The following is a 69394-nucleotide window of genomic DNA, read 5'->3' on the forward strand; positions in this document are numbered from 1 at the left end:
TCTGCAATGAAGATGTGAAAACAGCTGCAGAGATCACCTGTTCAAAGTTTGTCTGTTTTTCTTCTGTATTTTTTGTCCTTGAGCTGTTGATTCTCTTGTTCATAATGTTTCTTCATCATTGCGTGGTGCATTAGACAATGCAGCCCCCTTGAAAAAGAAGGTAATTATTCATAGGAGGTTAGCCTCCTGGTTTAATTCAGAGCTGCGTACTTTAAAGCACAATGTTAGAAAATTGGAGAGAAAATGGCGCTCTACACACCTAGAGGATTCCTACTTAATCTGGAAAAATCGCCTACTGTTGTATAAAAAGACACTTCACCAAGCTAGAACAGCTTATTTCTCATCATTAATAGAAGAGAACAAGAATAATCCTAAGTTTCTCTTTAGTACAGTTGCTAAACTTACACAGAGTCATAACTCTGTTGAGCCATCCATTCTCTAGCTCTTAGCAGCCATGACTTTATAGGATTCTTCTTAAATAAAATGGATTCTATTAAAAATAAAATCTATGACATACTCCCGAAGATGATTACTTCATCCTCAGCAAGTGAGACAACATTGGAAATAACTGTAGAACCTGATCTGTGTTTGGACTGTTTTGATCCTGTGGAGCTTCCTGAGTTATCAGAAATATTAGCTTCATCTAAACCTTCAACTTGTATGTTAGACCCAATCCCAACAAAATTATTTAAGGAAGTGTTCCCTCTGATTACCAGCCCCATTTTAGATATGATTAATCTATCTTTAGTAAATGGATATGTAGCACAGGCTTTTAAGTTAGCTGTAATTAAACCTTTACTTAAGAAACCTTCGCTTGATCAAGATGACTTGAAAAATTACAGACCTATATCCAATCTTCCATTCTTATCTAAAATTCTTGAGAAAATAGTTGCTAATCAAATGTGTGAACATTTACACAGCAATGACCTGTTTGAAGAGTTTCAGTCAGGCTTCAGAGCTCATCATAGCACTGAAACCGCTCTGCTGAAAGTCACTAATGATATTCTTATGGCCTCAGATAATGGACTTGTGTCTGTTCTGGTTCTGTTAGATCTCAGTGCTGCATTTGATACAGTCGACCATAATATTCTCTTAAAAAGGCTGGAATATGCTGTAGGGATCAGGGGAACAGCGCTAGGCTGGTTTAAATCTTATCTGTCTGACAGATTCCAGTTTGTTCATGTAAATGATAAATCATCTTTAAACTCCAGGGTTAGTTGTGGAGTACCACAGGGTTCAGTACTTGGGCCAATTCTCTTTACTATATATACTATATTCATTTTATTATATATACTATATATACTATATATTACTATATATATGCTTCCAATAGGTCAAATTATCAGGCAGCATAGAATAAATTTTCACTGTTATGCTGATGACACTCAGCTTTACTTATCTATGAATCCTGATGAGCCCAACCAGTTAGATAGACTACAAGCCTATCTTGAAGACATAAAAACTTGGATGACTTTAAATGTTTTGCTTCTAAATTCAGACAAGACAGAAGTTGTCGTCTTTGGACTGGAGTCTTTAAAAAAGAAACTGCTTAGTCAATCACTTAATCTGGATGGCATTAAATTGACCTCCGGTAATAAAGTAAAAAACCTTGGTGTTATTTTTGACCAGTACCTGTCATTTAAATCCCAAATTAAACAGGTTTCTAGAATTTCCTTCTTTCACCTCCGGAACATTGTCAAAATTAGAAATATCCTATCTAGGAGTGACGCTGAAAAACTAGTCCATGCATTTGTTACTTCAAGGCTGGACTATTGTAATTCGTTACTATCAGGATGTCCACACAATGCAGTTAAAAGCCTGATGAAAATTAAAAAGAAAGATCATATTTTCCCTATTTTAGCTTCCCTTCATTGGCTCCCTGTTAAATCCAGAATAGAATTTAAAATTCTCCTCCTCACATATAAAGCCCTTAATGATCTAGCTCCATCATACATCAGAGATCTGATGGTTCCATATGTTCCTAACAGAGCACTTTGTTCTCAGACTGCAGGTTTACTGGTGGTTCCTAGAGTCTCTAGAAGTAAAATGGGAGGAAGATTTTTTAGTTATCAGGCTCCTCTCCTGTGGAACCAGCTCCCGGTTTTAGTCCGTGAGGCAGACATCCTGTCTACTTTTAAGGATAGGCTTAAAACTTTCTTTTTTGATAAAGCTTATAGTTAGAGTGGCTTAGGTTATCCTGAGCTATCTTCCTTATTTTTTACCTCTGTCTTTTTCCCTCCCTGTTGGTTGGAGTAAGGGGGAGTCAGGTTTAGCCTAAACTGGCTCAGTTATGGTTGAGGTGCAAACACACCCTCCATTTCTGCTACCTGTGTGACCCCTTCTCTTTTCCAATGGTTATGGTCAATCTGACAGAGAGAAGTATCCCAATCCTTGTGGTTTTTAGTATAACAATGACCATCAGTGGGCTCTAGATGGACAAACTGTCTACTTTTAAGGCTGGGCTTAAAACTTTCCTTTTTGATAAAGCTTATAGTAAGAGTGGCTTATATTATCCTGAGCTATCTCTGTAGTTATGCTTCTATAGGCTTAGGCTGTTGGAGGACATAATGACCACTTTCACCCTCTTTGCTACATTCTCACACTACTCTCTAATTCTGCATTATTTGCTGTTATTTCAGCTTTTAACTTTGTTCTCTCTTTTCTCTTCCTAGAAGCTACACCTGGCCTGACTCTGTGTCTACCTGTGACACCTTTTTGGAGAGAGGCATCGTCCGAGCTTCTGCTGGCAACAACTTAATGCTCACCCTCTACCGATGATCCACATAGCCCTGTCTTTCAGTGTTTAACCCTTTCTCTCTCCTAGACATTGCAATTCACTGAGCTTTTACTGTGTATAACTCTATGTGCTCTCTTTCAGACTCTAACCTTGAAAACTGGCTCAGAGTTTATCTGTTCTTTCTTTCTAGATGAAACGACTAAAGGAGCTACATCCACTAACATTTTCCTTCCCATAGAAAGGACTCCTGGATCAGTTCTTCTGTGTTCTTTTTGTGTCTCTGCTCTGTTCTCTCAAACCCCCAGTCGGTCATGGCAGATGGCCGCTCACACTGAGCCAGGTTCTGCTGGAGGTTTTTTCCTGTTAAAAGGGAGTTTCTCCTCTCCACTGTCGCTACATGCATGCTCAGTATGAAGGATTGCTGCAAAGTCAACGCCAGTGACTGTCCACTGTCTCTACATGCTCATCCAGGAGGAGGGAATGCTGCAAGTCACTGACTGGAAGCAATCTGCTGGGTTTCCTTAGACAGAAAAACTTTTTATCCAATTTGAATAAATAACTGAATCTGACTGCACTGTTCAATGATTAGGATTAATTGGAATGTATGTACCTGACTTTTGTGAAGTGCCTTGAGACGACATGTGTTGTGAATTGGCGCTATATAAATAAACTGAATTGAATTTTCAAATATTCAAGTTATTTTTGAGATATTACATTTATTATTTACTGTGGTTTTCACGTGATGTTTTTCAATAACACATTCAGCTTCATAATGCTCGTGTAAATGGTATCTGTCCAACTTGAGATGGCTGCCTCGTCACAGAGGTTTGGTCAGATCTGCCATCTTCCTTTTTCTCCCACCTCCTTCTCAGTATCAACAGCACAGCTTTTAGTTTCATTAGTCATCAGGAGTTCAGAGAAAGCTGCTTTGGTCCTAAGTGACTGTCTGACCTCCAGCTGCACTCCGATAGACCAAACAGCTTTTCTGAGTCTGCATGCACAATCGTAGGATGATGTTTGACTGGAGATCAAATGTCTCTGACTTGTAATATTCTAACTCTGCTAAAATCCCAATTAATATACAATGTGAGTGTACCATCTACACACTAGATGTAAGGTTTCAGATCTTTTTATTGTTCTAGCTTTTTTTTTTTTCCTTCTATTAAAAATGATGAAATTGTCTTTTTATGTCAAAGATTTTGTGTGAGATTAAATTTAGGCAGCTAAAGCTGGCATCTCTGCTCCTTTGTTGGCATAGAGGAGCAATTCCTAAATGGAAAATAAACTTGTAACTATTAAAAAGAAGTGATGGCCAAGGCATCTCTGGAGCCCTGCGTTTTGCATTCTGTCCTTCACCATCAGATCTTTCTCTGTGTATAGCATTCTACTTCCTCAGACATCAAGCTTGTTTTTTTTCTTTCTATCTCTAGGTTCATATAAAGCGGACAATTCCCTGTTTAAAACTTCTCTCAAATAAAACTCTGAGGGAAGTAAAGTCACAAACAGACATTATTAGCACCTGCAAGTGAAAAAGAAATATTGTTACAAAGCCATATTTTGTTTTTGTTGTTTTCAGTGCTGATAAAATCTAAACTTCAGCAGTGTATGAAAGATATGTTTGTTATGGAGGATATGCTGCATGGACAGCTGCAGAGGAGGCATGCATCTGACCAAGCTGACTGTGAATAAAGGCCGCCAGTACCACAAAATCTGAAAAGTACCATGGAAAAATAGAGAAACACAAGCTATGTAATTACATTGTTTCTGCTGGTGTTTGATACTGGGCAAAGGTAAAGGTCTGCATTCAGCTAAGTCCAAAAGTCTTGCATAGTAATTAATGCATGACAGATGACCACAAATTCTGTCCTTTTCATTGGCATCCACCAAGACTTAATTTACATCATCATTGTCAAAATGAGGTGAGATCCTTCCATGTATCCATGCAGAAATTAATTCAACCCTCATAATTAGATTAATTAGAATTAATCAATGAAATATACAGCATTAAATGTTTACATTTTAAAGCCATGAAGTCTGGGGGGGCCATTTGGTGTATGTTTTAATTGTTTAGCAACAATCACATATGATGAAATGAGAGCCTAATCTTTAGAGTATCAAATAAATAATGATCATATAACATGTGTTGGGACCCACAGCCATGGTTTACAACATGTGGTACGGACTTTTCTGGAACTTTCAAAATAAATTGCATTACTTCCAACAACTTAGGAAGGGGGGTAACAGCGGACTTCCAATGATGCCACAGCCCGTATAAAACTCCAATCTTCCCAAGGAACCAATCTCTTCTACGCGGGTCACCCTGGGGAATGGACAGAGAGACACAGCGCGCTAATGTCTCTTTGCTGGCAAACAGACATACCTCTTCAACTGGATCCAAGAGTGTCATACGATCACCGATCATATGCACAAAGTTAAGTACGAATTAAATACTGTTTGTGTATCCGGTGGATTCATTCATGAATGGGGTAATTAAGGTACAAGCGTGGCTTGACTTTTCTCTCTGAGGTCTACAGAATCAAGCTGTGTTATAGAGAGTTCCCAGCAGAGACACTGTCTCTACGACTCCGAGTGGAGCAGTTTCCCGAAGGAGGACAACGGACGCATCACCATGGTTACCAGTAACTTGCAGTTTGGTCAGCGGACAGCGAGCCACCCCCCCGACAGCTCTGGAGGTTAGCTGAAGCTAACCTTCGTTCTAAGTGGATGTTTCTTCAAACTTAGTTGTTGCCCAGACACTTTTCCTCAGCACGGTTCAGAGGTTAGGTTGGACAGAGAGATAGAAGTATTTAGAAACTAAACTTTTTTTCATTTTGAAGTCTGGTTTTGTTAGTGTTGAACTCAGCTCTCTTGGTACTATCAGGCTATCTGCTCAGCACGTGCTCAGTTTTTCCCTGGTATTTTAAAGGTATGTGTTTGATTCTGGTGCTAAGCTATCAGCTTCTTTTGGTAGCTTTAACTGCTAACAGCTAAGAACACATGCTTGCATACGTAAGCCCATTTTTCCAGAAAGATTTGTTTTTTTTCCAAAATATTTCCCTAAATATTTTACTATTTCCTTAATAATATTTCTTTGAATATTATTTTAATAAATAAAGGCAGCTAATGAGACACCGTTGAGAATTACTCATCCAGAAGGTTGGTTTTATTCAGCAGATCATTCTTTAAAACATTATTTTATTAAAATAATATTTTATCTGATCTTGCATTGTGAATGGTTGTCTAAACGTTTGCTGATTATTGCCTAAGTTAGTTCCAAGACTAACTTCACTTCACTTCCAGATTCTTCAAGATAATCCTTGGTTCTCAAACATAAATAACATTGCATGGTAATGTTGCATCACTCTTTTGGTCATGGTTTCAACCATCTTTAATCCACTTGTTTATATTGTACATAAGTGATTAGTCTTCCTTATTCTTTAATTCTGCTTGGTAGTTAGTTGGATTGTTTTAGCATAGTAAAGAGTTTGCTGATTGAAATATGTTTGACTTTGAGTTGACTTATTTTTGTTAATAAATTCTTGTATTTTAAGAAATTGTGTGAATTCACTCCATGTGTGTGCAGAGTTTTGCTGTTCAATAATGTCAGAGCTTGGCTCACCCTTTTCTATTTTGTCCTAATATCACCGTCTTACTGGGAGTCGTGGAGGCCGAAAAACAGGCGGAAGTCATAACACAGGGAGCCAGCTGTGAGCTGTTTACGACTCTGTCTACGGAGGCTGGGAGACAGCACCAAAACGTCACGGTGACCGCGTAATTCAATGATGGGAAAGCTTGCCAGGCATGAGTGGTGAGGCTATCTGCAATTTAAAAACTGTGTCAAAGAAACGGGGTTGTTTCCTCGCAGAAGACCAGCGAACAAGATCGGACGGAGAAAGAAGCTACAGATGAATCAGAAGACCGGAGACAATTCTGCATTATAAAGACGATCAACCCGTGTGCCCTGAGAAGAGCTGCAACTCAAAATTGAGAATCTGAATTTCATCTGTTGCATTTTTACCAAGACAACTGAAGTGAACTTGGTCAGTGAACAATTGATTGCTCTAAGTTTCAGGCTTCTGGAAGTCCTGAACCAACCTCAATTACACCTCAAAGGTTTCCTTCAACTATCCAGACTCTGGAAGCTACTGACTTTTGAAATATATGCCAAAGTTTCTGTTTTTTAAATTTATTTATTTATTTTTTTCCAACTTGACCATCGAAACCCCGAGCATCAGCGCCTGTCCACTTAGAGGAAGGAAACTGAAGATTTGTCTTTCACCCAAGAAGAAAATCACTAGTTACCTATTGAAGATATCCTTCCATTCGGATCTATGGTGAGCCTCCGTCTCCGAAGCCTCTTCAGCCTTGCCAGTTTCAGCGTTAGGGAAAGATAGGTGAAGTTGATTGATTTATTTCTATTATTCAAATTATTAAGTTTTGTTGATTTTAAGCTGTTACTGACCCCTGCAAAAGCATTACTAATTAAAGAAAGCATATAAAATTCTAGATTTTTTGTGTCACCTTGTTTTTGGGTTTTTGTTGGTGCTAAAAAGTCTTGTTGCCTGGTTCCAAATAATTTTAGGAGGTTTTTATAGTTTGGCTTAAGCCAAACTTTTTAAAACAATGCCCTTGGGTGTCATTGTGTTCGAAAATAGCTCAGACCCACATCCAGAGAACACTCAGGAGGAGGAAGTAAAATAAAGATTGTTTATTGTAGATATAGTCAGGAACGGAACGGACGAAATATCTCACTGTAAGGAGAGAAGTGAAGAGAATGGATGAGTACGGGTAACGGAGGGAAACACGAAACTAAGAGCAAATAGTTATTTTGATACTGAGATCGGCTTACTGAGTTATGATGGTCAGGTCGCCAGGGAGAATGAGATTCAGGATCCAGGTCTTAAGCAGGTATATTCGTAGAGAGTTCACTTGGTGCTGTTCTGTGGAGTTCAGGTTACAGTAAACAAGTTCGATGTGCGGTGGCTTACGTTGGAGGGTGGAAAGGGTACGCTTGTGGCTTGGCTCAGGAGACGAAGAGGACAGAAAGCTGCCAGCTTGATGCGAATCCAAATGAAGATAGATCACAGGATAGGAATCCTCAGAACGAAGACAGGCTTGATCATCCAGAGTAACTTTCAGAAACGTAGTCCAGAAAACTCAGTGACATAGATCCAAAGCTTAGGCTTTCAAAACCTGCAGAGGAGCAAAAAACAAAGTTAAACGAGGTCAAATTACAAAGCATAACTTGGAGTGTGGCTAGAGTTTGTACCACTGTGGCAAAACACTCTCGCATTGAAGTGCTGGCAACCTCCCGCTTAAGCACTCCTCCTGGCAATCAGTGGAATAAGTCACACCTGAGAGCTCCAGCACCACCCGAGAATGAGCACATGTAGCAAGCACAAAAACACAAACCCAGATCCTGACATCATCCCCCCCTCAACGGCTGCCTCCTGGCAGCCCAGAAGATGTAGAAGGTAGGGAGGCACAGTAATCATCAAGTCACTTGAGACCACTGGCTTTGTCTGGGAAACATGGAATGAGGGATGGATACGAAGACTTGCAGGAAGGCAAAGACGAACAGCAGACGGACTAATTACCGTCTCAATCTCATAGGGACCAATGAAACGAGGCGAAAGCTTCTTAGACATGGATTTAAGGGGCACATCACGTGCCGACAACCAAACCTTTCGGAGGAGTATCGATCTGGACAAGTCGATACTCCGGTGCAGGTCTGCAAAACGCTTGTTTTGATCTGCAGTGTGATTGAGGCTCTGGACAGTTGAGTTCCAATTGGTCTTACAGCGTCCGGATATGTTGGTGGACGGATGACACAATGATTTCTCTTTCATCAGCAGCAAACAAGGGTGGATGATAGCCCAGTGAGGCCTCAAAAGGCGAATGTCCAGTGGCAGGGGAGATGTGAGAATTTAAAGTATACTCTACCCAAGGTAGATATGCGCACCAGTCAGAAGGGTTAGTGGACGTGAGACATCGTAGGGTTGATTCTAGCTGCTGATTTAATCTTTTGGTCTGACCATTAGACTGTGGGTGGTAACCTGAAGTTAAAGAAATCTTGGCTCCGAGAGCTAAACAAAACTGTTTCCAAACCTGCGAAATGAACTGTAGACCTCGGTCTGACAAAATGTCTTGTGGAATTCCATGGAGATGAAAGAGGTGTTTAGTGAGGAGTTTGGCGGTCTGAAGGAAGTTTTCTGTGTGGGATGAGATGGCAGGCTTTAGAAAAACGGTCTACAATGGTGAGAATAATTGTCATACCAGAAGAGAGGGGAAGACCAGTAACAAAATCCAAAGCTATGTGAGATCAGGGACGACTTGGGATGCTTAGAGGTTGGAGAAGACCTGCAGGGGGCTGTTTACAAGACTTATTCCTAGCACAAGTAGCACAAGACTGAACAATTCCTTCATATCTTTATGTAATGTTGGCCACCAAAACCTCCTTTGAACCAATGCAATATACTAACACCTGGATGAGCCGAAAACCTTGCTGTGTGCAGCCAGTTAATTAATCAAGCTCGTACTGTAGATGGGACGTAGATACGGTTAGGTAGCCCATTGCCAGAATCGGGCTCCTGTTGTTGAGCCTTTAACACCGTGTCCTCAATCTCCCATCTAAATGCCCCGACCGTCCAACTGGGCGGTATGATGGGTGCAGGTTCCCTCACCGAATTGTCTGTGGCGAATTGTGTGGAGAGGGCATCAGGCTTAGTATTCTTAGGTCCCGGCCTGAAAGAAATACTTATGTCGGAACGAGAGAAAAATAAGGGCCAGCGAGACTGACGTGGGTTTAGCCTTTTGGCTGACTGTAGGTAGGCCAAATTCTTGTGATCAGTCCAGACTTGGATGGGATGTTTGGCCCCCCTCAAGCCAGTGGTGCTACTCCTCAAGGGCCAACTTTATCCCCAGGAGTTCTCTGTCACCCACGCCATAGTTCCTCTCTGTATTGCTGAACCTGAGAGCAAAGAAAGCACAAGGATGAAGTCTTCCATCTTCAGAGTTTTGTGACAGCACTGCTCCGACCCCGATGTCCGATGCGTCAACTTCCAGGATGAATTGTCTTGCAGAATCCGGATGGACCAAGATGGGGGCGCGAGAGAACTTCTCCTTGAGGTGTACAAAAAGTCGCTTTGGCTTCGGATGACTAGGAAAAGGAGATCTTAGAGGAAGTTAGAGCTGTTAGAGGTTCAGCAATGAGACTATAGTCCTTGATGAAACGTCTGTAAAAATTGGCGAATCCCAAAAAACGCTGCAAAGATTTGCGTGAGTCCGGCACCGGCCATTCTTGTACAGCTCTTATTTTCTCTGGATCAGAACATTCCTGTCCACCCTCAAGGATGTAGCCCAGGAAGGTGACTGATGACTGGTGAAAGTCACACTTCTTGGCTTTTACGAACAGGCGGTTCTCCAGGAGACGTTGAAGAACTTGGCGAACTTGTTTGTGATGCTCCTGCATATTCTTAGAGTAAATCAGAATATCATCTAAATATACGAAGACGAAACTGTTCAAAAAATCCCTGAGAACGTCGTTGACCAAAACTTGAAAAACCGCAGGAGCATTACACAGTCCAAAAGGCATGACCAAATACTCGAAATAACCCAATGGCGTTTTAAAGGCCGTCTTCCACTCATCCCCCTGGTGGATCCTGACCAAGCGGTAAGCATTACGAAGATCTAATTTAGAAAAAACCATGGCACCATAAACAAGTTCAAAAGCAGAAGTGATGAGGGGAAGTAGGTACTTATTCTTAATGATCTGATTTAAACCCCTATAGTCTATACAGGGACGCAAGGAACCATCCTTCTTCCCTACAAAAAAGAAACCCACCCCTGGTGATGATGAGGAAGGACGAATAGTACCTGCTGATAAGGAATCATTGATATAGTCTTCCGTAGATTTCTGCTCAGGATGTGAAATGTTGTAGAGTCTGCTAGAGGGCAAAGGTACGCCGGGGAGAAGCTTAATTGCACAATCATAGGGTCTGTGAGGAGGTAATGATAGAGCCTTATTCTTGCTAAACACTAAGCCACTAAAATCATCCTAACCCATATACCAATTGCAAGTTGTAAAATAGGGAATGATCAGCCCTTAACAGAAGTGACTGTCGAGGAGTGGATAACTGCTGTGGGCTACGCAATTGTCCAAGCCACCAGTTGAAGAAGGGCGAGACATCTGGAAAAGATAGGCTGTTAGAGGTTAGGTGAGTCATTTCCCGACACCACCTTAAATATATTTTCCAGTGAACCTGCTTAGTAAGACCTTCCAGGTTTAGGGAAGTCCGGACCCGTTGGATGGAGAGCTGGATTGAGCAATCCCCTCAGAAATAGGGAAGTAGGAGGGAGGGGTTAGCTCATCGGACAACGAAAGGTGGCGCACGAAGAGGGACCTGTGCACTTCTGCAAAAGAAAGAAGGATGAAAACATACAACAAATGGGCCCCCCAGACTTCATAGCTTAAAAATGTGAACATTTACTGCTGTATATTTCATTGATCTAATTATGAGGGTTTAATTAATTTCTGCATGGATACATGGAAGGATCTCATCTCATTTTGACACCATAATCAGAAGTTTGTGCAAGCAATGGCCCTCAGCAAAACTCACAATATGAAGGACTCAGGAGCCCTGATTTCATATTTTGATGTCCAACGTGGAGTATCTGTTTTAAACCAGCACAACCTGATTTTTTTACACACCAGAAGTATATAACCAAGCAATCTGCAGCTTGTAAAATAACAAAAAAAGTAACAGTACATAAGTAAAACCTGAATTTCAGACAGCAAAGTTAAGTTACAAAGACAATAGTGGTTGATATTTAGTGGACAAGTTGTATGTTCCGCCACCATCCAGTCAACCCACCAACTTTAAAATTCAAGGCACTGTTAAATGCTCCTGTTATGATTAACATGCTTACACAATGTGAAATTTTATGAGATTACTGAAAAATATAAGGTCAGCTACAGTTAGAACTTTTATTTTGGTTGGGATCAAACTTGGTGCATTAGACTGAGGCATAAGGATCTTAAGTAAAAAAATTGTGTTAGGTATATATATTTTGCTAAAAAGTGAAAGATGTATAGGACTTTTTTAAGCTCATTTGCCAGCGGAGCATTCTGTATGTAGATGTGTAAACTGCCCTGCAGTTGTGGTTACATTTATGAATAGGTTGAGGCTGGACATTAGAAGAAACACTTCTTTCATTCTTTTTTATTGTATGCAAAAAGAAAAACAAAATTTTCCCACAATTTAGAGGACCTCCAGGAAAACACCAGCTTCACACCTGCATTTGTAAAGTTTATCTCCGCGATACGTTTTTCCTTAGGACATCTGTATGAACATTTTATAGAAGCAAAGAGTGAATAAATAGAGGGTACCCAAGGAGAATGTATGTGCCTTCCTGTTTATGTGTCCCAGTGTCACGATGTGGTTTTGGATCGGACAAAAGTGCAGACAAGAGCTTGGCAGGATCATCTTTGTAATTCAAAGATTTATTTACAAAGTCAAAAAACGTAGCAAAATCACTGCAGGTTACCCAAGGCAAGGCGTGGCAAAAAACAAAACATAATCTTGGACGAGAACGAGGTGTGATGAACACAAGGAACCAGCAACAAACAATGACACAAAACCAATTAATATACTGAGGGATAACAAAGGGCAGGAAATCAGAGAAAACAGGGAACAGGTGTGACAAAGAGGCAGGGAAGCAGAAGGAACAGGTGAAACAAATACAAAGGCTGAGGATGGGCAAAGTAACTAATAAACAATAAAGAGAAACACAGACCAAGCAACCCTATAGACAAAGATAAATAATCAAATGGGAAATAAGAAAACTAGAATAATCATGACTAAAGTAAACAAAGAAACTAGAGGGAACATATGAACAACAATAACAAGCTAAGAACAAACAAAGAACCCATAAAGAAAACCTGAATACAAAAGTAAACAAACCTAACCACACTGACTGAATTAACTGGAAAGGAAACAGAAAACAAACTAGTAAACAAGAAGAGTGCAAAGGAACAAATAATAAAACACAATTAAACACAAAGATACTAAAGAGAAATAAAACTAGGGAATCCAGGGAAGACCAAGAACTATAATAATTACAATAATAATAATAATAATAAACCGTACCAAGTAATAAGAAAACAACCATAAATGAACTTAAGAAGTAAACACTAGGAGGCGGAAGAGGGAGAAAAGAAAACATGATACAAAAACCAAAATAGAAACATCTAAGCAAAAGGTAAACAAACACAAAGCCACAAACAAAGTCCAAAAATGTCACTCTGTGACATAACCCCCCTCCCATTCAAGGTCGGATTCCAGACGACCTCTGGGAACTAACAAAAGATTAAAGCAAAACAACCCACCCAGGGTGGGCGGAGGGAGGCCTTGGGAGGAGGGCAAGAGTCCAAAACAAAACCAGAGTCCATAATCTCCAGGAACGAGAACAAACATCCAGGAGGCCGATGATCCGGAGGTCTGCAGCGACGTAGCCAGCGGCAAAGAGAGTGATGATCCGGGGGTCAGCAGCGACGAAGTAGCCAGCGAAGTGGCTGATGGTCCGGAGGCCTGCAGCGACGTAGCCAGCGGCGGAGATGCAGGCGATCAGGAGGCCGGCGACGAGGCCACAGGAACCCATGAAGCGAGGTCCTAGGTGGTCTGTTGTGTGGCGAGAACTGCGGCGGAGGCTTGGACCCAGGCAGGGCCCACAGAGGCTTGGACCCAGGCTGGAGCCCTGGGGAACTGGAGTCAGGCTCTGGTGTGTCATGGCGTGTGTCAGGCTCTGGTGTGTCATGGCGTGTGTAATGCGCCACAAAGTCTGTCATAAAGTCTGGTGCATAGTCAGTCCGTATTTCGAGTAGCACCCCCCAGAGGAAACTGAGCAGGTGCTCTGGACCAGGTCATGGAGGCAGCCCACCCACAGGCTCTTCCGGAGCATGACGAGGAAATGGAGGCAGCCCACCCACGGGCTCCACCAGAACAAGGCGAAGAAGTGGAGGCAGCCCGACCACGGGCTCCACCGGAACAAGGCGAGGAAGTGGAGGCAGCCCGACCACGGGCTCCTCCGGAACTAGGCAAGGAAGTGGAGGCAGCCCGACCACGGGCTCCACCGGAACAAGGCGAGGGAGTGGAGGCAGCCCGACCACAGGCTCTTATGGAACTAGGCGAGGTTCAGATGATCCTGAAGCGGCCGGTTGTAGTTCTGAAGAACTTGAAGAGGCCGGCTGTGGCTCTGAAGACCCTGAAGAGGCCAGCTGTGGCTCTTGTAGCTTGGCTACAGGCGGAGGCTCTTGTAGCTTGGCTGCAGGCTCTGAGTCCAGAGGCTTGGCTGCATGCTGTGAGTCCAGAGGCTTGGTTGCGTGCTGAGGCTCTGTAGACACGGCGACGGCCGGTTGTGGTGCGTCAGCCGAATTCCCCGCAGACGCAGCCAAAGAGACTGGCTGGGTGGTCCCATTTATGATCCTCTGCCGCTCAGTCTCCAGGATCTCCACCGTCAGTGGACTAGGGGAGTAGTGTCCCCACTCAATTTTCCACTCCATTAACTGGCTCAGGACCTCCAAAGTGTGTTCAGGCGAGCCACTAGAAACTAGCAGGTGGATGGCTAGGTCCGTAAGGACTTTGCCTCTTCTGAGCACCTGTCTCATGAAGTCCAAAGAATATGGCAAATAGCAGACAGGCACAAAACTCAGATCAGCTTCTTTGGCGGGTCTGTGAAGCTCCGTGGGAGCTGCTGCGAACGTGGATGGCTCCGCTGCTGACGTGGATGGTTCCACAGGAGCTGCGGCTGACGTAGATGGCTCTGCAGGATCCGCTGTGGGCAGGTTGGGCTCGGCCGGAGTTGCTGCAGCTGGAGTGGAGCGCTTGCGGCGAGGGCGACGTCGTCTGGAGGAGGAACAAGCTGGGGAGGTATGGTTCCGATTCGGCACAATATCCATGGCAGCCGGTCAGAAACACTGAAACACTCCTCAATCTCCTCCAGCAACAAAGGCGAGGGTAAAATCTCAACCCCCTCTCCATACAAAGCTCGAAGCGTCTCCTCTTGCTGCTTAATCCTTATTTTACGTTCTCTAGCTCTGTCTGCTTGGTCCTCGGGGCTGGTTCCTACTCTCACAATGTGGTTTTGGATCGGACAAAAGTGCAGACAAGAGCTCGGCAGGATCATCTTTGTAATTCAAAGATTTATTTACAAGGTCAAAAAACGTAGCAAAACCACTGCAGGTTACCCAAGGCAAGGCGTGGCAAAAAACAAAGCATAATCGTGGACGAGAACGAGGTGCGACGAACACAAGGAACCAGCAACAAACAATGACACAAAACCAACTAATATACTGAGGGATAACAAAGGGCAGGAAATCAGAGAAAACAGGGAACAGGTGTGACAAGGAGGCAGGGAAGCAGAAGGAACAGGTGAAACAAATACAAAGGCTGAGGATGGGCAAAGTAACTAATAAACAATAAAGAGAAACACAGACCAAGCAAACCTATAGACAAAGATAAATAATCAAATGGGGAATAAGAAAACTAGAATAATCATGACTAAAGTAAATAGAGAAACTAGAAGGAACATAGGAACAACAATAATAACAACCTGAGAACAAACAAAGAACCCATAAAGAAAACCTGAATACAAAAGTAAACAAACCTAATCACACTGACTGAAATTACTGGAAAGGAAACAGAAAATAAACTAGTAAACAAGAAGAGTGCAAAGGAACAAATAATAAAACACAATAAAACACAAAGATACTAAAGAGAAACAAAACTAGAGAATCCAGGGAAGACCAAGAACGATAATAATTACAATAATAATAACAAGAAAACCATACAAAGTAATAAGAAAACAACCATAAAAGAACTTAAGAAGTAAACACTAGAAGGCGGAAGAGGGAGAAAAGAAAACATGATACAAAAACCAAAATAGAAACATCTAAGCAAAAGGTAAACAAACACAAAGCCACAAACAGAGTCCAAAAATGGCACTCCGTGACACCCAGTTTATTTTCCTTCTCCTTGCTGAGAAGGGATTGAGGCAGATCTCCAGTAAAACCAGGCTCTTAGTCCATAAAAAGTTTCCAAAAATCCTACAATAAAAAAAGAGAAAAACAAATTTACTTTAATAAAAAGCTGCTCCAAATGGCGGCACAGAAAGTACGATGGCGTATTGTGCTCTAGTTGTTAATCATCAGTAATCCCTTTATTTGTCTCCATGGCTTATTGTTCCCATGCAACAGCGTAAAACTAAAGTTACTAAAGCTTTAGAGTTTTCTGTTGGTTTAGTTGGGTTAGACAGCAGAGAGGAAGGATTATTGCATTAATTCTGCAAGAACAATAAAGAAATAGTGTATAATATATTGGTATTAACTCTAAAAACTTGTTAAGAAGCAGACGTTGACAGGGAAAATCCCAGTGGGTCATTTATTTATAACTTTCCATCAGACAAGTAATACAGCTTTTGCTCAAATCTATTTCACTTCTATTCTCTGAAGTATTTCGGCACATCCCAAAAAAATGTGATATAACTACACTTTTATGGGAATATTTCAAATGAAATGAAACTGAAACAAAAAATGCAAAGTGTTGCAACTTAAACCACACAATAATACCATGGAGCAAATGTATTTCCTTGCATTAAATACTGATAATACTGTTTAATGGCTCTCTGAGGCATCCCCTCCATCTTTTGATTTTCACCAACTGTTCTGACTGCCTGTAGCACACTGATCCATGATGCTGTAAAGGTCTGCCCTCTAGTGCTGGTTATACAATGTTGTACATGCAGCAGTTGAAAAGATTTAGATATCCATCACCTTTATCAACTGTAAAAACTATTTAAACTTCAAATATTTTTGTGTTTTTATGTTATTTGTTAGGCCCTGCCATGGACTGGCGACCTATCCAGGATATACCCCATAGACTGCTGGAGATAGGCACCAGCTTCCCCGCGACTCACTATGGAAGAAGCGGTAATAACTGACTGAATGACTGTTATTTGTTAGTCTTATAAATAGCATTCCAGCTCTTTGTTTTCAGATGCAAACAGTCTTTCTCTTATTGCTCAGAAGTTTTGAGGGTCCATGGAAACTGCCACAAAGAGCTGAAGACCTTTTTTTTTTACTTGAAGCAGCTCTTACATATATTAAGCGATGTGAGTCTGATGCATTGAAGGACCCTCCATTCTTATTTGTATTTCAAGCATTTTGTGAGCAAGTCAAGGACACTACTTGAGGATCTCAACTATTTGTGGCTCCATCATCACAAAATCAACCACGTTGTTTCCAGTCATTTAGAGTTTAAAACACTCTTCTTGTTTTACAGCTAGAAAGTTAACAATTTTCTGAAGAGCTTTGGTTTTAGTAAAAAAAAACAACATAATCAGACAAAATACCACTTCTTAAAACCACTTCTTAAAATCCCTTATCAGAAATCATCAGGCACTAAAGTGGACGTTTGATGGTAAAATAGCTTTACGGAGGATTGGTAGAAGTCAGTTAACCTAGTGTGACTTCTTGCAAAATGGGTTTCCTGACCCTCATTAGCTCTTTTGCTTTAAGATACAATGCAGAACATTCTCAAAAAGAGAACTTCCTCCATTTGAATTTTAACACCATGTTAAAATACAGAAGCTGCAATCACAACTTCACATAATTGGTTGTTATTAATACAAAATCTTCTTACACCAAGCAACCTTAGACGGCTTTACTTCCCCAACTGCTTTAACTCTTGCTGGCTGTATCTAGGAGGCTTAGGCTTAGGCTAGGAGTACAGCTGCAGAAAGGTTCACCAACACAGAAAGTAAGATGTTACAAACTCTATTCATGGGAGAAACGTATTGAATAGGAACTCATCCCTGTTGTCAGGTGTATCAGCTTGTTCTGACTTTCTTGTTCTGAAGCACCATCTCATATATTTAAATCACATGATTAATGACCAAGAATGCACAATAACCGATCACTCCAGCAACATTATGCTTGTTTTTTAAAGCTAAATAAATTAACTTTGATGGTTTTCTCATCAGTGATGCTACTTTTGTTCGAAAAGCAGTCAGCAACAAGAGAAACATGCAATAATAGGTTAAACAAATGTCCAATAATTGCAAAATAATGCAATCAGTAATACTAAAGCAAATAAAAAGAGTTTAAGTTTTAAGATTAGTTAAACTAGAGGCTTTCTTATTGTAGGTTCTCTGTTTTGAAGCTGAATTTACCATTTTTGCTTTTGTTCTTATTTTCCTATGACATTTTTCTGCCAAAAATATATTATTACAAAACACCAGGTAATTAACACCCATTTGAATCTCATCACTGATTTTCATCAAGCCACTATCCAGCAAACTGTTAAGAGACTTGCCTCTGCCCAAGGCAATGGTGTGTCACGTGATCAGATAAGCGTAATCTGATTGGCTAAAAGACGCTTGACTCGATCGAGTGCTGATTGCTTTGGCTTGAGTCACCAGAAGGTCAACACATATGCAGGCGAATTTTTGCAGGCAAATTTTTTCAGGCGTATTTTTGCAGGTGAATTTCTGCAGGTGAATTTCTGCAGGTGAATTTTTTCAGGCAAATTCTTGCAGGTGAATTTTTGCTGGCAAATTTTAAGTACAAAAAAAACTTCACGTACATAATTGCACAGGATAAAAATTCAGTGTTAGAAATTCAATGTCTAAAAAATGTCTGATTCTAATGAGACTATTTTATATCCATATTTGTAAAATCCATCCATTTTGGCCTATTATTTTTTAAACTATTGTTACAATCTATAAATGAAAGTCCAGGAGTAGCAGGGTGTAACACAACATTAATTAAGTAAACTCACCAACTAACAAAATTAAAACTGCTGAACAAAACTCTGTGCAGCGTAAAAAAAGATTTCCTCAAATAAGGTTTCACACAGGACTTAAATATTTGGGAAACAATCATTGTTAGGGTTTTCGGGGCCAAAATAGCAAACAAAAAAAACCCCTTCTGACTAATAAATAAAATCAAGTAAGTAAGGAGTGCCAGACTGGCCTCAAAGCAGGAGAAAACTTGGTGCAAAGAAAATGGCAGAGAACCCCTACCAAACTTCTCATCTTAACACAAGATCTCCAACTTCCAACAATCCACCAAAACAAAAGGATTAGACACAGAATTATTGTCAGACAATCAATACACAGAACTGAGTTTCCCAGTCAACCAAAATCGGATGCCCAAAGAGAAGGGTGCGGCACCGAGTCACAGAAGCATTTATGCAGTTCACTGATGAGGAGGAATTAACTTCCGCTATGCATGAGGTATAACAGCAGGCCTGCAAACAGTCAAGAGAAAAGCAGACAAGAAACTCAGTGGACGCAAACACCTGTGAAAATCTACAAATCTTTATATATTTAGAGTCCTTGGATGCAAAAATTAAAGGTTAGCATAAAGTGGAGTCATTAATGGCTTTGAAATATTTTATTTAGAGATTAAACAGATTAACATGTTTGTGTTTTGAAATTTCAAAGAATGAGAAGAATACACATCAACGAAGTCGCACTCCTAGCATGACAAAAAAGATTAATGAACATATTTTTGATAACCCAACAGATGGCAAAAAAAGGTTGAATGGATTTTTACAAAGCTGTGTTTATGTATTCATGGTTACATCCTAAAGTGTTACCATCAATAAAATACATCAAACCAAGTTATTCATGAAGGGGAAGCCGCCCAAACCAACCTGGTTCCATGTTCAGTCATGAATTACCAGCAATTAACCATATGTCTTGGACAGCTAGGCTCAACTTCACAAACAAGAGCCAAACTTGCTGGAGGAAGGTAGAGTAATGATCTAGGGTTGCATTGCTGCTTCAGCAGTTGGTGTTGTGCCATATTTGATTCGACAGACATTGTCTGTCTCTGTGTAGTTGATTTCTCCATTGTTTCTGAGTTTGAACGGTTAATGGAAACAAAATTGTTTTGTAGGAAATAGAATGGGGAGGTGGAAACCTGAATTGTTCCACCAGATTAGACAATCATGACCACATTTGGTCCCACCCTGTGTATTATTACTGTTTTATTATTAATTCTGTAGGAGACCTCAGATTGATCAAACTTATAGTGCATGCCTCAAACAGTTTTTTAAAGGGTTTTTTAAACAATAAAAGCACTGACTAAGTACTGGTGTGTATCCATTTCTTTTGCAAACTATCACCTATGAAAAACACTAACAGCCTTACAATCAAAGAATAAGCATGCCTGCTACAGAACGTTTCCCTTCACACCTGATTTCGCTGTTTTGTCTTCTGCTTTAACCCTTCTGCATTAAGCCTTCACTGGCATTTTGTACTGAACGTTGGGTTGTACTTTATCAGGAGAATCCCTGTGATGATGTTTCTGTGGACTGTGCAGCAAACTATTCCTGATTACATTCCCAAAGATGCTGTTTTAGTAAAACTCAACAGCAATCAGCATAAGAAGATTACCAAAGAAGATTTTTGTGACATGTCAAGGCTGAGAATTCTGGATCTAGGAGACAATCAAATTTCTGATGGGGACAATAGTTTTTTTAATGATTTAGCTATACTGAAAACACTAAAAATAATATCTTATCTTTATACATAACATAAAATCTTTCAGCATTTCAACACCAATATTTCCTAGGCTAAAGAAGTCAGATATTGCTGTGTTTAGATATATTACATACCTGAATTGCGATATACCTAACAAAACCTTACTGAGGAACATAACACATTTATACAGATGTTGTCTTTAAAAACGTTTTAAAAGGTCCTGGAGAATCTTGACTCATTGAATAATCTGAGACTAAATTACTTAGACAAGATCATTAAGAGAGGGTTGTTATCTACTGTTTGCAAAATACCTAAACTGAGGAACCTGGATTTATTTTACAACCATCTGAATAATTTTACTTTGAAACTTACATCTTGCTCGTAGTTCACTGATCTTAACCTGGAAAAGACATCCATGAATGAACTGTCAAAGGGCTCAATTCCATCAATGAAGAATCTGTTTATACATACTTAAATACATCCTAAATATTGAATTATATCTTATCTCAAAGCTGAGCTGTGAGGATTTTGTAATACAACCTATCTTACAGAGCTTTACCTATACAGGAACCACATTACCAAACTGGAAAGACATGTATTTGAAAATCTTACAAATCTAAAGTTTTTAAATCTGAGCAAAAATCTTCTTCTAACATTTGGAAACACCTTCAAGGTTACCTACCAGATGCTTGATGTCTTGGAGATAACTGACAAATCCATATTAATTCTAGAAATGGGTGATTTTCAAGGTTTAGGATCTTTAAAACATGTGAATGTAGCATCAAATTCTATTGCAAGAGTCAAATGTATAACATTTCAAGGACTAAACAATCTTTAAGTTCTGTTGGGACCCACAGCCATGGAAACAACATTAAAACTCCAGTACAAACTTTTCTGGAACTTTCAAAATAAATTGCATTTAACTGCCTTCCAGGAACTGAGGAAATGGGGGTAGCAGCGGACTTCCCATGATGCCACTGGCAGTATAAAAGCCTTTCCAATGGTCCGATCTCTTTCCACTGCTCCTCTGCGGGACCAGGACCAGGATAGGGGAGGCCCAGCGCGCTAATGTCTCTTTGCTGGCAAACAGACATAAACTCTTCAACTGGATCCAAGGGTGTCATAAGATCATGCGATCATATGCACAAGATAAGAAGAAATAAATCACTGACTGCGTATCTGGTGATTTTCATTCATGAACGGGGTAATCAATGTACAAGCATTGCTTGACTGTTCTCTCTGACATCTGCAGAAGCGAACTGTTTCCAGAGAGTTCCCAGCACGACGCCGAGTGCAGCAGTTTCCCAAGTAAGGACAACGGAGACCGCATTACGGCAGTTAATGTGCAGTATGGTCAGTGGACAGAACGGGCCGCCAAGCCACTGCTCCGGAGGTTAGCTGGCAGCTAACCGCGTCGTTCACGGAGCTCTCTTCAAACTTCGTCGTCGCCCGGACAACTCCTCAGCATGGTTCATACGAGGTTAGGTTTTGGGCAGAGAGATAGAAGTAATAGAGGAAGGTTAATGATCTAAACGTTTTTCATTTTATGAAGTTTGGTTTTGTTTGTGTTGAACTCTGCTATCTTGGTGCTAGCAGGCTATGTGCACCACACGTGTTCAGGTTGTGTTTTTTGTATGTTTTTAAAGTTAAGACAAACTTTATTTAAAGGGTGATTTTAAACACAGAAGATCGGCCATAACACGCCGTCCGCGCTCATGTGTTTTAACCCTTTTATTAACGGTATTTTTAAAGGTGTGTGTTTGATTCTGGTGCTAAGCTATCAGCCTCCTTTGTTAGCTTCAACTGCTAACAGCTTAGGACACGTGCTTGCTGCCAAATATTTACCCAAAAAGGTTTAGTTTTCAATCCAGTAAATAATGTGTCCCTAACATCATTTTACCAAATTTGATAACTAAACACCATTAAGCCCCACTTCTCCAGAAAGATTTGGCTCTTTTCCAAAATATTCCCTTAATAATATTTCTGTAAATATTATTTTAATAAATAAAGGCAGCTAATGAGACACCGTTGAGAATTACTCATCCAGAAGGTTGGTTTTATTCAGCAGATCATTCTTTAAAACATTATTTTATTAAAATAATATTTTATCTGATCTTGCATTGTGAATGGTTGTCTAAACGTTTGCTGATTATTGCCTAAGTTAGTTCCAAGACTAACTTAACTTCATTTCCAGATTCTTCAAGATAATCCTTGGTTCTCAAACATAAACATTGTATGGTAAGGTTGCATCACTCTTTTGGTCATGATTTTCAATCATCTTTAATCAACTTGTTTATATTGTACATAGCCCATTAGTCTTCCGTATTCTTTAATTCTGCTTGGTAGTTTAGTTGGATTGTTTTAGCTCAGTAAAGAGTTTGTTGATTGAAATATGTTTGATTTTGAGTTGACTTATTTTTGTTAATAAATTCTTGTATTTTAAGAAATTGTCTGAATTCATTCCATGTTATGTGCAGAGTTTATGCTGTTCAATAATGTCAGAGCTCGTCTCACACCTTTCTATTTTGTCCTAATACCATCGCCTTACTGGGCTGGTATTCACAGGACAACCCTTAACAGACTGAAATATTATTTGATAAAATATAAAAATATTAATATTAAATCTTAAATTATATTAATCATAACAGTTCTTACTGTATCACTTTCACATACAGGTCCTTCTCAAAATATTAACATATTGTGATAAAGTTCATTATTTTCCATAATGTCATGATGAAAATTAAACATTCATATATTTTAGATTCATTGCACACTAACTGAAATATTTCAGGTCTTTTATTGTCTTGATACGGATGATTTTGGCATACAGCTCATGAAAACCCAAAATTCCTATCTCACAAAATTAGCATATTTCATCCGACCAATAAAAGAAAAGTGTTTTTAATACAAAAAACGTCAACCTTCAAATAATCCTGTACAGTTATGCACTCAATACTTGGTCGGGAATCCTTTTGCAGAAATGACTGCTTCAATGCGGCGTGGCATGGAGGCAATCAGCCTGTGGCACTGCTGAGGTCTTATGGAGGCCCAGGATGCTTCGATAGCGGCCTTTAGCTCATCCAGAGTGTTGGGTCTTGAGTCTCTCAACGTTCTCTTCACAATATCCCACAGATTCTCTATGGGGTTCAGGTCAGGAGAGTTGGCAGGCCAATTGAGCACAGTGATACCATGGTCAGTAAACCATTTACCAGTGGTTTTGGCACTGTGAGCAGGTGCCAGGTCATGCTGAAAAATGAAATCTTCATCTCCATAAAGCTTTTCAGCAGATGGAAGCATGAAGTGCTCCAAAATCTCCTGATAGCTAGCTGCATTGACCCTGCCCTTGATAAAACACAGTGGACCAACACCAGCAGCTGACACGGCACCCCAGACCATCACTGACTGTGGGTACTTGACACTGGACTTCTGGCATTTTGGCATTTCCTTCTCCCCAGTCTTCCTCCAGACTCTGGCACCTTGATTTCCGAATGACATGCAGAATTTGCTTTCATCCGAAAAAAGTACTTTGGACCACTGAGCAACAGTCCAGTGCTGCTTCTCTGTAGCCCAGGTCAGGCGCTTCTGCCGCTGTTTCTGGTTCAAAAGTGGCTTGACCTGGGGAATGCGGCACCTGTAGCCCATTTCCTGCACACGCCTGTGCACGGTGGCTCTGGATGGTTCTACTCCAGACTCAGTCCACTGCTTCCGCAGGTCCCCCAAGGTCTGGAATCGGCCCTTCTCCACAATCTTCCTCAGGGTCCGGTCACCTCTTCTCGTTGTGCAGCGTTTTCTGCCACACTTTTTCCTTCCCACAGACTTCCCACTGAGGTGCCTTGATACAGCACTCTGGGAACAGCCTATTCGTTCAGAAATTTCTTTCTGTGTCTTACCCTCTTGCTTGAGGGTGTCAATAGTGGCCTTCTGGACAGCAGTCAGGTCGGCAGTCTTACCCATGATTGGGGTTTTGAGTGATGAACCAGGCTGGGAGTTTTAAAGGCCTCAGGAAACTTTTGCAGGTGTTTAGAGTTAACTCGTTGATTCAGATGATTAGGTTCATAGCTCGTTTAGAGACCCTTTTAATGATATGCTAATTTTGTGAGATAGGAATTTTGGGTTTTCATGAGCTGTATGCCAAAATCATCCGTAATAAGACAATAAAAGACCTGAAATATTTCAGTTGGTGTGCAATGAATCTAAAATATATAAATGTTAAATTTTCATCATGACATTATGGAAAATAATGAACTTTATCACAATATGCTAATATTTTGAGAAGGACCTGTATGTTTGAACCAAATTTCAAGGGATTTAAGCACTTAGAAAATATAACAAGCCCTGTCTTTTAGTGTTTAACCCTTTCTCTCTCCTAGACATGGCGATTGACTGAGCTTAACTGTAACTAATTATATCTGCTCTCTTTCAGACTCTAACCTTGAAAACTGGCTCAGAGTTTATCTGTTCTTTCTTTCTAGGTGAAACGACTAAAGGAGCTACATCCACTAACATTTACTTTTCCTTCCCATAGAAAGGACTCCTGGATCAGTGCTTCTGTGTTCTTTTTGTGTCTCTGTTCTGTTCTCACAAACCCCCAGTCGGTCGTGGCAGATGGCCGCTCATACTGAGCCTGGTTCTGCTGGAGGTTTCTTCCTGTTAAAAGGGAGTTTTTCCTCTCCATTGTCGCTACATCCATGCTTAGTATGAGGGATTGCTGCAAAGTCGACGCCAGTGACTGTCCACTGTCTCTACATGCTCATCCAGGAGGAGGGAATGCTGCATGACACTGACTAGATGCAATCTTCTGGGTTTCCTTAGATAGAAAAACGTTTTATCCAATTTGAATAAAAAGCTAACTCCGACTGCACTGTTCAATTGTTAGGATTAATTGGAATGCATGTACCTGACTGTTGTGAAGTGCCTTGAGACAACATGTGTTGTGAATTGGCACTACAAAAATAAACTGAATTGAATTGAACAATCTACCTAAAAATTGATTCCTCTTTAAAAACATATCATTTAAGCAATTATAGGGTTTCTAATCACCTAATCACAGTCATCTGCAGAGTCCATCACTATAGCATTCCTCTTAATATGCCTGTTCCATTGCTCCAGTCTGTGAAACATCTGGAGCCTTTTACAGCTGTAAATGTCTATATAAATTCTCCATTTGCTGACACATTTCAGTTTAACCAGCAACTCATGATTGTGATGTTCATAGAGACTGATATGTCCAATTTGGATTCAAACCTCTTTTAGCCAGTCCCAAAGCTGCAGGCTCTCTCCAACTGTACGATCGAGGCTGTGGATTTTCTGGTGCAGGCCAATATTTCCGCACTCAAATATCTAAAACATTCTGAGAATGAAATCCCTGTGATTAACGAGACAGTCTTCCACTCTCTCCCCTTTCTAACATATTTGGATGTAACCAAGAACCGATTCACATGTGATTGCTCAAAAGCAGGTTTTGTTCATTAGGCAAACACATGTTGCAAACACCCATCAGATAATATATCTTCCTTTCCTCTTGACAAACGAGGAGGCTTGTTAGACAGCAGAAAAAGGACATCGGTTTGATGCTTTTGTGTCCTACAGCGTCATTGATGAGGACTGGGTTTACAGAGAGATGCTTCCAGTACTAGAGGCAGAGCAGGACTGGAGACTGTGCACCACAGAGATTCCCAACCAGGTAAATTTGTGCTTTGTTGTCTTTAGGCAAGCAAAATTCTTAATTGTGTGAAAAAATGGTCTTCAATGAACTCTTTACTGGGAAATGTCTGGCATTCCATTCATTTCCATGAATATGGAAAATGTTTCAGTGAGTACAAGGTTTTAGTGAAAGAAGCTGTTTTGGGATCAAATTTTACCATCTTAGAGTTAGTAGTGTAACATACAGATAATAAACCACATGTATCAGGTTCACAGGTAAACCCATGATAGAGAACATAACTGATGCCATTTATGGCAGCAGGAAGGCCATCTGTGTGATCAGCTGCAGCTACCTGCTGAGTGAATGGTGTTCCAGAGAGATCCAGATGGCTAGGTAGGGGTGGAATCTCTTATTATATTGTCTTCTTTTAAACAGATAGGAAAAAATGGAAAACCTTTTATTGAACCTCATTTAACATCAGACATGCTTTCTAGAAATACCATTGCTTTATATGCCAAAATTGTCACTATCCTTTTTCAGCTGACTGGTGCACACAAGTTCTGCTCCAGTGAGATAAGGCAGAAATGTAAAGCTTAGAGGACAGTTTGTGTTATGGTAATACTGGCTCACTCCGACTAGATTTGATGCTTGTTCAGAACAACTGGCAACACTGTCATCTTCACAATAAATGGAACCGTGGAGATGTTTAAATTAATTCAAAAGATTCTTAATTTAAAAAAAAAAAACATTTTATTTAACCAAAGAACAAACAACATCAGTGAATATTTGCAATAAACCTACTTCAAAAGCATTGGGACATAGGAATGACAAACAGCTAGATGAGTTAAACATGTTTGCTAATTTCATCATTACTTTAAATTTAATTAAAGACAAACAAAAATAAATGTGCTCCACTTTCTGATTTTGTTCCTGTATCAAAACTAATTCTTAGCTAGATATTCTAGATCCATGCTCTAGTATTTATATAAAAACATTTCGCAAATCATGTATATAAAAATCAAACGTTATTTAGTAAATTAGAGGTAACATAATTGCTATGTGTTAGAATACTCTTCATTAATGAAAAAACTAGGATAACTTAGTCAGTCAGTCAATAGACTCAAAAAGTTTGACTTTGTATGAAGCTGAATAAAAAGGGTTTTGGAAATGGATAGATAAAGCTGTACTACCAACACATTTTCTCAAATTTTTTATTTTGTAGCTTACGTCTGTTTGACAAGTAGAAGGATGTGCTGATCCTGCTGTTTTTGGAGGAGATCTCTAGTCATCATCTCTTCCTATTTTACTGCATCAGGAAACTGGTGAAGAAACGCACCTACCTGAGTTGGCCTCAGGCTTCACAACACCCAGGAGTCTTCTGGCAGAACGTCCAGAGAGCTGTGCAGACAGGGCACGCTCTCACTGAGAACACAAACTTTCTGCCCGGACCAACAGGACACTGACACAAGTTACAGAGCTTTAAAAGACATGACTAAAAGTTGAATCATAAAAAGCAGCTAAATTAAATTCTGAGGTCAATGGTATTGTCAGATGCTACCAGTTACAGGATCTACTCCCATTTTCTAGATGCACTCACTTGTTTCAAATTAAAATATTGCCACCCTCTTCCTTGGCCTGCGCAAAGAAATTACATCACCTTAAACATTTTATTTTTTTTTTTGCCAGTGAGTGTAATTGTACTGTAATAGGGGGATTAAATGAAATCGATCACCACCTGATCTTTTAATTACTTTTACTTCTGTAAAAATGTAAAAATTGCAGGTGCATCTTCATTCTTTTATGGCAAAGAAAGTGTCCAACAAAGAGCATCTGTGGTCTTTTTATCTAAAAGCAGCCTTTTTCTAGTACCTTGAAAGTGTAGAGTGTCTGTGGAAAGTTTCTCACAGAACTGAACACCTTTTTTTGTTTTCAAGCAGCACTTGTACATCTCAAGTGATGTAGTCCTGATGCATTCAAGGGTCCTTTTTGCAGTTTTGCATATGTGGTATTTTAAGCCGTTTACAAATGAGCGAGTGAAGTGTACTTCACAGAGATCTCAACAGTTTCTGGCTCCCTTTTCTCAAAACTCAACCTTTTTCTTTTGTTGGAGGTCTGCCAACCTAGTGTGACATCTTGAAACATAACCTATCTAGTCTTAATGAGCAGGTTGACTTTAGGACAAAAGCTCAAGGAATAACAGAGAAATATTTAGACCTCTAATAGGCCTGTGTTTTGATCAGCTCTACAAGAGAGACCCGATGTAAATTTACTTGAGGCATTTTTACTAAATGCCAGGAAATCTCAGGAGTTTTTACGAGGACTGTTGTCCACCTCTGCAAACTAGTGGTTTTACAGAAAATTCTCAAAAACAAAACTGTCTCTAAGTGAATTTTGAACATCTTGGTTACAAAATAAAGAAGTTTTATCACCAGCCTCACACAACGTTTTGTTAATATGGGTGTTTTAAACTTTGCCAGGTCATCTTGTTTACACATCCAAACTTAGAACTTAGCTCATGAAAGTTTAAAAAACATAGATAAAGTATGATGGGACATGTAGAGAGAGACAAGTGAAATAACTAAACTCCCATTTTGACCATGACAACATTCAAAAATGACTGATGAGAAGCTTTACATCTATGCTTGACAACTAAGGGTTGTGCTTATATTCAAAATAAAAGCAACAAACAACAAAAGGTTAGGACACTAGCCATAAGAATATTGGAGTGCACTGTACCCAAATACTGTTGCCTTTATTCCTTTAAATGATTACATTTTTATATTGGCATTGTGAAATTTGTTTTCACAACAAACATAAAAACTGTTTTATCGAACTTTTAGCGATGATGCTTACTGGAAAACTGTAGAACCTAGCAGTGAATGAGATGATAATGTCAGTATACTTCAAACAGAAAACGTTTGAGAGATTCATTTTACCAAATGTAGGGTTTATGCTGCTAGCACAGAAGTTGGGTGGTTTCAGCCAAAAATCGGTTCAAATATTATAACTCGGATTGCTGGGTTAGAGAAGAGACTACATCATGCCTCATCAATCTTCATAGACTGCAAGGCTATGATCAGTATTGTAGTCAAGACAACCAACTCGGAAGCCAAGTCAAGGCCAACCCCAAAACAAAACAAGACCAAGTCTGTGAGAGAGCTGCGACTGACCCCAAGACCAAACAGATGAGAGAAATTTTCAAGACCATCGCTGTAATTATGATACCATCGTTGTTGCTGTAAATGTTTAGAGAGAATCCTCTTGTTGCACAAAGTAAATTTGTAAAAAGTATGTTTAATCCCTACTGAGTCTTTTCGCTAACTGTCAAGCGCAGTAAGTGCATATGTAAAGGCAGAAAGCACTCGCAGTGTTTTATATTGCATATGAATATTGCTATATTTTAATGCAATAATGAATAAATGCCTTATATTAGAGTTGTTTTGTTCAGCTCATAGCCCAGGTGGGTGGGATCTCTGGCAATGCATCTGGCCTTCTTCTGGACTCATGTGACATAACCCGAGTCCAGGTCTGGCAAACGGCATCTCACAATCCCCTGTGCTTTCTTCACCACCCGTGCTACGTCTTTACTCTCCTGTGCCTTGCAACTCTTGTACCACACTGTCATGCTGAGACACAGGATGCGTTTGTGTCTGTGCCCCTGTAAACGTTTGTTAGTAGCTGAGGAGAATCCACATTGCTTTAACTTTTTCAGAAAAAAGAGCCGGGGGGGATGTGTTCTCAGTCCAGGAGAGGTCAGTGGAAATGTGAATGCCCAGGAATCGCTGTCCACAAGCTCCACCACTTCCACCTGTATGCAGAGGGGAGCGTGTTCAGTCCTCCTGGACGTCCTGTAATCCGTTATGACCTTCTTGGTCTTGCTGGTGTTCAGGTAGAGGTTATTCCTGGTGGACCACTGTGTCAGACTGTGGAGCTCTTCTCTGTAAAGAGTCTCATCACTGTTTGATATGAGACCATCAACGGTAGTGTCGTCGACAAACTTCATGATCATGTTTGTGTTGTGGATGGCCGAGCAGTCATGTGTAAAGTGGGTGAAGAAGGCAGGGCTGAGAACACAACCCTGTGCTGTGCCCTTGTTGAAGATCAGTAGGACAGATGCGAGTTTCCCTATCCTCACCTTCTGGGACCTGTTGGTGAGGAAGTCACTAATCCAGGAGAGGAGTAATGGAGATAAACCAAGGTTGTGGACCTTCAGGGTCAGCATGTCTGAGGGACGGTGTTCAAGGCTAAGCTGAAGTTCAATAGAAGCATTCTAACATATGTGTCAGGATATTGCAGAGGAGTCAGGGCCATGTGGAAGTGGAGCGCTAACAAGACAGCATCCTCTGTAGAGCAATTTTTCCTGTAGGCAAACTGTAGGCTGACCAGGCCAGCTGGGATGGCATCCTTGATGTGCTTCAGGAGGATCCTCTCGAAGCAATTCATGATGGCTGAGGTCAGAGCGACAGGGCCATAATCGTTGAGACAGGTGATGTTTCGTATTTTGGGCACTGGCACAATGATGGAGGACTTCAGGTAGGCAGGGACAATGGAAAGCCTCAGGAAAAGGTTGAAGATGTCCAGAAAAACACCAGCAAGTTGGACAGCACACCATGTCTGGACCTGCAGCCTTGTCAATGCTTACTTTCTTTAATGTGGAGCTTACTTCATGCAGCTAAAGGACGAGTAGCTGATGCTGCAGCTCTGACGGTGGATGATATTCAGACTTCCTGCTACTTGGAAGGTCAAAGCATGAAAAGAAGCTGTCTAAGGTGTCAGGCAGAGCTGGATCATAACTGAGCTGCTGTTCACTGTTCTCATAGTCCGTAATGGCCCTGATGCCTCTCCACATGATGGCCCTGATGCCTGCTGAATGGCTTTCCTCAGCTCTCTCAAGGGCCCTGTTGTAGGACAGTTTGTCTCCTGATTTAAATTCTGCATCCCGGGCTTTTAGCAAAGTCTGCACTTAGCTATCTACCCAAGGTTTCTGGTTGGAAAAAATTTTTTTTTAACGTGGGTATAACAATATTAGTGCATGTAGAACAGCACATATGATGTATATTCCTCCAGATCAGCGTCCTCTTTGAATAGATTTGGTTCTCTGGTGGGAAACTTTATAAATTTGTAGAATTTGGACAGACCAGCATTAAGTTCTACATGGTTAAAGTCTCTAGCTACAATCTCTAGATTTTCATTTGGCTAATGATAAAACTCCTCCAGGGCTAGCTAAGCATTAGCTCATGGTGGTATGCAGCATGCTATGATGATAACAGAGCAGAGTTCTCGCACCAGTTAATGTAATGTTAGTCATTTGTCACTTTGACCCACTTTAGGATTGAAAACCTAGCGCTGAATGATGCATCAAACCAATAACCCAAATCCGTTGTGCTAAATCAACACAAGGTGTCAGGATCTGCCATTTCGGGCTTTTTGTTAGTTTACTCTTCTCTTTTAGATGTTTTTTCTGTTCCTTCTGATTAGTAGTTTACTTCTGTTAAGTTATTACTTTTTAGATTCTTGTGTTCATGTGTTGTTTTATTTTTCTGATGCGGCTACCGAGCTCTTGTCTGCGCTTTGGTCCGACCCACAGTCCACCCCCGAATTATTAGGAACCAGCCAAAAAGAGGACCAAGCAGAACCAGAGATGATTACCTTGTTTGAGTATTTCCGACGTGCCGCGGAGAAGAGCGCACGTCAGGATCAAGAGGAGAGAGAGCAGCGGTCACTGTTTTGGGGCACAAGACTGGATAGGCCTCTTCCGGGTACCGGTCCGCTGCGACACAGACCCTCTCCTCATCCCCGGAGTAAGTCACTGGCTCCAATCTACTTTTCCTCCTCGTTTTTGGAGCCAGAGTTGCCTGCAGCGCACTCTCCCAGTTCGGAGCCTGCCCCATCTCGTCGGAGATGTCGCCGGCGCCGCAAGCAGTCCGCAGCAGCAACAACGCCTGAGCTCGTCACGTCCACTGCTGCAGCAACAGCAGCGCCTGAGCTTGCCACGTCCGCAGCAGCAGCAGTAGCAGCACCTGAGCTCGTCATGCCCTCTGCTGGTCTCCGGTCGTCGGTACAACCTCCTGCTCCGCCATGGGTTCAGGCCAGGTTGCAGGAGATCAAAAAGGAACTTATGAAGTCACGTTGCCTAGAGTGTGTTCCTCACTTGACTATCAATCCTCAGGATCTGGTTGACGTGCACACTATTTTACTAGAAGAGTTTCTTGCAGAGGGATGGCCAGACGCTCCAGCTCCACTCTCCGCTGGAGGTCCCTTCGATCCTCTTCTCGTGGCCGTTAAGGCAGCCATGCCTCTGGACTCACAGCATGCAGCTAAGCCTACAAAGCCTCAGCTGGTTCCTTGTTTCTATGTCGGTGTTGTCTACGTTTCTATGTCTATGCTTTGCTATGCTTCGTTTATGCTACGTTTTGCCATACTACCTGGAGTGTGGAATAAATTATGATGCGGCTACCGAGCTCTTGTCTGCGCTTTGGTCCGACCCACAGTCCTCCTCCGACACTATCTCCCTGTTTCATATTAGCTTCCTGGTTTTCATTCTTCCTCGCTGGTTCCTCTTGTCTACTTCCTTGTTATCTTCCCGAGGTCCTCCTAGTGGTTTGTTTTCTGTTTGTCTCCTGATATTGTGCTCTTGGAATGAGCTGCCTGTACTTTGAACTCAGCCTGCCTGCCTGTAACTCTGTGTGCAATTATCAAATTAAACCTCAAGCTACTCACCATGCTGCCTCCTTGCCATATTCTGCGCTCTGGTCTTACCTTCAAATCCTCGACCTTGACACAAGGTCTAATTTGGGTTAGCAAAGTAACCCAAATTAGACTGGTTTTACCCAGACAGCTTTTAGATAGTATAAGTAGAAAAACAAGCCCAATGTGTTATGATTCTCCTGTGTTAGGTGTTTGTGTTTTCAACTTCTTGTCTGTTTCTCTGCAATTCCCTTTTTATTTGCCGTTTTTCTGGTTATTCTTAGTATATTAGGGTTCAAGGTTAATTCTGGTGTTTTGATATTTGTGTTACTCCTCTGTGTTCCCACTCATTAATTAGCCTCAGTCCTTCAGATGCTCTGCATTCTCCCTGCCACCAGCTGCTCCTTATTTCTGCAGATTAGCCCTACCAGTTCACAGGCCCACCGTCCAGCTGGCCTGTTGGTCCTACAAACCCCAGCTCAAGATGACAACGTTTGGAACTGAACAGCTTTAAATTGGTTCAGATTTACATAAGTAGTGAGCAGGTCTGTATTATATTATCTTCACAGCTACAGCTCCTTTGGGATATCTCTGACTTGCAGGGGTTTTGTTGGAAGAGCATCTAAAAGAAATCCATTGTGTGAACTGCTGGTGAGGAAAAACTGGCTCATGATGTCCAATGAAGTTATAGCTGGTTAGAGTTCAAATGGCAGTTATATCAATTATTACAAAAGGACAGAACTTTTACTATTTATGCATTTAAATCACTTTAACCTGCTGAGGACAGTACAGTGGGGGTTTAGGTTGCAATACGTTGTGAGCATAACATCCTCTTTTTTGGTTGGTGTTTAAAGCAGATTTGTGAATCTGCAGCTCGCAGCTATTCGCTCTAATGAGAAACAGCTGAAACAAACCCCAAGCTTGCAATGTAGTCACCTAAGATGAATTGTAAAGTTCTGATCATTGACTGAGTATTAGAAACATTTATTCATTACCTGACATTTCGACATGAAAAAACATGGTTTAATTTTTAATTTTATTTAAACATACTTGTAAAAATTGGCTGAACATGCAAAGAACTCACATTTGTGTATTTATTTAGGTAACTTTTGAATTTAAAAAACCTGGTCAAGCCTAGAAAAACAAACAGAGGTTCTATCGGTGTATATCAGTAATTAAGCTTACCTACATTTTCCTTTGCAGGACCTCATTAAGACAACTAATACAGAAATGCAGACAGGGTAACCAAAGATACAAGGAACTCAAAAGAAATTAGTGTAACACTTCAAAAACACTGGAGCTGAAACTTAAAGTTATGATAATAAATGGAGACCTTTAACTTTTTTTTCCCCATGGTTACTGACTACTTCAAGCCCTTTAATACATTGACACAAGAGATGTGTAATTATCATACTCATACCTGTCGTCTTCCGCTTTATCCGGGACCGGGTCACGGGGGCAACAGACTCAGCAGAGACGCCCAGACGTCCTTCTCCCCAGACACCTCCTCCAGCTTCTCTGGGGGTAGCCCAAGGCGTTCCCAAGCCAGTCGAGAGAAATGGTCCCTCCAGCGTGTACTGGGCCATCCCCTGGGCCACCTCCCGGTGGGACATGCCTGGAGCATCTCCCAAGGAAGGCGTCCAGGAGGCATCCGATATAGATAACCGAGCCACCTCAACTGGCTCCTCTCGATGTGGAGGAGCAGCGGCTCTACTCTGAGCCCCTCCCGGATGGCCGAGCTCCTCACCCTATCCCTATGGAGGAATCTCATTTCAGCCACTTCTATCAGGGATCTCATTCTTTCGGTCATGACCCAAAGTCCATGGCCATAGGTGAGGGTAGGAACGTAGACCGACCTGTAAATCGAGAGCTTTGCTTTTCGACTCAGCTCTCTCTTCACCACAACGGACTGGCACAGCGCCCCAATTACTGCGGCAGCCGCACCGATCCATCTGTCGATCTCCCACTCCATTCTTCCCTCACTCGTGAACAAGACTCCAAGATACTTGAACTCCTCCACTTGAGGCAGGAACTCCCGTCCAACCTGAAGAGGACAAGCCACCCTTTTCCGGTTGAGAACCATGGCCTCTGACTTGGAGGAGCTGATCTTCACACTCGGCTGCGAACTGCCACAGCGCATGATGTAGGCCTTGGCTAGAACGGGCCAGCAGGACCACGTCATTTGCAAAAAGAAGAGACGAAATCCACTGGTCCCCAAACCAGACCCCTCCGGCCTTTGGCTGCACCTAGAAATCCTGTCCATAAAAGTTATGAACAGGACCGGTGACAAAGGGCAGCCCTGCCGGAGTCCAACATGCACCGGGAACAGGTTTGACTTAGTGTCGGCAATGCAGACCAAACTCCTGCTCTGCTTGAACAGAGACCGGATGGCCCCTAATAAAGGGCCCCCCGATTCCATACTCCTGGAGCACCCCCCACAGGGCACCACGAGGGACACAGTGGAATGCCTTCTCCAGATCCACAAAACACATGTGGACCGGTTGGGCAAACTCCCATGAACCCTCGAGCACCCTGTAGAGGGTATAGAGCTGGTCCAGTGTTCCACAGCCGGGACGAAAACCACACTGCTCCTCCTGAAGCCGAGGTTCGACTATCGGCCGGACTCTCCTCTCCAATACCCTGGCATAGGCCTTACCAGGGAGGCTGAGGAGTGTGATCGAAGCACTGCTTCCCCCTCCTGAGGCGCCAGATGGTTTGCCAGAATCGTTTTGAGGCCAACCGGTAGTCCTTCTCCATGGCCTCACCAAACTCCTCCCAGGACTGAGTTTTTGCCTCTGCCACAACCCAGGCCGTGGCACGTTTGGCCTCACGGTACCTGTCAGCTGCCTCAGGAATCCCACAAGCCAACCACAGCCGATAGGACTCCTTCTTCAGCTTGACAGCGTCCCTTACTACTGGTGTCCACCACCGGGTTTGGGGATTGCCGCCGCAACAGGCACCGCAGACCTTACGGCCGCAGCTACAGGCAGCAGCATCGACAATAGATGCGGAGAACATGGTCCACTCTGACTCTATGTCTCCAACATCCCCAAAGCTCTCCCGGAGGTGGGAGTTGAATACATCCATGGCGAGGGCTCTGCAAGACGTTCCCAGCAGACCCTCACTATACGCTTGGGCCTGCCAAGTCTGTCCGGCTTTCTCCTCCTCCAGCGGATCAAACTCACCACCAGGTGGTGATCAGTGGACAGCTCAGCCTCTCTCTTCACCCAAGTGTCCAAAACATATGGGCGAATGTCAGACGATACGACAATAAAGTCGATCATCGACCTCCTGCCTAGGGTGCCCTGCTTGAACACCCTTATGCTTGAACATGTGTAATTATATTATTGTTTATTGTTATAAAAAACAATATCATTGTAAGAATTGGACATCCTGTGGTAATACATGATAAACACTAAATAAAGATGTTTTCAAATCCTCTAATAAATCATTTATAATTTTCTTAGTTTATAGAGCAGTATTTGCTTTTGTGAGCCTCTGACTGTATATAGTGAGGCCCATATCACCCATTAAAAACTGATACACCAATTTATAAGTCAGTCTGCCAAGAAAACTTAAAAATCTGGAATGGAAAAGCTAGAATCAGCCTTGCAAATGTCAAAAAATACTCTGCCCTACTAAAACACAGCCTCCATTTTACTTTTAACCTCTGTATTTAACATACGTCTATGGAGTACTGTGAAATGCATAATTCAAAATCAAAGATGACTCTCTAATGGATAGTTAAGCACTGTAGATGAAAAAACTTTTATTAGTGTGTATGTATGTTGTCTGCACATGATCATCCTTGAAGAACATTAACAACAGCAGAGACCAAAGACCTACCGCTGAATGTGTCTTCAAGTCTTAATGAGTTGGATGTTTCTAGTGTTTACCTGAAAAGGATTAGCATAACATCAATCTTTCCCTACCTGCAAATGTTAGATCTTTCGGCTTGTGGATCTCAACCTCATGCAAAGTGTGATGTACCTGACAAAACTTTACTCAGTAACATAACAGCTTTATCTTGAACAAAAATTGCTGTCCCTTGAAAGCATCCAAGAACTCACATGTCTTATCTCACTGCTTCATCTGCAGTTGAGTTATTTGGCAGACTGCATTGGAAAAGGACTACTGTCAACAGTCTGCAAAATACCAATACTGAGAAGGCTGGATTTGTCAAAAAGCCGCTTTGACAATATACCCACTGAGCTTTCAACATGCTTTCAGCTCACAAAGCTGAACCTGTCCACCAACAGGATAACTGAACTGCCAAAAGGGTCAATACAGCCAATGAAGCAACTGCAGTCCCTAAATGTGAGTCAGAATTTGCTCACCAGAGTTTCACAGGATGTCAGAAGCCTCGTCTGCCTTAAGATCTTAGACTTTAATTCCAATCGTATCTTCGAGCTGACCTGTGAAGATTTTATGAACACAACACATCTCACAGAGCTTTACCTGAACACAAACCGCATTGCGAGACTGGATAAGTGTGTTGTTCAAAATCTCACAGGTTTAAAGCGTTTAGACTTAAATAAAAATCTTCTGCTAACCTTTGGAGACACATTCAAAGTTGCTTTAAAGAATCTGGAGTTTTTAGATATGACAGACACCTCTATAACGTATCTAAGAACGAGTGATTTTCAGAGTTCACAGTCACTTAAAGAGTTAAATGTTGGGACATATTTTTTCAATGTGGAACAGCCTGAAACATTTCATAAAGGGAACAACCTTGAAACTCTTGAACACAAAGAACCAATAATGTATGGATTACAGCTATTAGAAAATGTTACATTCAAATTCATCTATCAAAACATTATTCCTCATTTAAAAGTAAATAAGGATATATTTTTTCCCTTCAAGTCAATGAAAAGACTGAAAGCGATTTGTTTTGGGGATCACACTGGCCTTCCCTTTAACACACCAGCAGATATGCTTAGGGGTATGGAACATTTGGAGACTTTTACAGCTGTGAATATTTATGCATTCCTTCCAGATGTTGACATGCTTGAGCTTTACACACAGCTCAAGAGTCTATTAACTGCCAAAACTGATTTGTCAAATTTAAATCCTGAAGTCTTTCAACCAATCCAAAAGTTGCAGACTCTGGATCTTTCTAAATCTAAGCTGAGGTGTTTGGATTTTCTGGTCCGTGCCAGTCTTTCTGCTCTAAAATATATAAAAACTGAGAAACAATGAGCTCACTGTGATTAATGAAACTGTCTTCCAGTCTTTCCCCTTTTAACATACTTGAGCAATAACCCGTTCACCTGTGACTGCTCAAACGCAGGTTTTATCCAATGGGCAATGAACAACAAGCAAACACAAGTGGCAAACCCTCATCAGTATATATGTTCCTTTCCTGTCGAAAAGAGAGGACGTTTTTTACTAGACTTTGACTTCCAGTCCTGTTGGGATGATGGCAGCTTTTTTTACATCATTTCCAGCACTTATCTGGTTGTTCTAACTCTCCTTACATCCTTCATCCATCATGTCTTGAGGTGGCAGCTAGCCTACACATTCCACCTCTTCCTGGCCTTTCTATATGACAGCAGGAAGAGGACAAAGGGAGACCCTCAGTTTGAGACCCTCAGTTTGATGCCTTTGTGTCCTACAATGCCTATGATGAGAACTGGGTTTATAGAGAGATGCTTCCAGTATTGGAGGGAGAGCAGGGCTGGAGACTCTGTCTGCACCACAGAGACTTCCAACCAGGTAAACTATGGCTTAATTTTTTTCAGACTTTTTTGTTTTTGTATCATAAACCTACAGGGGTTGGACAATGAAACTGAAACACCTGTCATTTTAGTGTGGGAGGTTTCATGGCTAAATTGGACCAGCCTGGTAGCCCTTCTTCATTGATTGCACATTGCACCAGTAAGAGCAGAGTGTGAAGGTTCAATTAGCAGGGTAAGAGCACAGTTTTGCTCAAAATATTGAAATGCACACAACATTATGGGTGACATACCAGAGTTAAAAAGAGGACAAATTGTTGTGCACGTCTCGCTGGCGCATCTGTGACCAAGACAGCAAGTCTTTGTGATTTATCAAGAGCCACGGTATCCAGGGTAATGTCAGCATACCACCAAGAAGGACGAACCACATCCAACAGGATTAACTGTGGACGCAAGAGGAAGCTGTCTGAAAGGGATGTTCAGGTGCTAACCCGGATTGTATCCAAAAAACATAAAACCACGGCTGCCCAAATCATGGCAGAATTAAATGTGCACCTCAACTCTCCTGTTTCCACCAGAACTGTCCGTCGGGAGCTCCACAGGGTCAATATACACGGCCGGGCTGCTATAGCCAAACCTTTGGTCACCTGGCCACTATCCTGCAAGAAGAATGGATTAAAATCCCTCTGACCACTGTGCAGGACTTGTAGATGTAATTCCCAAGACGAATTGACACTGTATTGGCCGCAAAAGGGGGCCCTACACCATACTAATAAATTATTGTGGTCTAAAACCAGGTGTTTCTGTTTCATTGTCCAACCCCTGTATATGAGCAAGTTACATTTTGTGGTGAACATCTAACTCTCCCAGGTGGAGAGTCAGATTAGTAGGTGGTGGTGCTGTAGGTGGTTGCATGGCATTTGCTATTTTTAAATATATCCTAAATAAATGTTAATTAAAAAAGGTCAACCATGTGCAACTTGTCTGACACTATAATATTGTCAATGCTTAGTGACAGAGGTAGACTGGAAGTTTATTTTCCAGATTTTGTAAACAGTTTGCCACAATCTTTTTGGATTAGCAGTGAAAACTGTTCAAAATAATCAGATTTAACAATGTAAACTGCTTGTAAAGTGTTTTATCTGATTTGCCTGTTAGCCAAAATATCGACTGCAGATGTAGAAAACTGTAACTGTGCCAGGTAGTGTTTATTTATTGGTCAAACAAGAGGCTTAAACCTTTCTACAGAGGCTTGCATATTAACACCACTGAAAGGTTAACTGAACAAATTCAATTCTTCTACTGTGGGGAACATGTTCATTCTAGACCAGTCCTTATATGCCATCAGTTGAAATTAGCTTGTGGTTTAAAGTTTTTATAGATGTGTTTGCAGCTAATGCAAGCAAACTGTCTAACATAGCAGCTTCTTGTGATACGTGCAAAAAAACAGTTATCATTGATATTTGCACAATATTTAAAAATGATATCTTTAACAAACTGATAAAGTAGTATATTTGTTGCATTTACAGGTAAATCTATCATAGAAAGCATCTCTGATGGTATCTACGCCAGCAGGAAGACCATCTGTGTGATTAGCTGCAGCTACCTGCAGAGTGAATGGTGCTTCAGAGAGATCCAGATGGCCAGGTGGGGGGACTGTTTTTCAATTAATTGCTTTATGCAAGTCAAAAAAAGTAAAACATTCTTCATACACCATCAGCATTGGATTTGATAATTAAAACAACAATTTTTGTCTTCTTGAAAATGCTGAATTGACCAGATGCTGTTTCTGGTGACTAATACAGGTTAAAAAAAACTGTAAGATTTTTACTCAACCTAAATAGTGATTTCTAAAATTTGAATACAAAGATGGTTGGGGTTTGTAAGTAGGTTTGTTTCAAATACTTTTTACATTAAGCTTTGAAATTGTGAATCTGTTTTTATTGAGGTTGTCTGTATTCTTTCTGTCACATGTCCATTATATTTCATCCACCTTGCATTATATTTTACTGTTTTACAATGAAGGTATCAAGCTGTATGACTTACCTGCAGGTAAGATAGATAAAGAAACCTGAAAATTAATCTGAATTGTTAGATCTGCAGTCTTCCCTACTATTGTATTCACCTTAGTATGGCAATAAAATGACACCTTTGCGTCAAAAATCCTTTTTTATTCTTATTATATTTTTGCTGTTGCAATCAGAGCAATAAATACTAATTTGTAGAATGAAACTGCTTACCATGATAAGGACCATTTAAATAAAGTGTGAATTTTTTAACATTTACTCTCTTTCATCTGACCTTTTGTAGCTTTCGTATGTTTGACGAGCAGAAGGATGTGCTGATCCTGCTGTTTTTAGAGGAGATACCTCCCCATCATCTATCTCCATATTACCGCACGAGGAAGCTGGTGAAGAAACGCACCTACCTGAGCTGGGTTAAGGCAGCACCACACCTAGGAGTCCTCTGGCAGAATGTCCAGAGAGCTCTGCAGACAGGGGACGCTCTTACTGAGAACAAAGACCTGCCGACCCGACCAGAGGGATGTTGAGAAAAGTAACACAGATGTAAAAGGACCAAATAGTGAATCATAGAAGACTATAAAAAGTAATTGAACTATAAAAAGAAAATCCTACTCCTTGTCAATTTGCAGAAAGCTACAGTGTTGTAACATAAGTACTATGAGATCAGAAAAGGTCCCAAGGGTCAAGCCTTGGACATGTTCAGCAGCCCATCAGAATAGAAAGTAGACAAAATAAACCCAAATTGGTGTTTAAACCAGGGCTGCAAGGTGGTGCAGTTGGAAGTGCTGTTTCCTTGCAGCAATAAGGTCCAGGGATTGATTCCCAGCCAGGGGTCTATCTGCATGGAGTTTGCATGTTCTCTCTACGCATGTGTGGGTTTTCTCTGGGTACTCTGCCTTAGCAGTTAGAGAAGATGGATGTTTACACCATAAAAGCAATGTATTTTGTGTTCTTTAAAAGAAAAGAGAAAAATTAGACATGCTAAACCTGCAGAGGAATTATAATGCCACCTGTTAGGAATCTTTAATAAAGAAACTTGGCTAAAATTTAAATGCTAGTTTTTCTGTTGGAAATCTTAATCCAGAACCTTAGAGATTCCCAACATTTCATGGATAAATGTTATTCCATCTCACTACATATTTCTTTACAAACAAAAATTAAAAGTTTCAAAAATTTATTTCAAGATCACAAATGATCAGATTCTCAGAAAAGTTTAGTTTAATTGATCATTGTGTTGAATCAGTTGGTTTTTGGACTTTTTGTTCTTATCAAGATGATCAGTGGAGGATTAACAGCACCACCCAGTGTTTGTTCTTATAAAACAATAGCATCCTATTCTTTGCAAAACTCATTTTAATGAAAGGAAAATAGATTCTCATAAATTCTAAGGGTTTAGTTTTTTTTTTATTCCAGAAATAATCACTTACAATGGACATTTTTTATTCTATTTACATTCTCTTACTTAAAAGTAAATGTTAAAGAAACATTTTGCCTGTGTACAAAAAGACAAATCTTGAAAGCCACCGATTTGCTCTGTTAATGGCCTAGTGCAAATGAACACATCCCCACATTCCTAACACTGTAAACCTATTTAGGGAAGCTTTCAACTTTAATATTTGTAAATCAGTTCAATGCAGGGGAAACCTCCAAACATCTGAACCTTGTGCCAGAAATGCTTCTGAGTGACCTCCAGGCTAGCAGAGAAAGAGATCCAAGCAGGGTCCATGACAGAGGTGATAGAAACAGCTATGTCAGGCCGAAGTAAGGCACTCTTCAGTCCTATTGTGGTGGTCGTGATGCTGTCAGATAGGTCCAGGTGGTGTGGAGACTTTGATAGGCTCCTCCCTTTTAAAGTTGCATCTGTTAAATTAAAGTAGAAATTAGAACTCTGAACTGGTCTGTAAAAACCTTGGTTTTTGGACTGAGGAAGAGACCGACTCTTGATAAATCTTAATTTTAAATACATTTTTAGTCAATTGTTTCAGGATTAGTTTATGATTGTTAATCAATGCTTTTGTTGTTTATTTTACCTAATCATTGGCAAGTAGATTTGTACAATATAAACAAGTTGATTAAAGATGATTGAAAACCATGACCAAAAGAGTGATGCAACATTACCATGTAATGTTTATGTTTGAGAACCAAGGATTATCGTGAAGAATCTGGAAGTGAAGTTAAGTTAGTCTTGGAACCAACTTAGGCAATAATCAGCATACCTTTAGACAACCCTTCACAATGCAAGATCAGATAAAATATTATTTTAATAAAATAATGTTTCAAAGAATGATCTGCTGAATAAAACCAACCTTCTGGATGACCATTTCTCAACGGTGTCTAATTAGCTTTAGTAAAATAATGTTTAGGGACTATTATTTACTAGCTTGAAGACTAACAACCTTTCTGTTAAATATTCCCTAGCAGGCAAGCATGTGTTCTTAGCTTGTTAGCAGTGAAAGCTAACAAAGGAAGCTGATAGCTTAGCACCAGAATGAAACACACGCCTTTAAAAATACTGTTAATAAAAGGGTTAAAATGCATAAACGCAGACGGCGCGTTATGATCAATATTCTGTTTAAAAATCACCCTTCAAGTAAAGTTTGTCTTAACTTTAAAAACACACAAACAAAGAACACAAAACTGAACAAGTGTGCCGCAGATAAGTCTGCTAGCACCAAGATAGCTGAGTTCAATCCAAACAAAATCAAACTTCATAAAATGAAAAACATTTAGATCAGTTCAATCTAAATCCTTCTCTATTATTCTGCCCAAACCTAACCTCTTATGAACGTATTGAGGAGTTGTCCGGGCGACGATGAAGTTTGAAGAAATGTCCACAGTCAACAAACGGTTCGCTTCCAGCTAACCTCCGGAGCAGTGCCTGGAAGACGGCTCGTTCTGTCCGCTGACCACACTGCACGTTACCACGGGATGCGGCTCCTGTTGTCGTCCTCTCAGACTCAGCTTGTAGAGACAGCATCTCTGCAGGAGATTCTTTGGAGCACAGTTTGCTTCTGCAGGCCTCAGAAACAAATTAAAGCAATGCTTATACCTTAATTTCCCTTCTTTATGAATGAAATCACCGGGTACACAAACAGTGATTCACTCGTACTTAACTTTGCATATGATCGCGTGATCTTATGACACCCCTGGATCCAGTTTTGAAGAGTTTGTCTGTTTGCCAGCAAAGCAACATTAGCGCGCTGTCTCGCCGGCCAGCCTCGCACAGAGTCCGGATGGTAGAGAAAGACTTGTGGGAGAAGTGGGGTTTTATGTGGACAGTGACATCATGGGAATAACCAAGAACTGAAGGAAACAGAGAAACTGGAGGAAACAGAAGAACAACAACAACAACAACCTAAGAACTAGCAACATAAGTATAAACAAAGTACCCATAAGGAAACCCTGATTACAAAAGTAAACAAACCTAAAACCACACTGACTGAATTAACTAGAACCAAGCAGGGAACATGAGGACAAACAAAGATGTAAACAATAACTAAAGCTGACCTAACAACAGGGAGAACAAAATACCTAACATAAATAAACACAGAGAATCCAAGGAAGATACAGAACTAATAATCACAATAACAATAATAATGAAACCATTCTAAGTAAAGCAACACCAAGGGGACAAGGGTGAGAGGAAACTAGAACTATTAGAAAACAAAGGTAATAAACAACATGAATACAAACCATAAACAAGAGCATCTAACTAAAGTAAACAAAACAACAAACAAAAGTCCAAAAAGTCCAAACCCTGACATTAGCTGCTCCCAATTTCTTAGCCTTCCTTGCTCATCCTCCTCTGTACCCCAGTATTTATACCTTCTGCTTTTAATTTTTCACCGCTGGATGTGCTGCTTACCTCCCTGTTCCATGTCTCCGTGTTCCTGCCTGTAACCCTGCTTGTGTTCGGTTCTGTAAGTTCTCAGTTTATTTGTCCCTTGGGGCAACCACAAGGCAGGAGGCTGAGCATGGGTGGAGGAGAATGTCTGTCCTGTGGGGAATAAAACCATTTCGATACTGTGTCTATTGGTACAATTTCTCTAGCCACCTACAGGTCCTTCTCAAAATATTAGCATATTGTGATAAAGTTAATTATTTTCCATAATGTCATGATGAAAATTTAACATTCATATATTTTAGATTCATTGCACACTAACTGAAATATTTCAGGTCTTTTATTGTCTTAATACGGATGATTTTGGCATACAGCTCATGAAAACCCAAAATTCCTATCTCACAAAATTAGCATATCATTAAAAGGGTCTCTAAACGAGCTATGAACCTAATCATCTGAATCAACGAGTTAACTCTAAACACCTGCAGAAGATTCCTGAGGCCTTTAAAACTCCCAGCCTGGTTCATCACTCAAAACCCCAATCATGGGTAAGACTGCCGACCTGACTGCTGTCCAGAAGGCCACTATTGACACCCTCAAGCAAGAGGGTAAGACACAGAAAGACATTTCTGAACAAATAGGCTGTTCCCAGAGTGCTGTATCAAGGCACCTCAGTGGGAAGTCTGTGGGAAGGAAAAAGTGTGGCAGAAAACGCTGCACAACGAGAAGAGGTAACCGGACCCTGAGGAAGATTGTGGAGAAGGACCGATTCCAGACCTTGGGGGACCTGCGGAAGCAGTGGACTGAGTCTGGAGTAGAAACATCCAGAGCCACCGTGCACAGGCGTGTGCAGGAAATGGGCTACAGGTCCCCAGGTCAAGCCACTTTTGAACCAGAAACAGCGGCAGAAGCGCCTGACCTGGGCTACAGAGAAGCAGCACTGGACTGTTGCTCAGTGGTCCAAAGTACATTTTTCGGATGAAAGCAAATTCTGCATGTCATTCGGAAATCAAGGTGCCAGAGTCTGGAGGAAGACTGGGGAGAAGGAAATGCCAAAATGCCAGAAGTCCAGTGTCAAGTACCCACAGTCAGTGATGGTCTGGGGTGCCGTGTCAGCTGCTGGTGTTGGTCCACTGTGTTTTATCAAGGGCAGGGTCAATGCAGCTAGCTATCAGGAGATTTTGGAGCACTTCATGCTTCCATCTGCTGAAAGGTTTTATGGAGATGAAGATTTCATTTTTCAGCACGACCTGGCACCTGCTCACAGTGCCAAAACCACTGGTAAATGGTTTACTGACCATGGTATCACTGTGCTCAATTGGCCTGCCAACTCACCCGACCTGAACCCCATAGAGAATCTGTGGGATATTGTGAAGAGAACGTTGAGAGACTCAAGACCCAACACTCTGGATGAGCTAAAGGCCGCTATCGAAGCATCCTGGGCCTCCATAAGACCTCAGCAGTGCCACAGGCTGATTGCCTCCATGCCACGCCGCATTGAAGCAGTCATTTCTGCCAAAGGATTCCCGACCAAGTATTGAGTGCATAACTGTACATGATTATTTGAAGGTTGACGTTTTTTGCATTAAAAACACTTTTCTTTTATTGGTCGGATGAAATATGCTAATTTTGTGAGATAGGAATTTTGGGTTTTCATGAGCTGTATGCCACAATCATCTGTATTAAGACAATAAAATACCTGAAATATTTCAGTTAGTGTGCAATGAATCTAAAATATATGAATGTTAAATTTTCATCATTACATTATGGAAAATAATGAACTTTATCACAATATGCTAATATTTTGAGAAGGACCTGTATATGTTATCATGTTCTGCAGCAGCCTGGAAGTTATCTCTTTATTTAACTTAGGTGTACTTTAACAGGGATACATCTAAAAGTTGTAGGAGTGGATCTCCATAACTTAAACTGGGACACCTGATCTGATAGAACTAAACTAGAACTTTTGGGCAATTTCAAAAGGTATATTTAGCTTGGAAGGAGCCCTGTGCATTACCAAATAAAACACCATACCCACTGTAAAACGCGGTGGTGGAAACATCATGCTCTGGGGTTACTTTTATTAAGAAGGAACTAGAGTTTATTTTCAGGGTGGATAACATTATAAGCATTTTTTAAATTCCAGTCAGTCTTTACCCAAAACTTTTAGGTCTCTGCTGGAAAGCTGAAGATAAAGGGGAATCTTTTTTTTTGGCACCATACTGAGACCAAGCATACATCCAAATCAACAACAGAACGGCTTAACCAGAAGATAATAAAAGTTTAGGGATGGTCTAACCAAGGTCTGGAACTAAATCTGAAATTGTGGTACCCTGGGGAGGGCTGTAGACAAGAGAAGTCCTCAATCTGAGCGATTAGAAGACCTTTTGCAATATAGGGTGGACAAAAAAACAATCGAGCCAAGATGTGGCATTCTAATAGACTCGCACCAAATAAGAGTGAATACAGATATAAAACCAAAAGATGTTTCCACAAAGTATTGGTTTAAGGATATGCATTATTATGCAACAAGGTCACAGCAACCTTTTTTTCTTTTTTTATATTTTTCGAGGGGATTTTTTTTTATTTCATATGACTTGCATAAGATACATGTCACATTAAGGTAAAAAGTTAAAAGTTGGGATATGCTCCCAGTTTTTTTTATTCTCAAAAATCTGGAATATAAATATAATATTTATTTATATAAATATAAATATTTGAACAAATGCATCAAGAGTTGATGCTTACTGTACATAAACATTTTGTAAATCTTTGTTATTGGTGCAGTATTTGTCAGGGTTTTAGTGTTTACGAACAGCGGCCCTTGTTGTTCCTCCTTCGATTCTTATCTGTTTCCTATCTCACAGGCGTTTAGCAGAGCAGAGAAAGCAGAACTAAACATTATGTTGCAAAGTCAACGCCAGTGACTGTCCACTGTCTCTACATGCTCATCCGGGAGGAGTGAATGCTGCAAGTCACTGACTGGATGCAATCTGTTGGGTTTCCTTAGACAGAAAAACTTTTTATTCAATTTGAATAAATAACTGAATCTGACTGCACTGTTCAATGATTAGGGTTAATTGGAATGTATGTACCTGACTGTTGTGAAGTGCCTTGAGACGACGTGTTGTGAATTGGTGCAATATAAATAAACTGAATTGAATTGAATTGAATTATGTTTATATTAGTCACCTGTGACTTCTCGCTAATAGCCCCAAAAACTGCGTACAAGCTGTAGTAGCACCAGTGCTGCCTTTATGAAACACATTTCACTGGTTTGTGTCAATTTAAACTCATTGCCCTTCTGAGATGTAAAAGTACTTTACAGGAATGTAAATTTTTTCCAATGCATATTCAAATGACAGAAAGTGTTTTATTTCATTAAAAATGAAAGATTTTAAACAAAGTCATTATAGCCTTATTTTTGTATAAAATGTACTTTTATCATAACCTGGAGAAGGTCAAACCAAACTGCTAATTAGCCACATTTTTTGCATCCACAGTTAAGCCTGTCATAGCGAGCACCATGATCATCTGTGTGTGTGTGTATATATATATACATATATATATATATATATATATACATATATACATATATATATATATATATATATATATATATATATATATATATATATATATATATATATATATATACATATATATATATATATATATATATATATATATATATATATATATATATATGTATATATATGTGTGTGTGTGTGTGTGTGTGTGTGTGTGTGGCTCTGGTCAAGCAAGTAAAGTTTTGCAGTATTTAACATCTTTTAGCACAAATTATTATCATTATTATTATGACCCATTGTTGCATTGCTTTGGTGGACCCTCTTTTATTTTTTAACCAGGTTCATTTTTTTCCTCATGGTGCTTTGACAAAAGCAGTGAAAACACATTCTATATGCAAGTTTTCCTCTGAATATAAGTGCTCTGCTCTGCTCTGATAGCATGCAGTGGACTTCTATTTCTCAACTGTGGCAATTTCTGTGTGAATACATGGAAAGCACGCACAGTTAAAACCTTGTTACAGAAGTAAAACCACTTTCCAAAATTGTAATTTGATTTAGTTTTAGTTTTTATTGAATCAACAGCGCTTTTCAATCTTGAAAAGTTTTTAGTCACTTTTGTTTTTGCCATTGACTTCATTTTAACTTCAATTGGAGATTTCATTGATTGTTTAATTCAATTTCATTATTAGATTTGATGTTGAAGCATTATTTATCTTTATAAAGTTTAATAACCAATTATTTCATCATGGTCTATGATTTTAGTCATGTTGACTTTCCCACCTGCTGCGTTTTTTCTTAGTATTTTTTTAAGTCGAGACTTTGTTTTACTTCCCTATTGTTCCTGAAATGTTTTATGCTCTGTTGGTAATTTCCATCTTCCTTTTCTTTTCCTAAATTCAGTCTCATTAAGGCTCGTCTCTTTGTTGCTGCCCCACAGAGTTCTGTTACTGAGAACTACCCTACTCATTTTTATTCGTCATTTTTCCCCCCACCAGATAGATTTAGACTTATATTTTACTCATTGTTAGATTTTTATTTTGATGCCTCTAATTTACCTCTGTCAGTCTAACTAGATAAATTCCATTGTCATTTTGCTGCGTGTAAATTTTACTTCAGATGTTCTTTTACAGATGATTTTACATTTTCCTCAAGCACTCAAGGACATGGTGAATTCTATGATGGTGAGCTTGTGCCTGTTGGCAGCTGTTTTTAAATGTCCTCCACTTGTAATCTGTTTTTTGGAAAGTGGAACATCTGTGACTGCCGTTTTTCTTTTGATCTCAACATCTTGTTCATTGTAACTTGACCCGTGCAGAAACAAATCGAAGATATTTACACAGGGTAAACCTCCTTCAAAATTATGAATAACAATGTGCTAATCATATGCAACTGGTGAGATATGTCGATGCATAATTGTTGCCATTTAAAGTGAGAATAAATGTAGGGGTAAATTTATATCACACAAGAAATTCCTTTTTTATAATTACATATTCAAAAAACTTCTAAAAGGGGTTTTAATCAGTTTGTATTGTTTATTCATATTTCTCGTAGTTCTCATTCGTTTAGCCAAATACACACAGGATGTTGAAGAGTGTTGACATTTTTCACAGGACCATAAACTCCAATGTAAATGTGAGAGCTATTTTTTGTCTGGAAAACCCAAAGTAAAAAGAGTTTAATTTAATTCTGTTAAAAAATAAATAAGTAAAGAATCCTCCACTGTAAAAATCAATACACACAAAATGAAAAAGAAAAGTGCATACTATATTTAATATTTGAGTTCACAAAGAGTTTAGTTTTATTGAGATTAATTCTAAGAACTTCATCCTAGATTTTATTATCCTGTGACTTTTGCTTTGTTAAGAGAAATTTGTTATCTCGCTCAAAAAATGTCAAGAATGTAACCTTTTATAGATTTAACAAGTTCGAAGCATTCCAGTACACATATCAAGATGCATTTTATTCACTTCAGCTCTAATTTCACAACAAGACTTCAAGGTGATAAACTACACATTTTATACTCTCAGACTGAACACAGATGTACCACAAGCTCTGTCTTCTGTCCATTGATTCATTTACACACATGCTCCACTTTCACTGCAGTAAACATAATGAAAGGACAAATGTCGTTCTGAATGAGGAACCAAAAGCACTGACAATAAGGAAAGGGTCAAAATCTAGATGAGAACTGCTGTGTTAGTGATTCTATTAAAAGAAGTGAACAACCTAACCTCAGCTTGCTACATAGCTGTAGTTTGACCTCTGAAATTATTGCATGTTACATCCTTACTGCAAAGAGTTACCATAAATGGTTTCAGTTCATAATGGTAAATCATTGACATGTATTATGACCAACGTGACTTGATGCTGTTTGGACAGCTTCAACATTTCAAGCATTGTAGGGAAGCAAACATGTATCATGAACTTCATGTTTTTTCTTTGTTAATTTTGAGGAAGTTTCGAGATGATTAAATAGTCACTTTCAATCCTTATTTCTCCATGTAGGCTACAGGGAATGGGCATAAACATGTGAGGAACATCTGTGAGTAAATTTCATTTTTATTTATTAATCTCTGACAAACTGATAAATCTGAGAAAAGTTTAAGTAACTTCGCTGTTTAACCTGAAAAGGAAAATTAAATATGCAATTAAATCCAAGCTCAATGTTTAGTCCTAAATAAAACACTGACAACATGAAATGTGTTTTGTATTTTTAGCATTTTTTTATCTGACTTGAAGTAGAATGAACATATTGGAAAGGCGCAGCCATGATTCCTGATATGTCCTGTTGAATCCAATATAAAATCTTTGGAGAGGGCGAAAGATTTGGGTGATGGCAAGGAGGCCTTCCAACTTCAAAACCTTTAAGCTTAACTCAAAATACGGCCAGTGAAAGGATGCAAAAACCTTGTCAGCAATATATGAAGTGTTTTATTGCTGTTACAACAATAAAGACTTTGATAAATTATTGAGAAGGATATGAAGAATGTTTGACAGGCTGTCCTTTAACAACGATGTAAATGAAACAAAAAAGAGAATTTCATCCTGTGGCATTTCCAAATTATTTGGTTAATTGATAATAAGTTTAAATCTAAATCCCCTACAGAATGAATGATTTTGAGCCTTACTGTATATGTTATCGTTATAGGTAAATTTCCAGTTTTAAAAAAGAAGACTACCTTCACAGGTTGCTTTTAATCAGACAAACACGCCTTGTCTGAACCCATATTCTGATATATTTAATATATATACACAGATTTGTACAGGGACTACATTACTATTTTTTTATTTTTGTTGTATCAGAAACAAGACAATTTTATTGCAACTTTGTTGGAATTTCACGTTGCTTGTCATGTGTCTCTGATTTCATTGGAACGTGTGTTGGGTTTTGACCTTCTTTAGAGTGGAACTAAACCCCTAATCAACTTTTTTTGGCAGATAATCTGTATAAATTGGGCTTTTCTACTACTCTGGAATGTTTTACATTTTCATGTAAACTTGTTTAAGTCTGCAATTTTTGGCCTATAGCTGTCTTAGTGCTTCCCTTTTTGGGCTGAATGGTGGCTACTGCAGTTGAATTTTCCTATTGGTTCAAACGGTACGGCTTGGTACAGTGCCTTGCGAAAGTATTCGGCCCCCTTGAACTGGTCAACCTCTTGCCACATTTCAGGCTTCAAACATAAAGATATAAAATTCTAATTTTTTGTGAAGAATAAACAACAAGTGGGACACAATCATGAAGTGGAATGAAATTTATTGGATGTGTCAAACTTGTTTAACAAATAAAAAACTGAAAAGTGAGGTGTGCAATATTATTCGGCCCCTTTACTTTCAGTGCAGCAAACTCACTCCGAGGTTCAGTGAGGATCTCTGAATGATCCAATGTTGTCCCAAATCACTGATGATGATAAATAGAATCCACCTGTGTGTAATCAAGTCTCCGTATAAATGCACCTGCTCTGTGATAGTCTCAGGGTTCTGTTCAAAGCGCAGAGAGCATCATGAAGACCAAGGAACACACCAGGCAGGTCCAAGATACTGTTGTGGAGACGTTTAAAGCCGGATTTGGATACAAAAAGATTTCCCAAGCTTTAAACATCCCAAGGAGCACTGTGCAAGCAATCATATTGAAATGGAAGGAGTATCAGACCACTGCAAATCTACCAAGACCCGGCCGTCCCTCTAAACTTTCATCTAGAACAAGGAGAAGACTGATCAGAGATGCAGCCAAGAGGCCCATGATCACTCTGGATGAACTGCAGAGATCTACAGCTGAGGTGGGAGAGTCTGTCCATAGGACAACAATCAGTTGTACACTGCACAAATCTGGCCTTTATGGAAGAGTGGCAAGAAGAAAGCCATTTCTCAAAGATATCCATAAAAAGTCTCATTTAAAGTTTGCCACAAGCCACCTGGGAGACACACCAAACATGTGGAAGAAGGTGCTCTGGTCAGATGAAACCAAAATTGAACTGTTTGGCCACAATGCAAAATGATATGTTTGGCGTAAAAGCAACACAGCTCATCACCCTGAACACACCATCCCCACTGTCAAACATGGTGGTGGCAGCATCATGGTTTGGGGCTACTTTTCATCAGCAGGGACAGGGAAGATGGTCAAAATTGACGGGAAGATGGATGGGGTCAAATACAGGACCATTCTGGAAGAAAACCTGTTGGAGTCTGCAAGAGACCTGAGACTGGGACGGAGATTTATCTTCCAACAAGACAATGATCCAAAACATAAAGCCAAATCTACAATGGAATGGTTCACAAATAAACGTATCCAGGTGTTGGAATGGCCAAGTCAAAGTCCAGACCTGAATCCAGTCAAGAATCTGTGGAAAGAGCTGAAGACTGCTGTTCATGAACGCTCTCCATCCAACCTCACTGAACTCCAGCTCTTTTGCAAGGAAGAATGGGCAAGAATTTCAGTCTCTCGATGTGCAAAACTGATAGAGACAAACCCCAAGAGACTTGCAGCTGTTATTGCAGCAAAGGGTGGCGCTACAAAGTATTAACGCAAGGGGGACGAATAATATTGCACGCCCCACTTTTCAGTTTTTTATTTGTTAAAAAAGTTTGACACATCCAATAAATTTCCTTCCCCTTCATTATTGTGTCCCACTTGTTGTTGATTCTTCACAAAAAATTAGAATTGTATATCTTTATGTTTGAAGCCTGAAATGTGGAAAGAGGTTGACCAGTTCAAGGGGGCCGAATACTTTCGCAAGGCACTGTACATGTCTACGTCACAGGCCCAAGTTCCAGTATGAAACCATCTCACTCACATACCCCCCCGTAACGAGTCAATATTGATCATAGCGTTTTAAGCTTTATACCTTCAATCATCTTATCTGCTTGAGGTAATATAAATCAACATGTAAATGTAAACTTTCTGTTTTTTACTGCTTTGAACAGTAGCCCATGTTAGCAATGATGCTCTTGGCACTGCCCACTTTGATGGAGCTTTTTAAAATTTGTCTGGGGCGGCGTTATGATTTTACATCGGGTTTAGTGCCACTTTAAGTAGTGTTTTACATATCTGTTCCTGTTCATTTATGCCTCTATATTTCAGTGTTTTGTCGTCATTTACATTTCTAATAGGTATCAGAGCTTCTAGATAATTTGCAGTCTTAGACTTGTTTAGGGCAGGGAGGGAACAGTTAGAAAAAAATCTCTCAAGTTAGGTAACCTTTAAATTCCCTGTCAGAATTTGAACTGAAACTAATACCTGTTGCTGTTGTATCATATGTTATATGCTGATAGCTGTATAATGTTGACTGATGAAAAATGTATTGTTTATTGTCATTCACAGATGATTTTCATACAACAACCTCACAAAAGGCTTTCATAAACTAAATAAGCATGGCTGCATCAGAAACTTGGTCTTCACACTTCATTCTGAGACTTTTCTGTCTCCTGCTTCATATTAACCCTTCTCTGGCTTATTCACTGAAAAACTGTACAATACTCTATCAGGAGAACCCATCTGCTGGTGTTTCTGTGGAATGTGCAAACAGGAAACTTGTGATTGTCCCTGATGATATTCCCAAAGAGGCTGTTTCAATAGAACTTGGAGGCAATCGACTTCAGAAAATTAAAGATGATTTCCGTGGCATGTTTAGACTGAGATATCTGAGTTTGGCAAAGAATTGCATTACTCGTGTGGATGATGGCTCTTTCATTGATTTGGTTTCATTGAAAACACTCATCATGCCACATAATGAGCTCATCAACCTGACTAGAAACATGTTTCTTGGCCTGTCCAACATTACCATGCTTGATCTAAGTCATAATAGTATTGCGTTCATTCATTGCTCTGCCTTTCAGCCCCTGACAAATTTACAAATTTTGGATTTAGCTCATAATGGGCTTCAAGACATTGCCTACATTCAGCCCATTATTCAGTTGCCACAAATACAAATGCTTAAACTTAGATGTAATCAGTTCTCTTCTTTTGAGACCAAAATGTTCCTGCTGAATGAATCTTCAAGTTTAGAACAGCTGATTATTTCTGGTAACCGCTTGAAAAAGTTCAGCATCACAACACCAATCTTTCCTCACCTTCAGATGATAGATCTTTCAGGTAGTTTAGCTACTATTAAATTGAAATGGGACATACCTGACAAAATGTTATTAGCAGAGATAACACAGCTTTATGTTGATGAGGATGTGATTTCCTTTAAAGGGATGCGAAACGTCCTGCAGAATCTCATCTCATTGACACATCTGAGAATAACTTTGGTGCACAATTGGATAAGGAACGGACTTTTATCCACTGCCTGCAAAATACAATCACTAAGGAGGCTGGATTTGTTCTACAACAATCTAAACAACCTGACTTTGAAACTTGCACCATGCTCACAGCTCAGAGAGCTTTACCTTCAGCAAACTTGCCTCAATGAACTGCCAAAAGGCTCAATAAAATCAATGCAGATGCTGCAGGTCCTAAATGTGAGTGAAAACAAGCTCACCAGAGTTTCCTATGACATTAGGAGCCTTGCCTTCCTTAAGATCTTGCACTTGGATAATAATTATATCTCAAATCTGAACTGTGAAGATTTTGAGAACACAACACGTCTTACAGAGCTTAAACTGAATACAAACCAAATTTCCAATCTAGATAGATGTGTCTTAGAGCATCTTACAGAACTAAAGTATTTAGATCTAAGTCACAATAACCTGAAGAAATTTGGAGACACATTTAAACTTGCCCTGCATAAGCTGGAGTACTTGGACATGAGTGAAAATGACATAGATGAATTATTTGCAAATACATTTGATGGTTTACAGTCCTTAAAACATTTCAACATTGCCTCTGATAACATACCACTAATGGAAAATGAAACATTTCTTGAACTGAGAAACCTAGAAGATCTAAATATATCATTTTCTTACGGGCATAACCCCGAACTTCAGGGATTGCAGCACTTGGTAAATCTTACAGTTTACCTTGGAAAAGGCTTTTCTTTGAAAACTCCTTATCAAAACAAATATGGCACCTTAAATAATTTAAATTTGTTAAAAACTCTTACAGTTATCAACAACCTAGATAACATTAATTTTCTTAAAAATTGTGTGAAAATGCTTGAAGCTATGAGATATTTGGAAACTTTCAAAGCTGTGAATGTCTATGAGCAAGCTCTAGATGTTGATACATTTCGGTTTAACACCCGGCTCAACAGTCTAACATTAACAGGTAGTGATATGACAGATTTGAACCCTGAACTGTTTCGACCAATCAGAAACCTGCAGATATTAGATCTTTCTGGCTCAATGCTGAAATATGTTAATTTTTTGATGCAGGCTAATCTTTCTGCACTCAGATATCTGAAACTGGCCCACAATGAGATTATGGTGATTGATGAGGTTGTCTTCAGCTCTCTCCCCTCTTTAACATTCTTGGACCTGAGTAATAACCCGTTCACCTGTGACTGCTCAAACGCAGGTTTCATCCAATGGGCAAAGAACAACAAGCAAACACAGGTGGTAAACACTCAGTATGTGTGCTCCTTTCCTGCGCACAAACGAGGAACCTTGTTACTGGATTTCCATATAGAGTCCTGCTGGGATGATGTCAGCTTTATCTTCTTCATTTCGAGCACTTGTCTGGTTCTTCTAACTCTCCTTACATGCTTGGTCGGCCACTTCAAGAGGGATCATCTAGTCTACACATTCCAACTCTTCCTGGCCTTTCTCTACGACACTAGGAGGAGGAAGAAAATTGACCCCCATCAGTTTGATGCCTTTGTGTCCTACAGCACCCACGATGAGGACTGGGTTTACAAAGAGATGCTTCCAGTGTTGGAGGGAGAACAGGGCTGGAGACTCTGTCTGCATCACAGAGACTTCCAACCAGGTAAATTCTGACATTATCTCTGTTCTTGTTCCTCTTGTGTTTCTTCTGTCAGAAGCCGCATCATGTAGATAATTGAAAGAAAATGCAATCTACATTTTCATACAGTTTTGGGTAATATAAAAAGCTATTTGGGGAAAAAAAAAAACGAAGATGGAAGTCAGTTAAAATGACCAGGTGTTCAGCTTATCCTTTGCCATATACACAGTGCTTAAAGTTATGCAGGGCTTTAGGTAGGCTGAGGCCTATTTCATCTTACAGGAACTTACTGAGATGGCACCAGAAAGACACAGTACAACCACGGTGAAAGCAAATGGGAGAATTCATCAATGGATTTTAAATATTGACAAGATGTGATTAGTTACATCACTGGGACTCTTTAGATGGCTGCAGAACAGCTAGGGGAAAGTTTAAGAAGGAAACTGAGGGACATAGGTGGGTAGAGTGGCCAAAATTGTAATCAAGTAAGAGTAGCATTATTTCAATATATTTTTACCCATGTAAACGTACAAATGTTTTAGTAATCAGACAGCCAAAAATATAAGGTTATGTGCAAATTCTAGTATTTTCAAGAATAAAATGACAAATGAGTAAAAGTAAATAACCTATCCATCCATCCATCCATCCATCCATACAACAGAGTCGCAGGGTAGCTGGTGCCTATCTCCAGTGCTCTACAGGCGAGAGGCGGGGTACTAGACAGGTTGCAGGTCTATCGCAGGGAAACACAGCAACACACAGGAAAAAAAACAAAAAAACACACCCATTCACACACTCATTCATACCTAAGGGCAATTTAATGTCATGTTTTTGGACTGTAAGAGGAAACCAGAATACCCGGATAATTATATACCTAGCTAGACTGTGGTAGGAAACAAATCACACACTTGTTGCCCTTTTCTGTTTTTAGGATTTTAATCTTAAGACAGTGAGTGTCACTTCAAAAGACAGGCAATTCACTGTAGTTGCTGTGTCCACAGGTAAACCCATCATAGAGAACATCGCTGATGCCATTTATGGCAGCAGGAAAACAATCTGTGTGATCAGCCGCCGCTATCTGCAGAGTGAATGGTGCTCAAATGAGATCCAAATGGCCAGGTGAGGGTAATGCTCTCAGATATTGTTCATACAGGTAAAGAAAAATTGGTGTTTGCTGTGATGACTGACATATTAACCTTTGGCCGTCTCTCAATGAACCTCTGGAAAGTTCTTTCAAGAGTCTTTGGACAACCATTTCAGGTGACCACCCTGATGAAGCTCATGGAGAGAATGCCATGAGAGCAAAACAATAATCAAAGCAAAGGGTGGCTATTTTGAAGAACCTAAAATATAAAAATGTTTAAGTTATTTCACACTTTTTCTTACTAGATAATTCCATGTGTGTTCATTCATAGTTTTGTTCCCTTGGGTGAGAATCAACAATTTAAATAGTCATGAAAATAAAGAGACCCATTAAGTGAGTGAGTGTATCTAAAACATTTGACTGGTAGTGTATGTTTAAAAAGAAGTAGGAATTCTGCGATAGCTGCTGATTAAACACAACCTGAATTCATATGTTCGCAGTATCCACATAATTATCACAGCAGTACTGATGACATACTGACCAGCAGACAATTAAAATTGTCTGTTAGTATGTGTGTATTGTTAGTTATTAGATCCTGGTTTCTAGGTGGTGTCCTGCTAATGTATCAATAATAAAAATATTAATAAAGATTGATAACTGTGTCAGGGCTAGCGAAATAAAGGACCCCAGAATGCAGACTAGCAGGCAGCATGACGGTGAATGCAAAAGGATTTAATTAACAAAAAACTCTCTCACAAGAAGAGGCAGGAACAAAACAATAAACGGACAAAAACAGACATGGGCAGGTTGGCAAAACAGGCTTGGCGTGAGCAACAGGACAGAAGTGACATGATCTGAAAACAAGACTTGAACATGATTTGAAAATGTTTCTGTGAGGAATAAACAGGACAGGTGTGTATATATGGAGTGTGAAGCAAGGAGACAGATTAACTAGGTGCAGGTGATCCGAATAAACTTAATTGAAAGGAGAGAACAAACGTGACTGAGCCAAACAGGAATTCAAGAATACAAACTAATAGAAACATAACTAGAAAAACATGAAACGAAAGCATAATCAAATTCAAAAAACAAACTTGACAAAACATGAACAAGAGTAAAACATGACCAGAAAAAAAAAAAAAACATGATTTAAAACTTCAACTGAGAAATAAGACCAACAAAACCCTAAAACACCCACAAATCATAACAAACTGTTGATAAATATAATAAATAATATACTATAAATATTTACTAAAAACTAAAATGTTCTCACCGTGGTTCACTGGAGTACCAAAGCCTTAGAAATAGCTTTGTAGCCCTTTCCAGTATGATGGATCTCAGTGATTTTGCTCCTCATCTATTCTTGAATTTTGTTACATCAAGGCATGATGTGTTGCTTTTGGAGATCTTTTAGCCTACTTCATGTTGTCAGAAAGGTTCTATTTAAAGCTGCAGTAGGTAACTTGAATGATTGAATGATATATTTTACATTGACTAGCACAGGTAGCACAGCTGCAGCACACTGGCAATCTTGATCTAGAACGACGGTACACGGCGTACGGGTGAGGGGTGTGACCAGCACGTCTCAACATGATGGATACTGCTAAGACATTCCTCCTGGCTCTGATTGGTTGGATCTGACTGTATTTCTGCAAATGGCAGTAGGGACATTGGGAAGAGTCAGAGGACTTTGATGTTTTTTTCATATCTGTCCATATTCTACTGTCAGAACAGAGTGACAATTTTAACAAATATGTAAAAAATACATTTTAACAAACGTTACCTACGGCAGCTTTAAGTGATTTCTTCAAACCTGCGATTTGTATTTTCACAGGTTATCTTTGATAATCAAATTGGTTTGATGATCTGAAACATTTAAATGTGTCCAAAAGTAAAAACCAGAAGATGTATCTGCAAGGGGGTAAATACATTTTCGAAGCACTGTATAGTAACTGTCTCAAAGTTCTCTATTTAAGTCTGACGATGAGGATGTATTTCTTATGGATATTGCGTCATAATAATTTGAAAAAATAGGCAAATTTAAAATATCTGTAGCTGGTTTTGTCAGAGTCAACTCTTCATCCCCGCCTGAACTGTGAGCTAAGCCCATTGAATAGTTTTTTTTTCTTACCTTGGCCACCACTGACCGTCTGCCGTTTCCCTTTCAGCCTGACCTCCGGCCACGCCACTCTCTGACTGAATTCTCTGAAAATCGTGTAATAAATCTTTGAATCCATGCTTCTCTGTTTGAGTGTTCTCTCTGCATGTGGGTCAAGTCGGCCTTAAGGAAAACGTTGACAGGTTTCCTGTTTAGAGGTCTTAAATTGGAGTCAAGCGTTCTGTTAATTGAATGCATTATAGTCTTAATTGTCTTCTACTAATAAATTGAAAGCATTGGAGCACTACTGAAACAGATAAAGATCTATTTCAAATACAGTTTCTCTTTGTCTGATTCCAGTTTTCGTCTGTTCGATGAGCAGAAAGATGTGCTGATCCTGCTGTTTTTGGAGGAGATCCCTCCCCATCATCTGTCTCCATATTACCGCATGAGGAAGCTGTTGAAGAAACGCACCTACCTGAGCTGGCCTAAAGCAGCACAACACCCAGGAGTCTTCTGGCAGAACGTCCAGAGAGCTCTGCAGACAGGGGACGATCTCATTGAGAACACAGACCTGCTGCCTAGACCAACAGTATGTTGAGAACAGCAGCGAAGCTGAAAGGTTATTTAAGCTCAGTGATAATAGTTTGCAGCACAAAATCAGGATTTGTGTCATAACCAGAGATGAAAAGAGGTGAGTTATTGAAAACAGCCTGATCCAATCACAGCTTCAACCAAGAAATGGCAAAAGGCTTGACATACCAAAAAAAAAACACAGCATGCCTTCCCTCAGCCTTGTCTTGAGGGTTTCTGATAAAGAAACTGCAATCATTAATTTATTCTTTTTCTGAACTGAACAAAAAAGCAGGATCCCCATGAGCCTGTTTCCTGGAAATGAACATTTAAAAATTGTTTTATCACAATACCATTTATTTAAGACTGATTTCATTCTGTTTCATACATTAAGTTAACATTTACTCACTGTTTAATTTACATTTTTAACATTTATATCACATATACTTTGTATCAGAAATGATGTGTCGGGTTTTCCAGCCTGTCTCCTTAGTATTTTGCTATTTTAGATAAACAGCCTTTAGTACTTTAGAATAAATGGTTGAGATTTCATGGATGTTTATCAAGTAATTATTATTAACCTAAGCCAATTAAATGCACTTCCGTAAAAAGTAATTTACCTAATTTTCCCAAATTCCTTAATGTTTATTTTTGTGTGTTTATACATTTTATCATGTAACAATATATATATTTTTTAAATGCTATTAAATTTTACTGAAAAAATTATTTAATGAATGAAAATGATTGATTTGGCTTTTCTTACCTGTTCCTGGAGTCTCAACAGCACCCCCTAGTGTCTGCTGTATGTACTGAAATGTAAACATAGCGGACAGTTTGCCCTGCATTTTCAGGAAAATTTGAATATTGAATTCAATATACAAAAATTAAGAGTGGACTAAGCAGAAGGAAAATTATTTGATTTTTACTAAACAGCATTCTCCAAATGAAAAGAGTATTTTGTAATTCACAAACGTAATTTGTTTATCAAGGGATATTTAATAAAGTTGTTTTGTGCAACCACATTGAGTTTCTCCTTACACAGCAACAATAATCTCAAATGCTCAATAGTTTAAAGTTATGTAAATTTAATGTTATTTTAGGAGTTCCTCTCATCTTGTATGTGAAAAAAAAAACAGATGTGATTATTGCAGATTTCAGCAGAAGAATATGTCAGAGCTGTCTTGCAATCATGGGAGAAGAACTGGAGGTGGTTGAAAAGTATAAATATCTTGCTCTCCCCCAGACAACAGACTGAACTGGAGATGGACAGATCAGACTTTTTGAGGAAGCCAGGTTCTTCACTATTAACGACAAGATGCATATTGTACAAGTGCAATCTCTTGTACCACCATCTTTTGAGGTAGCACCATCAGAATAATCTACTTCAAACTGAATAAATTAATAAAGAACATTGGCTCTGTTCTGTGGAGTGCTCTGGAGCCTCTGGAAATGATTATGCAAAAATGGGATGTGTCATAAAAGAAACATCATGGACCACCCTGAGCATCCTCTTCATGAGAATGTAAAACAACATCAAAGTGTCTTCAGTCAGAGCCTTCTTCATATCCGCTGTGATACAAACTGTTACAGGAGATCTTTCCTGCTGACAGCCATCACAATCTACAACAAATCTTTGAAGAAACATTAATATTTTGAATTAGAACATTTAAGTTTCATTTGGGATTAAAACAGTAGTTTGAATTGAACTTAATTAATTATTTAAGGAAGAAGCCAGATCATGTGGATCTGTTCCTCTCAAAGAGCCATTCAAGATACTGACCTATATATTTTTTTTCCCCCCAAAAGACAATCTGGGCTAATTTATTTTATTTGGGATATAATTATTAGAAAAAAATGATAAAATCATTATTTATAAAAACAAAATCAGCTTTTTAAGTGAAGACTACACTTCGATGTGCCATTTTTGGCGTTAAAAAGCACATCCAGAAACGGGAAAATTTTCTTTGGCTTAGGTGTGGACCACTCAGATAACATCATCAGGTATTTGCATATATTATATCTGATGATATCCAGCTTGTGTAGTCTTCTGCGTCGGTGCTCAACAAAACACCAAAGTTTGAAGGTATGTGAACCAAACCAGCGAAAGAACGAGAGTTCTTTCAGTAGAAAAATGCTACCATTGTGCCTGTAAGTCGTTACATAGACACTTTGCCATCCAATGTTCTTAAAGTAACTCCCTGAATAAATATCTCTCAGCTCACAAGCATCAACTGGTCCTAATGCGGATTAATGCGTGTTTTTATCCTTGTCCTCCCCTTCAGTCATTAGTTCTGATAACAGAGTTTATGTTCCAGTCGGTGATGCTATTCAAAAAGCAAGTGGTTAAGCTTCCATTTCTCTCAATGTTCTGAAAAGGTTCATGGATGGTAACTTGATCTTTTTAGCAATTTCTTTGTGAACCTGACATTGATGTCAATTGCACTGTTTTTAACGCCCCAGGATTTGTTTTGTCCGGATAAAATGAATCCCATAGAATTTTGTACGTTCTGTTTCCATTGCTCAGAGAGGCCATGAACCATTTGTTTCAATCAACCTAATGATGTATGGGGGAGTTGTGAAGAAAGCTTCACTACATCTTCAGATGGCATTACTCCTTTACCCCGTTTTAAGGGGACATATGGTTTTAAATTCTTCCTTTTCACACTTAAATCATTTGTTGTGGTCTATGTAAAGTGGAACTGCAATGTTTGGTCTGAACTCCTCGTTATTGTAGCTCCACAGGCCCCTCTTTTATCCCTGTTCTGAGGTGCATCTGAGAGCAACTCATTTTGGTGTGGTCTCTTTAAATACTATTGAGGCACTTCACGCCCCGCCTCCTTCCAGGTCAAAGAGCCGTTGACTACAACCCGCTTGGCCATTTTTGTAGTTTGATAACAGGGATACGATAATCTAGTGCCGCAAAAGCAAGACAAAAAAAAACAAAACAATGCAAAACTGTTAATGTATTAATATTCAAAATACGCAGTACGGTTTTGTCCTTAAGGAACTAAATACAGCACACAGCACTTACAAAAGCAAAAGGCACAATGTTACTTCTATCAAAACAATGGCCAGGTTGTCATTATCAATACACAATACAATTATGTCTAAAATAAAGTTTGTTGTCATTTTAGTGTTATTTGCAGCTTATCGTAATGCTGTGTCCGTCGTTTCCATAGACAGAAGGAACTGACCACTTTAATCAGATGAAGTCTTTCAGCAAATCCTTCTTGATACTGGTGGAGGTTGCTGAAGGTATTTGTCTCACTTGAAGTGGGAGAAAATGGAATTTCCCCAATGATGCGGGAACATTTCCATGAAAAATTTAATTTACCAGGCACTTTGAAGAGGTCCTGATGCTGGGGGATCAACTGTGTGGGTTAATACAACGAAACGAAACAAAACAACGAAACATTTAGACTTCTTAACTTGCAGCGCCAGCATAGTTGAGCTTGTACTACAAAATCGCAGCGAGAAATAAATATGGTGGATACAGGAACTGGTCAGCCAGAGGTCCATGACCTTGTTTAGCTGTTCTGCAGCAAATACTGTACTTAACAATTCAAAAAAATGCAATAGATGATAAAGAAACTGAACAGACTGACAAATATGACCCAAACAGAATATAAAGATATCTCTGCAATTCCCGGAAAGACTAAATTTAACTTTTTGGCACTCCTACATACTCTTAATACACAACAAAATACAGTATATTCAAAAGTTAAAAAAGTGGACTTTGCATGATATGTCCCCTTTAAAAAGTATTAGCTAATAAATATGTTTTAGGGTTGAATAGATAAATAATGAACATGGATATTTCTGGTTACCTCACCGAAGGAGCTCTAATATTGCTAATCAGAAAGATGTGTAGGTGTTCCTTATGCTCCCACAACCTAATTTGGCAAAAATGGATGAACAGATGTACATGGTGATGATAGTAAAAGCCTCCACCTGTTGATATAAAGTACCACTTTAGTATGTTGTTAAGTGTGTATGAGAAGTCCTAGGAAGTTAGAATCTTTACTTAGTATCTGTCATGATTCTCATGTGTTAGGTGTCTGTGTTTTGAGTGGTGTTTTTCTCTGCACTTTCCTGTTTAGTTACTGTTATTCTTATTAGATTAGGTTCATGGTATTTTTTTAATTTAGATATTTATGTTACTTCCTTGCACATCTCTGTGTTCCCACTCATCTGTGTTAATTAGCCTCCCTCCTTCAGTTGTTTTGCATTCTCCCTGCCACTAGGTGCTACACATTTCACCTGATTAGCCCTTCTAGATCATTGGCTGTTTCCTACACCACCTCTGCATTTATACTGCCTGGTTGTTATTGCTTCCCTCTGGATCCTCCTGTTTGCTTGCCTGCCTCATGTCCGTTGTCGTGTTTTCATTGCTGTGTCTGGTTTTCTGCCCATATTTCAAACCTTGTTCCTGAGGTTTTTGTACGTTTTTTTATCCGTATTCGTACTCGTCGTCTTCCGCTTATCCGGGACCGGGTCGTGGGGGCAGCAGACTCAGCAGAGACACCCACACGTCCCTCTCCCCAGACACCTCCTCCAGCTCCTCCGAAGGGAGCCCAAGGCATTCCCAGGCCAGCCGAGAGACATAGTCCCTCCAGCGTGTCCTGGGCCTCCTCCCGGTGGGACGTGCCTAGAACACCTCCCGAGGAAGGCACCCTGGAGGCATCCAGTATAGATGCCCGAGCCACCTCAACTGGCTCCTCTCGATGTGGAGAAGCAGCGGCTCTACCCCGGCCACCCAACAGGTCCTTCTCAAAATATTAGCATATTGTGATAAAGTTCATTATTTTCCATAATGTCATGATGAAAATTTAACATTCATATATTTTAGATTCATTGCACACTAACTGAAATATTTCAGGTCTTTTATTGTCTTAATACGGATGATTGTGGCATACAGCTCATGAAAACCCAAAATTTCTATCTCACAAAATTAACATATCATTAAAAGGGTCTCTAAACGAGCTATGAACCTAATCATCTGAATCAACGAGTTAACTCTAAACACCTGCAAAAGATTCCTGAGGCCTTTAAAACTCCCAGCCTGGTTCATCACTCAAAACCCCAATCATGGGTAAGATTGCCGACCTGACTGCTGTCCAGAAGGCCACCATTGACACCCTCAAGCAAGAGGGTAAGACACAGAAAGACATTTCTGAACAAATAGGCTGTTCCCAGAGTGCTGTATCAAGGCACCTCAGTGGGAAGTCTGTGGGAAGGAAAAAGTGTGGCATAAAACGCTGCACAACGAGAAGAGGTGACCGGACCCTGAGGAAGATTGTGGAGAAGGGCCGATTCCAGACCTTGGGGGACCTGCGGAAGCAGTGGACTGAGTCTGGAGTAGAAACATGCAGAGCACCGTGCACAGGCGTGTGCAGGAAATGGGCTACAGGTGCCGCATTCCCCAGGTCAAGCCACTTTTGAACCAGAAACAGCGGCAGAAGCGCCTGACCTGGGCTACAGAGAAGCAGCACTGGACTGTTGCTCAGTGGTCCAAAGTACTTTTTTCGGATGAAAGCAAATTCTGCATGTCATTCGGAAATCAAGGTGCCAGAATCTGGAGGAAGAATGGGGAGAAGGAAATGCCAAAATGCCAGAGGTCCAGTGTCAAGTACCCACAGTCAGTGATGGTCTGGGGTGCCGTGTCAGCTGCTGGTGTTTGTCCACTGTGTTTTATCAAGGGCAGGGTCATTGCAGCTAGCTATCAGGAGATTTTGGAGCACTTCATGCTTCCATCTGCTGAAAAGCTTTATGTAGATGAAGATTTCATTTTTCAGCATGACCTGGCACCTGCTCACAGTGCCAAAACCACTGGTAAATGGTTTACTGACCATGGTATCACTGTGCTCAATTGGCCTGCCAACTCTCCTGACCTGAACCCCATAGAGAATCTGTGGGATATTGTGAAGAGAACGTTGAGAGACTCAAGACCCAACACTCTGGATGAGCTAAAGGCCGCTATCGAAGCATCCTGGGCCTCCATAAGACCTCAGCAGTGCCACAGGCTGATTGCCTCCATGCCACGCCGCATGGAAGCAGTCATTTCTGCCAAAGGATTCCCGACCAAGTATTGAGTGCATAACTGTACATGATTATTTGAAGGTTGACGTTTTTTGTATTAAAAACACTTTTCTTTTGTTGGTCGGATGAAATATGCTAATTTTGTGAGATAGGAATTTTGGGTGTTCATGAGCTGTATGCCAAAAATCATCCGTATTAAGACAATAAAAGACCTGAAATATTTCAGTTAGTGTGCAATGAATCTAAATTATATGAATGTTAAATTTTCATCATGACATTATGGAAAATAATGAACTTTATCACAGTATGCTAATATTTTGAGAAGGACCTGTACAGAGGAAGCTCATTTCAGCCGCTTGTATGCGGGATCTTGTTCTTTCGGTCATGACCCAGAGTTCATGACCATAGGTGAGGGTAGGAACGTAGACCAACCGGTAAATCTAGAGCTTCGCTTTTTGGCTCAGCTCTCTCTTCACCACAACGGACTGGCACAGTGCCCACATTACTGCGGTAGCTGCACCGAACCGTCTGTCGATCTCCCCCTCCATTCTTCTCTCACTCGTGAACAAGACCCCGAGATATTTGAACTCCTCCACTTGGTCCAGGAACTACCCTCCAACCTGAAGAGGACAAGCCACCCTTTTCCGGTAGAGAACCATGGCCTCTGACTTGGAGGAGCTGATCTTCATCCCAGCCGCTTCACACTCACCTGCGAACCGCCCCAGCGCATGCTGTAGGTCTTGGCTAGAGGGGGCCAACAGGACTATGTCATCTGCAAAAACAAGAGACGAAATCCACTGGTCCCCAAACCAGACCCCCTCCGGCCCTTGGCTGCACCTAGAAATCCTGTCCATAAAGGTTATTAACAGGACCGGTGACAAAGGGCAGCCCTGCCGGAGTCCAACATGCACCGGGAACAGGTCCGACTTAGTGCCAGCAATGCGGACCAAACTCCTGCTCCGCTTGTACAGGGACCAGATGGCCCCTAATAAAGGGCCCCCGATTTCATACTCCTGGAGCACCCCCCACAGGACGTCACGAGGGACACAGTCGAATGCTTTCTCCAGGTCCACAAAACACATGTGGGCAAACTCCCATGAACCCTCGAGTAACCTGTAGAGGGTGTAGAGCTGGTCCAGTATTCCACAGCCGGGACGAAAACCACACTGCTCCTCCTCAGGCCAAGGTTCGACTATCGGCCGGACTCTCCTCTCCAATACCCTGGCGTAGGCCTTACCAGGGAGGCTGAGGAGTGTGATCCCCCTGTAGTTGGAACACACCCTCCCGTCACCCTTCTCATGTAGGGGTAGCACCACCCCAGTCTGCCAATCCAGAGGCACTGTCCCCCACCGCCACGCAACATTGAAGAGGCGTGTCAACCATGACAGCCCCACAACATCCAGAGACTTGAGGTACTCAGGGCGGATCTCATCCACCCCCGAAGCCCTGCCACCGCAGAGCTTTTTAACCACCTCGGTGACTTCAGCCTGGATGATGAAAGAGTCCAACCACGTGTCCCCAGCCTCTGTTTCCACCAGGGAATACGTGATGGCAGGATGGCAAGTTTTCTTATTTTCCTTATTAAAGGAACCCTATTTTGCCTCCACCACGTTCTCCACCTTGGGTCCTTCTTTAGCCTCATGACAGTATCTTACGTGTGTGAGAACCGATAAAGAAACTCATTAGTATTATCCCTCGATTCACATCCATAAATTAAATACACTTTGTTCCTTACAATAATTAAGCAAAACTTTATAAAGGCCATAGTATAAAATGAAAAGTATATTCAAATGTAATTTATCTGCGACAAATAAATTAAATAACTTACAGAAAAACACTCTTCTTAAAGTCATTATATCAACATATATCACTTAAGAGAATAAAACTATGTTTAATATGCTGCCAGAAGAACATAAGCTCACATCATAGCTATTCAGTGTTTGAGAAATTTGAAGTAACACACAGAGAATTAATTCTGTTGCTATCTGGCAAAGTTGATGGGGTTGACAGGATTAAATAATTGCTTGTTTTGTAAAATATTTTTAAATATTGCTATTGTACAGAAGTCTTTCAGCCACACATATGACCTTTTATCGGACACAGTTAAGCCCAAAGTTATTTATACCCCTGGCAGATTTGGATTTAAAATTGTCTTAATTCAACCAAGAAGTTAGCATCTTTTGAAAGGTAATAAAAAATGTAAAAATATTTCAATTTCAACACAAAATCTGTTGATCTTGTTTTATTTACTTTGGAAATTATTTGCGCCCTTCTCAATATTCAGTAGAAACATTTTTATTTTCATTACAGCAATCAAACTCTTTTCATAATAGTTTCATTACCGGTATAACTATTACCAAATAATAACTTCACTTCAAAAAATGTAAACCAACTCTTTGACTTAAAAGTGGACAGTTTTAACAAACCACATGTTTTGTTTCACATGATAAATTAATTATGGTAGTAATACATTATTTACATATTTAATTCAAAATAAGAAAAAATATTTATTTAAATATTTATTTCATAATTATCCTTGAAAATGGAACCTAATACAACTTTTTCAACTACTTATAAGATTGTTTTAACATTGCTGATCAAATGAGAAAGTGCTGGTTTTAAATACTTGTAAACAGTGTAGAAAATGTCACTTCAGTGCTAATAAATTTCAAAAATCTTAAATAAAGGATTGATGTTATTGCTGAAATCTCCCTTTTAAAAAGTCCGAAATCTTGTAGCATGTAAATTTTCTCCATATACATGAAATTATGGAACTCATCTCTTAGTAACACAATGAATTCCTTGCTATGAATCAGAAAAAGGCGGACCCAAGATTCAGCCAGACACAGTACTGAAAGTTTAAAAGGTTTATTCAGCCACAGGAAAACGTCACACAGGTAACACTCCTCACAGCTTCCTGGAATCACTGAGGCAGAAAGAGGGATTAGTGACTTGTAGTCTCTCCAGATTTTGCAGGGATCAGAAAAGCCACTAACCTGCTTTTGTCTTGAGTGGAACTTGAAACCCAGAGGGGAAACCTCAGTGGGCGGCAGGCGGTGATCTCCACAGCACAGGTAAGAAGTGACTCCAGGCTGAATAATCCGAGGGCTAGGCTGGCTCAATAATCCAAGGACAGAAACAGGGTCAACGATCGGAACAAGAGTCGTCAGACAAGGGGCAGGCAGAGGCATAAACCAGATGCAGGAAACAAGGTCGACAACCAAAATCCAAATAGTCCGACAGGGAGCAGGCAGAGGCATAAATCCAAAAAGGCAAGGCAAGGTCAAGAACAATGATCAGACAGGAAGGAACGCTGGATATCTACTCACACGATGGCTTTCAAAAATCTGGCACCGTCTGCTTGTCAGAGTTAGTATATATCAGTGAAGACACAGTTGCTTGGCATTCCACAGATTGCACTACACTGCAGCAGCCACCAGGTGTATCTAATCTGCTGATTGCAGCCAGGGAGACAGGGTAGAGCAGACGTGCCAGAATCATAACATTCCTCAAAATAAAAAATAAAAATACTTTTATGAAACAAGTACTGCCTTATTTATAAAATACATTCATTAAATGG

The 69394-nt window shown here is 40.1% G+C and overlaps 2 protein-coding genes and 2 pseudogenes across 2 annotated transcripts; all 4 read left to right on the plus strand.

Moving 5' to 3' along the window:
* The first annotated feature begins 13660 nt into the window (after positions 1–13660).
* LOC124878728 lies at positions 13661–27777 on the plus strand (annotated as a pseudogene).
* An 8524-nt stretch (positions 27778–36301) lies between these two features.
* LOC124878729 (leucine-rich repeat protein soc-2 homolog) lies at positions 36302–37615 on the plus strand. The gene is given in 4 exon segments (XM_047382811.1): positions 36302–36306; positions 36427–36627; positions 36629–37234; positions 37609–37615. Coding segments are annotated over 4 exon segments (819 nt in total).
* A 140-nt stretch (positions 37616–37755) lies between these two features.
* On the plus strand, positions 37756–41116 carry LOC124879525 (annotated as a pseudogene).
* An 8958-nt stretch (positions 41117–50074) lies between these two features.
* On the plus strand, positions 50075–60501 carry LOC124878738 (toll-like receptor 13). Its single transcript, XM_047382819.1, has 4 exons — positions 50075–50224; positions 53501–56044; positions 57022–57139; positions 59563–60501. The coding sequence occupies exons 2-4, from the start codon at positions 53551–53553 to the stop codon at positions 59801–59803; spliced, it is 2853 nt and encodes a 950-aa protein (XP_047238775.1). The 5' UTR covers positions 50075–50224; positions 53501–53550; the 3' UTR covers positions 59804–60501.
* Positions 60502–69394: the final 8893 nt, after the last annotated feature.

This window comes from Girardinichthys multiradiatus, chromosome 13 (assembly GCF_021462225.1).
Source record: "Girardinichthys multiradiatus isolate DD_20200921_A chromosome 13, DD_fGirMul_XY1, whole genome shotgun sequence".
NCBI classification, from domain to species: Eukaryota; Metazoa; Chordata; class Actinopteri; order Cyprinodontiformes; family Goodeidae; genus Girardinichthys; species Girardinichthys multiradiatus.

Coding starts and splice junctions, on each gene's coding strand:
- LOC124878738 (XM_047382819.1), top strand. CDS start 53,551: ATGGCTGCATCAGAAACTTGGTCTTCACACTTCATTCTGAGACTTTTC. Junction 56,045..57,021: donor TCACAGAGACTTCCAACCAG/GTAAATTCTGAC, acceptor CTGTGTCCACAG/GTAAACCCATCATAGAGAAC. Junction 57,140..59,562: donor AATGAGATCCAAATGGCCAG/GTGAGGGTAATG, acceptor GTCTGATTCCAG/TTTTCGTCTGTTCGATGAGC.